General features: G+C 34.7%; 1 long non-coding RNA gene across 1 annotated transcript; it reads left to right on the forward strand.

Moving 5' to 3' along the window:
* Positions 1-36,038: 36,038 nt before the first annotated feature.
* On the forward strand, positions 36,039-39,459 carry LOC107874915. The gene is made up of 2 exons (XR_001675643.2): positions 36,039-36,325; positions 39,230-39,459. It is a non-coding gene; the product is annotated as an uncharacterized LOC107874915 (long non-coding RNA).
* The last annotated feature ends 32,630 nt before the right edge of the window (positions 39,460-72,089 follow it).

Here is a 72,089-nt window from a genome sequence, read left to right on the forward strand (position 1 = left end):
AGAAAAGAGAAACGGGTAACAATCAAACAAAAAATGAATAAAAATCCAGTGAATTTCTCATCGGAATTCGTTATTCCCATAGGATTCAGGCGTGGGTGACCCACATCTACCTCCTACCATTGAGAAATACAAAACCAGTGGCTAAATCACCCAAAATTGGCCTATTTTTAAGTTGATCTAGATGGAGCTTCGCCGAAAATCATGTACGGGTTCGGGTCGTGCGCCATCTATTTTGGGTTATCCATTTGGGTTCGCAAAATTCTGTTCGAATCAATAATCAAGGAGGTTTTGTGATTGAGTTGGTTAATAGTCAATTTTGTTCGTTTGTCGAAGTTCCATTCGAGACTTCGATTGCGGTTCTAGTCGGAAGAAGCAATTTCAATTGAAAAGAATTGAGGTCCATTTCTCATCTCATTATCTATTCTATTTTAGAATTTTGGTTGTTTTTTGAGGGTGTAAATAACTTGTTTAGCATATTTGAATCTTTGTTGTGTGCACATGGTTGATGTTGGATTTAATAGCTGAAGAATTAGTTAGTTAGTTTGACAATGGAATTAGGGAAGACGGGAATCGAAAGTTGATAAAAAATGACTATTGTTATATTTTTATGCATGATTGATGTTGAACGTGCTATATCGTTGAGCGGGTAGGTAAACAGTAGGCGGGTAGGCAAATTTAGAATTGTTGGATTGTTGGAATGTTTGGAATATTTGTTGAATGTTTTGTTTATCGTATTTGAAAAGTGTATTCATTTAGCCGGGGAATGCCCTGATGTTTTATGTGTTTATTCACTGGAGAATACCCAAACGTATCATGTATGCAAAGGAGGTTCTTTATGAAGGCCCGGGTCATCGGGTAAAGCATTGGAGTATAGTTTTGGATTAGTCTAAATAGGATTTCTATTTTTGTATTGTTCTATTTTTTGACTGTAGAATTCGGACTGGACATTACTTTGGTTTTTAAATTTTGTTTGATTTGTTTATTTGTTTGTCTTGTGTGTTTATGTGGTTTATACATTTTATAATGTCAAATTAGCCGATATGCTCCACCAAGCGACCGTGATCGAACCACGGGATCGAGGGGTGCCTATCATCTTCTCCTCGGTCAACAGAATTCCTTAGCCAAAATCTTTATTCGCAAACCAGTTTTAAAGAGTCCAATTATTTTGAAAAGGATTGTCCAAAGGTGACTTGGCACACCGGATTATGCCAAGTGGCGACTCTGAGTTTTGAATGTAAATGTAATCCTTTTTCAAAACAAATCTTCATTTTATCATTTTAATAATAAAAGCCCTTTCGAAACTTAAAATTAATCTTTTGTGGAGTTAAAAAAAGGGGTGTGGCAGCTCTAGCAACTCTGCTGGGGATCTTTTTCAGAATTTGAGCTAATTTTTTGGAGTTGCATCGGCTTAGTTTGACATTATGGGTGTATAAATATTTGGTTTGTGTTATTGTTATCATCGTTGAGTGTTTACTTGCTACATGTTTATAGTTTTTCCTCCTATGTGTTACCTCTTTATATCTTGCATCATTTGCATAACCCGAGTCAATTCTTTCTGCAACAAGTCCCGGAGTGCGCGTTATGCGCAAGAACTTTAGTTGAGTCACCCTTATTTTAGGAGGGAGAGCCGTTGGATGTATGGAGTAGGTGCAAAGCAAAGCAGCCACTATTGATCATATGCTCCCTTGAATGGCCTTGTTAGTAAACCCTAACGTTGGTCAACCTTTAGGTCATATTTATGTGCATCATATTGAGACCTAGCAAGGCCCACTTGGTCCTTTGTAGGAAACTCTCCTCTAAAGCATCCCTATGTGCTAATTGTTGCATTTTTTAGGGTAACAGAGTCATTTGACGGACTGATTTGGGGAAAGAATGTGCTAGAATTAAAGAAAGGTGTGTAGGCATGAAAAAAAAAGGGAAAAAAAGAAAAGTTGAATCAAAAAAGAGTTTCGTAGTTTTGTAGGTTCTTTATGGCTTTTGTTATCCACGATTCAAAAAGTCAAAGAAAAAGATTTTTTTTACTTTTTGCACCCATTTTTCAAAAAAAAAAAAAAACAAAAAGATTTTCCTTTTGTTTCATTTAGCAAGCATTCACAATTCGAAAATTCCAAAAAGATTTTTTTAGGAGCTTTTTATAAAAAAAGAATTCAAAAAAAGGGTGGTAGAAGTTTTGTACATTTCATATAATGAAAATACCAAAAAGATTTTCTTTCATAGTTGTTGGTGTCATTTTTTATGTGAAGTGTCTTTGGTCGTATCTCAAGTCAGGATGTAATCTGTTATTTAATCATTAATTGTTCAATCTGGACGAACTACGCCCCCCTGATTCTCCTTTCTCGAAAGTGAGATACGCAGGCAGCCTATTGTGGGTTCGGTGATCTTATTTAAATAAATCCAAAAAGATTTTCTTCACTCTTCATTTAGAGTAGGTGTCATATGCATCTCTAAAAGAAAACGACAAAAATATTTTCCTTTAATAGTTTCAAGTTTTATTTTCGTATGAAATTCAAAATTGAAAATCCAAAAAAAAATAAAATTCTTTGGTAATCATAGATTTCATTTTATATAGGAAACAAAAAAAAATTCTAAAAAGATTTTCTTTACTCTTTATTAGAGTAGGTGTTTCATAGACATCTTCAAAAGAAAATTACAAAAAAAAAAATCTTTAATAGGTTCAAGTTTCATTTTTGGTATGAAATTGAAAATCAAAAATTCAAAAAAAATTTCTTCAGTAATCATAGGTTCATATTGTATAGGGATGTTAAAGCTGAAAAATTCAAAAAACATTTTCATCAATTCTTTTAAAAAATTGTTATTTTCTTTTCTTCTAAAAGTTTCGAGAAAAAAAAAAGAAAATAAAGAGTTCAATTGTCCATTTTGGCAAGACTTCAGGAACTACGCACACCTGTTTCTCCTCTCTCGGGAGTGAGATATGTAGGCGCTCTTTTTGGGTTCGGTAATCTTTTCAAAAATAAAAAGAAGGAAAAAGAGGTTTTGAAAAAGTGTTGAACTCTAACATATTTGTTGTTGTTTTTTTGTTGAGTTAGTTTAAGGTGGTTGGTTTGTGGCATTCTGGCTGGTCCTTCACATCACACCAAATCCAAAGGGTTAGTTGTGTCCAACAAAGATATAGAGAGTGACATCATGGATCAAACAAAGAATCAGGAAAATGAGAGTTTAAAGCTAGAGATTAGGAGGATAAGACAACAAATGACAGAAATGCATCGAGCTTGGGCCAGTGGGTTGCCTCCTCTTCTATTTTTCTTTATTAATCCTACAAATACCTCAATTTTTTAACCAAAATCTCAAAGCCAGTTTTCTAATGTTGTTGATGCACCGCAACATAACTCAAAATTCATTCCAAGCCAAAAGCATCTCAATACTTTCACCACTTTTTCTCTATCTCCTCAGCATAAGCCTGCTACATTCACAACATCACATGTCGTCTGTGATCTTGTTGCTTAATCCTCTACTGGGATATCCACACCGGCTCGCCCAACGATTGTGCATCCCCATGCTGCTAGTAAACCTATATTCAATACTCTTGGTGATCATTGTTATACTCCTGAGCCTGCTTTTAAGTTAACTAAACCACCAAAATTTATTAACAAGAAGTCCAGTGTGCTAGAAGAGTCGGAGAAAATGATTTGAAAAATGAAGAGTGCAGAAAATGCTATGAAAAATTCTCTAGGACCTGCGGGTAAAGAAGATGTTTCATACAAAGACTGGGCATGACTTCAAGCGCTAACCTTTCTCCAATCTTTGAGATGTCAAAATTTGAGGAGCAAGATGGGCATGAGGAATTTGTGAAACATTTGGGACAATATTGCAATCAATTAAGAGAACCTGGAGGGAAGAAGAATGAGAAAGATGACACTGCTATTGTAGTTAGAGAAAGGGCACATCCAAGAAGACGACGTTGTAGTTGCCATCAGTCTCAAGCCCAAGTTCATACCCAAGCTCTCCATAATCACTCCCAAAATCTATTATACTCTATTTTACAACCTCCATATCTATTATATTGCGCACAACCATATGTTCAACTCCCCTTTTACCCACAATAATGCACACAAACTCCTCAAAGTCATCCTCCAATTCCACAAACATACCAAAGACCTTTTAGGATCGATATTCGATCTTAGTTAAACAATGAAATAAGGCAGAAATTGAGGGATAGTTTCACACTAATTGGAGAGTCGTATGCCAGTTTATTTTAGAGATTGGCACAGCGAGGCATGATCACTCCTCTCCTTAGGTATACTCCTGACTCGCATTCAAGAAGTTTTGATCCTAGTGTACGATGTGCATATCATTTTGATATTCAGGGTCACAGTATTGAAGATTGTCGTGCTTTGAAAAAAGATATTGAAAAGATGATTCAAGACAAATTGATTATGGTGCAGAACACTGATAGTGAGGACAACTCTAGTCATGTTGATATGCAAACTAGTGGCTAAGATGTCAGGATGAGCAATTGAGAAGTCACCCCTCTCCCTACTAGGAAGAGGTCTGGTAGTTTGTTTTGTTTTATTTTCTATTATCCGAATTATTTTAGGGTTGTAGTTCGGGATTTATCTTGTTTTGTCCATTTGTCGTTATGTTCAAACCCTTCTATCTTTTATTTTAATTAAATGAAGTGTCCCTTTTACCTTTATGTTTTAAATATGTGTTGTTTGTTTGTTTTCTTTACACAGTACATTTTAGATTAATTCTAGTAATATGACATGCTAGCGAAATTTTCAGCCAGATTTTAAAATTCAATTTAAGCATGAACATTGAATCAAAGGGTTAAAGTTAGAAAAAAAAGAGCATCTGAGAAAATAGGTAGAGTGTTGAGACATTTGGTGACAAGTTCAAGCCTTCTTTGGAAATTAAAGCAATTATTTTGAGAATCATAAGAATAACATGGTCATCAATTGAAAAAAATTGCTCAATTAGGTCAAGTAAAGGATGTGTTATCTCAAGGGACAGAAAAATCAAATCCACGAAAGCATGAGTCATTTTGATGTGAGGAATGTACAACAAAATGGAGTGGTATGTTTAACAACGTGCAAGAGTAGTGACACACAGACTCAGTTAAAGTTATTGCTTAAAAAATATCACAAATGATCTTCATCTCTCACTTTCATATTGCATGATATGTATTTGCATTTTCAAGGATTGATATGACGAAGGTATTTTATTCTGTTATCTAAACATCGTGCTATCCTTTGTTTACCCCATTTGACCTTTAGTCCTATTTTCTTTCATAACCCTCTTTTGGAATCAAGATAGACTCAGGAAAGCTCAAAAGAAAAGTGTCAAGAAAAATAGAGTCAGAAAAATCCAAAGAGAAAAGAGTGTCAATAAAAGAAAAAGAATCAAAAGTTTAAATCATGCAAAATAAGCTGCCGGAACTACGTGCGACCTGATTCTCCTCTCTCAGGGATGAGATACGTAGGCTGACCTACCCGGGGCTCGATCCAACCAAATAAACAATTTAGAGCAACCAGTCAAAAGAAACTGGGGCATGAGTTAATCCTTGTTATTTGAGTCAATTCCAAAAGTTATAAGTCCTACCCCACTTCAAGTGTCGTTTGGACCCCATGCCATCCTTTCTTTCTAACCCTATCCAAAAGCCAAGTTATAACCAAGGAAAGACCTTTAAATCAATCTTTGAGGATATTAAGGATAAGTATGCAAGGGATATGATGATGCATTTAGGAACTACTTGTCTTTCTCAGCATAAAAAATCAGGAGAGAAATAAAAATGAGTCTTATCAGTGAAAACTCTCACGGTCACTGTTAGACGACTGTGAGTTAAGTGAAACGAAGATAATAGAGTCTTATTAGTGGAAAACCCTTACAGACACCATAAGACAATGGTGAGCTGAGGAAAAGAAATTGAGAGAAGCTTGTTGGCGAAAATCCTTTAAGGCGCCACTAGCCGAATGGGGTCTTAAATGCAATTTACCTAAGAAAGCAACTCAGTTTCAAGGACATTAACTCAACAACAATGGGTAGAAAGTTTGGATGAAAAGATCAAGCTGTTTAATCCAAAATGTATGGCATAATCATTAGTGTTGACTATGATTTTTAGATGAATTTTTCATTTTTTTATTTTAAAAGGGGACATTCATTGTCTTTTCTTTCTTCTCTTTATTTTTATTTTATCTTTCTTGAGTCAGTTATCTAAACAAAAATTTTCATTATTTTTTCATTTCTTGTCTTTAAGTCAAGTCCGTGTCAAAACAAGTGAGAAAAGATTTCAAAACTGGCTACCAGTTTCTTTAATTGCACAAAGCAAGACAAAAGCTACACATGAAAGAGACATGATTGTGAGTCAAAAAAAGGGAATGCAGAAAGTTTTGTCAACAGAGAAGTCAGAAAACTCATGGAAATACCAAGGTTCAAAGGGTCTATTTGAGAAGCATGGCAAAGTAGAGATACTATGTTTGTTTTAGTCACTCTTAATAATCTGAGTTCGAGTCAATGATTCAGAAAGTCAATGATATATGCTAATGGTTGTAATCAAGGTTAAATGTGACGAGGGCAAGAGCGATTGCCGCGAAAGCTAAAGTCACAGACCAGCTACAATGTTTTAAACTCACAAGTTTTCTTTGATGAAACAGAAAACATATTACCTTCAAAGCAAGGACTTCAGAGCATAAATATCAAGGGATGTAATACCTTACTTCTACAAATACAGGAGGCAAAGTTACTGCACAGGTTTGACAATCAAATCATGGTAAAAAATTCATCATCCTATATCCCTCGGAGATACACTTGTCCAGGGATTTTAGTTTTCATTTACCAGGTGATACACTTCTTAAATTAAACCTTCACTACTTGGAGACATACCTTCTAGTTGAGTCATTCCCCTTGACTCTTGGAAGACGTACCTTCTAGTCGAGTCATCTCCCTTGATTCCTATATGACGTACCTTTTAGTCGAGTCGTCTCCCTTGATTCCTATAAGATGTACCTTTTAGTCAATTTATCTCCATTGATTCCTATAAGACGTACCTTTTAGTCGAGTCATTCCTCTTGATTCCTATAAGACATACATTTTAGTTGAGTTATTCTCTTTGATTCCTATAAGACATACCTTTTAGTTGAGTCATCCCCTTTGATTCCTATAAGACGTACCTTTTAGTCGAGTCATTCCTTAACCCCAATAAGATGTAATTTTTAGTCGACTCACTCTCTTTGATTTCTATAAGACGTACCTTTTAGTTGATTCATCTCCCTTGATTCCTATAAGACATACCTTTTAGTCGAGTCATCCCCTTTGATTCCTATAAGACGTACCTTTTAGTCAAGTCATTCCTTGACCCCTAGAATATGTACCTTTTAGTGGACTTATTTCCCTTGATTCCTATAAGATGTCCCTTTTAGTTGAGTCATCTCCCTTGATTCCTATAAGACGTACCTTTTAGTCGAGTCATTCCTTTTGATTCTTATAAGACGTACCTTTTAGTCGAGTCATTCCCCTTGACCCCTAGAAGACGTACCTTTTAGTCAAGTTATTCCCTTTGATTCCTATAATACGTATCTTTTAGTCGAGTCATTCCCTTTAATTCCTATAAGACGTACCTTTTAGACGAGTTATTCCCTTTGATTCCTATAGTGATGTGACTTTCACAAAAGTCCTTAGATGATAAACTGGGTCAAAATTTAATTCTTGTGTTTGGAACTTCACTTTTCTGGCATATGAAATCTCTTTTATAAAATCTTTGTTTGGGATAATTCTTTTTTCAGTTTTGATGTGATTTCAGGAGCTCGCCTGAAGAACAGGGTAAATAAATAAAAAGTCAAGCAACATGGTGAAGAAGTTGAAGGTCAAACAACAAGATGAAGAAACTGAAAATCAATAGATGGAAAGAATAGCAAGTCAGGAGCCTGCCTGGAGAATAGGGTGATGAAGTTGAAAATCAAGCAGCAAGTTAAAGAAATTGCAAGTCAGGAGCCCGCTTAAAGAATAGGGTGATGAAACTCAAGTCAAAAAATAAGTTGCATAGATAGGATTTTGTAATTTCATTTATGTTTTAACTTGTAATGTTCATTTCTGATGTAATAACAGAGCCACGGATTGGAACCTCGATGGGACATCACTCGACTCTCCAACTCGGTATAGTCCATCCCCTTCCAATCCTTTGAGATACCTGTCACTTGATTCCCTCATAACTTGGGTAGTTAGGATGCCCTAAGTCAAGGTTTGGTTGTCCTCCCTCCTTCAATTTCTTCCTTCGAATAATCGGGACAAAATTCTGTCTCGTTGTCTACTTCTTTGTATGAAAACACTCTATGTTTACCTTCAAAGGGGGCATGATGTAGACATGTAATTTTGTCCCTTCACAACTTAGTTTTATCGTTTACCACGTCTTACCACGTATCCTACCCGTATGGTAATTTTCCCCCAAGGAAAACAAAATAAATAACAACCTCATCATTTTATTTATTTATTCATTTTTATCTTTATCCCAAATAACAAAAACTAACAACTTTTATCTTGTTTTAAAACATCCCAATAACCTCTCCAATTAAAAGCGGACACTTTACCACCCCACACCCCTATATCCACGTAGCCCTCTTTCCCTTCACATTTTAATTGCCCTCTAACAGAATAAAGTGGAGAATTCTTTAATTTTCCATTCCATAGATATATGCACGCACACACAGTAACCAATACAGATATCACCCCTCACAGAAATTCCATCACAACAACACATACCACAAAACCCATCATCTCTATATACCTAAAGTTTCCATTGAATACACACTTCATAGAACATAGACCTACACACTCAAAAAGATAGTGAACGAATAGAAGGTAGGGAGAGGCACGCATAATTTCCATTCCAGCAAGAAAAACACTCAGCTCACAGGCACTCATGCACCCACCAGTAGAGTTAATAGAGATGAAGAATGGGTAGAGGAAAGAAGAGAGAATCGGGAGTTTGAGAGCTGAAAATAGAGAATAATCGAAGATAAACATAGGAGAGAAAAGAGAAACGAGTAAAAATCAAACAAAAAATGAACAAAAATTCGACAAATTTCTCCCCAAAATCCGTTATACCGATTGGATTCAGGCACGGGCGACTAACATCTACCTCCTACCATCGAGAAATGCAAAAACAGCGACTAAATTACCCAAAATTGGCCTATTTTTGAGTTGATCCCGGTGGAGCTTCGTCGAAAATCATGTACGGGTTCAGGTCGTGCGCCTTCTGTGTTGGGTTATCTATTTGGGTTCGCAGAATTCTGTTCGAATCAATATTCAAGGAGGTTTTGCAATTGAGTTGGTTAAAATTGGTTTTGTTCGTTTGTTGAGGTTCCGTTCGAGACTTCGATTGCAGTTCTAGTTGGAAGAAGCAATTTTAATTGAAAAGCATTGAGGTCCATTTCTCATCTCATTATCTATTCTATTTTGGAATTTTGGTTGTTTGTTGTGGGTGTGAATAACTTGTTTAGCATAGTTGAATCTTTGTTTTGTGCACGTGGTTGATGTTGGATTTAATAGACAAGGAATTGGTTAGTTAGTTTGACAATGGAATTGGGGAAGACAGGAATTGAAAGTTGATAAAAAAATGAATATTGTTATATTTTTATTCATGATTGATGTTAAACGTGATATGTCGTCAAGCGGGTAGGCAAACAGTAGGTGGGTAGGCAACTTTACAATTATTGGATTGTTGGAATGGTTTGGAATATTTGTTGAATGTTTTGTTTATCGTATTTGAAAAGTGTATTCATTTATCTTGGGAATGCCTCGATGTTTTATGTGTTTATTCACCGGAAAATGCCCCGACGTATCATGTACGCAAATGAGGTTCGTGATTAAGTCCTGAGGCATCGGGTAAAGCATTGGAGTATAATTTAGGATTAGTCTAAATAGGATTTCTATTTTTGTATTGTTCTATTTTTGGACTGTATAATTCGGACTGGACATTACTTTGGTTTTTGAATTTTGTTTGATTTGTTTGATTTGTTTGTTGGTTTGTCTTGTGTGTTTATGTGGTTTATACATTTTATAATGTCAAATTAGCCGATATGCTCCACCAAGCGACCGTGGTCAAACCATGGGATCGAGGGGTGCCTAACACCTTCCCCTCGATCAACAGTATTCCTTAGCCGGAATCTCTGTTCACAAACCAGTTTTAAATAGTCAAATTGTTTTGAAAACGTTGTCAAAAAGTGACTTGGCACACCAGATTATGCCAAGTGGCGACTCTGAGTTTTGAAAGTAAACGTAATCCTTTTTCAGATCAAATCTTCATTTTATCACTATAATAATAAAAACCCTTTTGAAACTTAAAATTAATCTTTTTTGGAGTTAAAAAAAGGGGTGTGACAATGTCTCCATCGTATGTTACGAGATTTACCATTGTACATCATGCTCCCTGTCCTACCTTTTGTCGCTTGGCTATCATAGTGTATACATACTGGTGCCACTGGTTTCGGCCAGTAAGGAATATCTTCCAAAAAATTTCAGAGCCATTCTGCTTCTTCACCGGCTTTATCCAATGCGATAAATTCAGATTTCATTGTAGAGCGAGCAATACAAGTCTGTTTGGATGATTTCCAAGAGACTGATCCTCCACAGATAGTAAATACATATCCACTTGTGGATTTTACTTTGCTCTATCCGGTGATCCAATTTGCATCACTATATCCTTCAATTATCGCAGGATATTTATTATAATGAACGGCATAGTCTTGAGTGTATTTAAGATACCCCAAAGCTCTTTTCATTGCCATCCAATGAGTTTTGTTTGGATTATTCGTGTACCGACTCAATTTACTAATAACGTATGCTATGTCTAGTTGTGCACAATTCATTATATACATTAAACATCTCAATACTTTTGCGTACTCCAATTGTGAGTCATTTTCACCTTCATTCTTTCGAAGTACAAAGCTCACATCCAAAGGAGTCTTGGCAATACTGAATTCCATATACTTGAATTTGTCAAGTACCTTTTCGATATAGTGAGACTGTGACAATGCCAACCCTTGTGGAGTTCTATGGATTCTTATACCTACGATCACATCTGCAACTCCAAGATCTTTCATATCAAACTTGCTCTCGAGCATTCTCTTCATTGCATTTGTGTCAGAAATGTCTCCACTGATGATCAACATATCATCCACATATAATCAAATAATGACTTGGTGATTTGGAGTGTCTTTAATATAAACACATTTATCACATTTATTTATCTTGAACCCGTTTGACAACATGGTTTGGTCAAACTTCGCATGCCATTGTTTAGGTGATTGCTTTAGTCCATACAATGACTTAATAAGTTTACACACCTTATTCTCCTTTCCTAGAACCACAAAACCTTCAGTCTATTCCATGTAAATTTCTTCCTCCAATTCTCCATTTAGGAATGCGGTTTTCACATCCATTTGATGGATTTCAAGATCATATACCGCCGCCAAGGCAATTAACATTCGAATCGATGTTATCCTTGTTAATGGCGAGTATGTATCAAAGTAATCAAGACCTTCTTTTTATTTGAAGCCTTTTACTACAAGTCTTGCCTTGTATTTGTCAATAGTACCATTCGATTTCATTTTTTTTTAAAGATCCATTTAGAAACTAAAGGTTTATTTTCTGGAGGAAGATCAACCAATTCTCATGTATGGTTTCTTAAGATTGAATCAATCTCACTATGGACTGCCTTTTTCTAAAAGGATGAGTCCGAAGACGACATCGCTTCTTTAATGTTTAAGGCTCATTTTCTAAGAGAAATATTACAAAATCAGATCCAAACATAGTAGAAGTTCTTTGACGTGTACTACGTCTTGGATTCTCTTCATTATGTACATTCTCACTTGGTTCATCTCAAGGTCGTTTAGACCCTCTATTAGACTATTCATGTCTAGTTTTTACGGGTAAATGTTTTCAAAAAATTCAGCATTATCTAATTCAATTACCGTATTTTCATTTATATCCGGATGTTCGAATTTATGAACCAAAAAACGACATGCTTTACTGCTTTTAGCATATCCTATGAACACGCAGTCCACAGTCTTAGATCCTATCTTAACCCTTTTAGACATAGGAATTTAGACCTTTGCTAGACAACCCCACACTTTGAAATATTTCAAGTTGGGTTTCCTTCTTTTCCATTTTTCATAAGAAATTGATTGTGTCTTGCTATGGAGAACTCTATTGAGTATACGGTTGGCTGTAAGGATAGCCTCCCCCCACAAGTTTTGCGGTAAACCGGAACTTAGAAGTAAGACATTCATTATTTCCTTCAACGTTCAGTTTTTCATTTCCGCAATTCCATTAGATTGAGATGAATACGGGGCCGTAGTTTAATGGACGATTCCATTCTCTACACATATTTCAGCGAAGGGAGATTCATATTCTCTGCCCCTATCACTTCTTATCATTTTTATCTTTTTCTCTAACTGATTTTGTACTTCAGTTTTGTATTGCCTAAATGCATCTATTGCTTCATCCTTACTATTTAGCAAGTAGACATAACAATATCTAGTGCAATCGTCAATAAAAGTTATGAAATACTTTTTCCCACCACGTGATGGTGTTGACTTCATATCACAAATGCCAGTGTGTACTAAGTCTAAAGGATTGGAATTCCTTTCAACGGACTTATAAGGATGCTTTGCATACTTTGATTCCACACACGTTTGACACTTTGATTTTTGCACTCAAAGTTTGGCAAAAACTTCTAAGTTAATCAATTTTCGTAACGTTTTGTAATTAACATAGCCTAAACGTTCATGCCATAAATTATAAGACTCAAGCAAGTTAGAAGAATTTGAACTTTTATTTATTTCAACATTTATTACATTCATATAATAAAGGCCCTCGGTGAGATAGCCTATTCCTACATACACTTCTTCTTTGCTAATTACAATTTTTTCGGAAACAGTTACACATTTGAATCCGTTTTTGTCTAGAAGTGAAACAGAAAACAAGTTCCTACGTAATTCTGGAACGTACAAGACATTGTTAAGTGTCAAGACCTTTCCTGAAGTCATTTTCAAGCCCACTTTTCCTTCTCCTTCTACCTTAGCCGTAGCATAGTTATCCATGTAGATCATTTCTTCCACTTGAGCTGGAGCGAATGACGAAAACAACTCTTTGTTGGCACAAACATGACGAGTGGCACCAAAATCCTTTTTCTTGCCTTTCTTAGGGGCACGACAATCCGTGGACTTGTGGCCAATCTTGCCACAGTTGAAGCACTTTTCCTTTGGTATTTTCGAAAATTTCTGTCAAATAAACTTTGTCCAAAAAGATAGATCTCATTGATCCAAATCCAAAGCCGAGCCGAGCGAGCGACAACAACGGCGCAAGACATCTCTTATTTCTTGCCTCACTTATCATGTGGAGTAAGTGTTCCTTATTTTAAACACTCACAAGTTCTTTTCTTCCACCAATGTGGAAGAAAGAGTGAACTTTCCAATTTAAGAGTACACTTTCTAAATTGGTGTCTCCCTTCTCCACCATTTTTCCTCCATTTTTCATTCACACTTTTTCATATACTTTGAACCCAACATCCATATCTGAACAAGACATTCTTTGGGTAGTAAACTTTGTGGGGGATTACACAGTTCGAATAGGATTCGACGCAGGCGTCCCTGTAATTCGATTGTTGCTGGGTCCTCATTTCCTGCATGTTTTCACAAACATGATTAATTAGGCTGTGGGACAAAGTTTAGAAAAATATTTGTACTATTCCATTAATTAATTCATTCATTAGACGTGATTTTCCAAAGAGACAATTATAAGGTTCTTCACACAATATTTAGATCTTGCTATGAAGATTAATGACCAAAGAGGCTAATTCCGTTTCAGAACTAATGTCCTCTTTTATCATGAATTACCTTTTTGCACATAATTCTAATAGGATAAGCAACCTCATTTTACATGTTTCTTTGGAGGCTAAGGTTTATGCCCTCCTCCGTGTATAATTTTAGATAAATATTTATTGGTAGGGGTCTCGTCAAATCCACCATCATCACAAGGTATGCTTAGCCTTGATGATGTTGGATTCTAATAATTCCATTTGAAACTGCAAAAAGCTATAGCTCAAACCCAAAAGAATACGCATGAAATGTAGGAAATATGTAGATAATCTTGCTGCATCAATAAATTTATAGCAACTCAGCCTATGGGTGTTCTCATAAGAAAAAGTAAAGAAGAACCTTTTACTTAATTAGTTCTTGGAAGAGATGAGTATATAAAATATAGTAGCTAGTACTATATATAGTAATCTCTAAATCTGAAACTATACATTTGCACTGAATGGTTGTCGCTAATATGATTAAGAACCAACACAATATGACAATCACAAACTTAGGAATATCATCACTAGCATCCTTCAAAGCACGAAGGACACGACATGCATCCAGGTCCAACAAAGCTACGGAGAGGCAAATCAGGTGGCAGATTTTTTCCGCAAGACTTGTTGCATCTAGTGGAAATGGTGCGTTCTGTTACTCCTTTCAACAACTTCCTAAAGAGGTGAAGGGACATTTCCAACTAGCTAGACAAAAGCCAACTACCTAGTATTAGAATATTATATATGATAAGACCAATTTCTGTGTAAGCTAACTTCTTTTATTTATATTAGAAAGAGAACATGTCTAGGCTCAGCTCTTTCTGTTTAAGGTTGTGCAAACAATCTTTTTGATTAATAACTCACCATCCACCACTTATTCCAAGATCACCCAATCCATCTCTTGAATTTTCTACACTACTTCTCTTCAACTTCACCGTTTGATTAATAACTCACCAACCACTACTTCTTCCAGCCGTTGGATGATCAACTAGCTTCACGATTCTACCCACAAACCCTAATAGCCTCATCAAGGCACTACTGGAAAACTAACAACAAACCATTGATCAATTCCTATGCAACCCTAGGTAAAGTCTGCCGAAGCAAATTAAAGAGGACTAAAAAATACTCAATATTTACAATGTTTCATGTGAATTTGAGGAAGAGGTTACAAAAACATGGAAACTAGGTTTGCTCATGTTCTTTTTTCTTAAAATTAATTATCTTAGCTAGTTAGAACCAAAGTAATGGTTTATAATTTCTTCTTTACTCTTCTCATGTAATGCAAAGAAAAAGAACAAAACCATCCAACAAATTAAACTACTTATGGAGAAGTTGTTGGTATTCTCACTAACAACAATGGTGTCAAGAACATACAAGTTACTTTTAACCCCGCACCCACCCACCTACCCACCCGCACCCCACCACCACCACAGAAAAAAAAAAGAAGAAGTGATGGGTCTAAAAGTGAACAAAGCCATATCATCAATACAACAGAGAAATAGCTATATCAAAGTTGAAGGAAGAAGAATATTAGTAATTAGATAGATTTGGCAAAGTGACTAACCTGAAGGGTAGGAAATCTTCAAATCTACTTTAACATTGTTGGTGAAGTGTGACATTGTGTGAACTGATTTTAGCAAACAGTTTATATGCTACTAAGATTGAGAATAAGAAAGTTTCTCTCTTCCTCTTGAACTGAGCCTTTATAAATATATAGGTAATAGTGTTCCAAGGTTAAATTGAATTAAACCTATAGTTAAACTGCATTTTATCTTTTTATTTTTTTATTATGCTAGTTTAACTATTAACACATGGACACCATTGTAGGTTCTGACAAAGAAAGATTGCATGTTTGTACTTTATAGTAGAAAAAATGGGAGGGGGGGGGGGGGGGGGGGGGGGAGGAAGATGATAAAGCCACTTCCTACAAAGTAGTACGTACACAGTCAAATAATTTAGTGATGTGGCTTTCTTGGAGAAACTCTTTTCTTATTTCATGTTAGAAGAAATTATAGTATTTATAATCAAGTTTACAATATTTAACTAAAAATGACGATATTCAAACTTATAATCTTCGACTCAAGATTATAATATTCATCTTTAAAATATTGTATTCAATTCAAAACTAATTCCGCTAAAAATAAGTATTTAAACCACAACTAGAATATTCAAATAAAAACTATAAATAACATTTAAATAAAAACTTCAATATTAAAATAAAAAATAATAGTACTAAAACAAACTACAATATTCTAATCAATATTTCAAATCAAAATCGAAGTAATTAATTTTCTAACTTTTGAACAAATGACATTATCAATAATCACACTTAGAATACTGAATTACAATTTACAAACTACAGTATTCAATATTCTATTATTCTGTCTGAGAACTTTGGAAAAATATAGAGGAATTGGTTAAAGGTTTTTATCCATCTTGTTTGGAAACTATAGTTTTTAAAGATATTACGTGGAGTATAATTAAGATAGAATTTCTTAAAAAGTGAGAGTTAGTGTCCTTTTTAAAGATAGTACACAATATACTTAGAAAACTTAATACCATTAGCAAATGAAATTTAAATACAACGTTGATAAATTTTGTCTGAGTGATTTTCTAGTATGATATAGTGGGTAAATTTTTCTAAACAAAGAAAGGTCACTTTCTATTTGAAAAAGAATAGTGTAACTCAAAATTGCATAAGAATATCTAATTAACATGAGAGATGAATCCTCTTTCATTCAAATAAATATTTTTTTTATTTTGTGAAATATCATTTATTTTGAAATAAAATGATAGACTATTATTTATTTTGAAGCAAATGGAGTAGGCTGTATAAGGAGTTTGGTGTTTTCCTTTTTTCTACAATAGCTGGCAATTGGGAATATTTGTTCTATATATTCTAGTGACACTTTTTCTTTATGTAATATTTTTCTCAGCTTCCTTTGAATCATGGCTCTAATCCCAATAGGACATGATCTGTGATAGAATAATGTATATACTACTATTGAGTTTTGCTTTAATAAATATTTACCCCTTCTGTATAACCAAAATAAAGCGTTGGCCATGGTTTAAATCAATTGACATTATATTAGACAATAAGTATGAATAACCATATCATTAAGGAGGGAAAATGAAGCTTTAATGAAAAAAATGACGGAAGAGGCGATGTATATTCAGAATTAAAACAAAGAATGATAAATTTTTATTTGAAAATGAAGTGCAACTCAAAATTATATAAGAATATTAAATTCTTAGAACAAGATGTAACATCTGAGAGGAATCCTCTTTCATACAAATTTCAGCAGATTTATCAGAATTTGTACAAGAATCACTTCACTCATTCTTCTTATCATATTGGAGATTAAGGTTTTTATCCTCCCCAGACCCCACTAGGTGGGAATACACTGGGTTTGTTGTTGTTGTTGTCGAAATTTTATTTCCAAGGTAAAAATGTACAAACAAAACTGAACCTTTACATTGCATCCTACGCCACCCCAATTCTCAGTAACACTTCCAGGACCTCAATTCCACCAATTATATGTCACGATCCGAGCCGGAGCCCTGGCCGCGACGAGCATCCTGAACCATGAAGGCCCAGACGCCCATCTCTATCTGGCAATCATACACAATGTTCATACAATATAAGAAATGTGAAAAATTATCATACGGAAACATGGTCAATCTCATAAGTAAACTGAACAATTCGAAAGGAAGGTCTTAGCATTCAAAACACATGAGACCAGTCTGCGAAATCTCTAACAATACAAGAGTCAATATACGTCTAAAAACTGGGACAAAGCCCCCAGTCGGACCATGAAACAAAACAAAATAGTAATGTCCAACAACCAAAACCTTCCGGAATAAGGGAGGCTCACTGATACAAGAATAATGGCCGCCTTAGCTTTTGACGACATCATTCAAAGTCACTATGTGAAGAATCAAGCTTTGGTCGCATGGAGGGCATGGGATCATACTTGGAGGGGACGTTTTTAGCCTACCATTGATCAAACCCAAGTGTGGAAGATTGTTTGGAGCCTTGAAGACTTAAGGACTCTCGGGTTTGGACCCCCGTTGTTGGTTCACGGTTTTGGTTCCCTTTACTAGGGGCATTTTGGTCACTTAGCTTTAAGGGCATTTTGGAAAATTCATATTGTCTTCCAACACACCAAGGCCACCCTTGGTCATTAAGGGTAATGTGGTCTTTTTGTCTACTTTTGTAATATACTATAAGTAGTGCATTTTACGTCTTTTCTCTTTAGTTTATGAAAGATGAAATATTGAAACACTTAAAATCCTCTCTTGAGAGTAGACCAACTTAGTGTAGTTCTAGTATAGGGCTTGGAAAATCTAACATTGTCCTTTGCTTGAAAATGGTAGATCTTGAGGTGAGTTGATTCCCTTGACGGTCACCGTAAGAGTGTGATTTTGATTATTACATTCATTAGGGGTTTTTGATTTTAATACACTCTTTAGTTCTTAATCTTGTAATAATCTTGGTCTCACTATCTATCCTTTACTTTTGTTGTTGTTATCTTGTGTAGTGGACTGTTTTGGGTCATTTATTGAATCCGAAACTTGTGTTATTGTTGTTGATATTATTCATCATGTTTTATAGCTGTTTTGGTGTTGAAATACACCCTTGTATTTGTAGCGAATCCGAGTGCGGTCTCCATCTTGGTTCTCGAATCCTTAAGATTAGTGGACTGATTTGGAGTGTAATTTTGTGTTTCCATTGTCATTTCCGTATCATTTGGTATCAAAGTATGGCTTGATCTTGTTACCACAAGATCAATCTTGGGCTTGTTAGTTGAAAAATTAAAAAAAAAAAATTGTTAAAAAAAATTTGAAATCTGAAAATTCCAAAAAAATAGCAATCTGTCCATTTTGTGTTCTTGGCCAAAAATTGTGTTCTTGTTGTGTATTGGACAATGTTTTTACTTATTTTTGTTGCCTCTAAGTGTTAGTTTTGTTCCTCACTAACACGTTGAGTCTATATCTTAGATTTGAGCTTGATATGTTGATGTTTTTAATGTAAACAAAGTGTGGCCGATTGTTGTTGCGGGCTCGAGACTTGAACGTGTGATGTGTTGTTGGTTCAAGTTTTGAACGTGTATTGTGGAGATTGTGATATGGAATTTAAGCTTGGGAAGTTGTTATTGTTGTTTGGGAGGTCCAACTTGAACTTTAGAACTTCAAGACTCAAAGTTTGTGTTCTTGGTGTTGTTCACCATCTCCATATATTGTTGAAAAAAAGTGGTTATTGATCTTAGAAGTTGAAGAAAAAGAGTGTGTATTATGTTAGTCTTGCAAGACATAGATCCAAGTTTCAAGGTGTAGTACTTGTGGCTCAAAGACTTTTCCTATACACTAAAGACTTTACATCACTTCTCAACCACTTTCCCATGAAACAAGGGTCCATGTTTTAAAGAAAAGTACTACAAAAGTCAAGTCTTGAAATTTGAAACTTGAAAAAAAGGCTTCAAGACTTATTTTCCCTCCTAAAACAAATTCCACCAATCTAAATTAATTTTTGACCAAGACTTGAACCTTTGAGAATAACCACTTGATAAAACTGAACCAATACGTGGCTGCCACGTCATCACTGCTACTGTTCACGCAATATTTTCGAGCTCAAATTTTAGATTCTTAGTTTCACTTATTGTTTCATTAGTTTCCTGTCTTGATTCTAGAATTAATTAACAACTAGTAATCACCTACTTAGTTGTAGATTAATTATTGAATCCGTTTCTTCGTGTCTTCGTTATTTGTGTGCTTTTCTCATTTTTAACTTTTAGTAACTTCTTTGTTTCAAGTTCGTAAGTAAATTTTGTTTTGTTTCTTGAGTCGATCAAGCAAGAATCCATTCCGGCCGCCAAGTAGAATTGACATCTTATTGACTACTAGAGTATAAGCAACTTTCAATATTTGCCGCTCCAATTGTGAGGATCACAAAAGTGAGTGAATACGAGTGTTGGTGAGGAGCTTTTACTACTAATCTTGTTTGTTCATTTTGTAGGTTCAAAAGGTGATATAAGGGGAATATGTCTTCGATAGCCGGAGATTATTGTGACTACAACATGGGAGACTATGGTTGTAGTGAGGGGTTTTATGGCTACGAAGTTGAGGGAGATTGCGGAGGCTATGAAAATAGCCATGATCGAAACTTGGGCAGATTTAAAAGTTACTGTTTTGAGGGAGAAAATGAGGTGAATGAAGTGCCTAGTGCTTATGGTGACTTTGAAGATGATATAGGACCTCGTGATGGATCTTATGATGACGTTGGGGCATGTGAGGAATCCTACACTTCTCACTCCAAACCTAGATTTGGTGTTAGGTATAACCCTTTCGTTCGCCAAGCTTATGAGAGCTATGATGAGAGTACACGTAAGGAGTGTGAAGATTCATATTCTTTACCTTGTAGTACTTTTTATCAAGATCGATATAGTATGAATGGTTATACTAGCTCTAGTGGAGGTTGTTCAACGAGAAGAAGAGGGTATGCATCTCCAAAACCAAGGGGTATTATGTCCTTTATAATATTGATCCAAGAAGGAGTGTACGCTCCGAAAAGGTGACCATTTATGGGATACCAGGCTGCCTCGTTGTTTTAAATGATAGGTACTATAGAAACTACATCGTTCCATCCATGGTTGACTACTTGGGGTTGTTTTACGAGCCTTTACTCGTTCCATACTTCTTGGACGGGTTTAAGGTTACCGAGAGGGTCAAAGTTGTCTTCTCCCAATTTGAGTACCATGAAGAGGTGTGGTGTGATATTCTTCCATTGACATATGGTCATGTATGCTTAGGTGTCAATTGGTTTGCACAATATAGAGTTCCAAATGTGTAAAATTGGCCTAATGTTGTAAGAGACCGGTGGGGAAATCACCTCATGACATACATGCTGCCCGAGCTGCAAAGACAAGTAAATACTTATGAGAGAAAAAAGATTGAGAGGAGTAAGGGTATGAAAAGTGGTAATTTGAAAGTGGAAAAAGGAGAGATTATGTAGAGCGAAGCGAGGGGATCGCCACCAAACTGAGCTAACATTATTTGTCCTCCTATTTCTAAAGACATTTGTATAGGTACTGACATGGTAAGTAATGGAGATCAATGCCAAAGTGAAGTTTCTGCCCAAGCTTATAGAGGACCTTCACAACACGGCAAAGGAGAGTCGACTCAAAAACTTCAAGGTAAAATAGCTAACTCTTACACTTTTGTGCATGTGAATGATAATTGTGTGACAAGTAGCCCATTGAGTGTTAGTAGTAGATTACTTACTTGTGAGTCTAGTGATTCTTTGCCTTTTGTTAATGATGTACATGTTGTGAGTGTGGATACACTAGTTGATCCTATTGATGACCAAATTGACTCTTCTCGTAAGATCGATTTATGTCCACCTAGTGTTGAAGCCTATATGTTGAACGAAAGTACATTGTCTTGTGTAATTGGTGTTGATCAACCTATTTGTGAAAATTTTCCACCACTTGAGTATGTGTGTGATTTGATTAAGCGAAATCAAGTAAGTGAAGTATTTGAAAAAGTTGGTCAACAAAATGGGAGTGAACCCGAGAGCTATTCTTGGGATAATTTTGTACTTGAAATCTCTTTAAAATGTGATATTAAACTTTTAGAGAGTGCTGAATGTGTTTGTTCCGAATTTGCCTGTGAAATAGATCATGCTCTCTTTAGGTATAATGTCTTATTTGAAGATAATATAAACACTCTTAATGAGCCTAGTAGAGAAAATGAAGGTATAGCTTGCCTTGGAAGCTATAACCGATATGCTAACCTACTATGGTGTGACAACATTCCTCCTAAAGATGGAAATCTCTTTTTGAAAGGCGAGAGTACTCTTATGGATAAGGAATGTGTAGTCCTTCTTGAAAACCCGAGGACAAATGTGTCATTAAATCCTTGGGGTAATGTTTCTAAATGTACATCCTTGTTTGACACACTTGTGCCTAAATTGCATGAATTCCAACTTATAGATGCCAAGTTGTCTAGTTGTTTGAAGGAAAGAATGTGTATGTGTTTAAATACTTATTCTTCACCCATGAATTTCTTTGCATGTGATTCTTTTCTATACTACCTCTTTGCCTATGATGATGTCCATGCTAGTTTTAGATTTCTTTTATGTCGAGGTAGGAAGTTTATTGGTCTCTCCATATGTGTGTGTTATAATGTTATATGGATTTTATGGACTTTAGAACCAATCGAAACACCCTACTTGGTGTGGTCTTTTGACGAGATAAAGAGGCAATGGTGTGTTATGGCTCATAAGATGAAGGAAGTTCTACCTTGTGGATTATTTGATGCCATTAGGACCTATGTAGTTTCTTTATCTCTTGGTGATTCTCGTAACCAAATCCTTTCTGCACCTTTCATTGAGATTTTTATATTTAATTCAAAGGATCCTTGGTTATATTGCAAATATGTGCAACCTTGATATGTTGAGATGACTTATTGTACTAACCCTAACCCTCATGCCATGAGGAGTTTGTATTTGTTTGCCCTTTCTTCAGTTTTGCAAGGTTTGGATTCGAGGTCGAATCCTTTTCAAGAAGAAGAGGATGATACAAGAATAATAGCCGCCTTAGATTTTGATGACATCATTCAAAGTCACTATGTGAAGAATCAAGCTTTGGTCGCATGGAGGGCATGGGATCATACTTGGAGGGGACGTTTTTAGACTACCATTGATCAAACCCAAGTGTGGAAGATTGCTTGGAGCCTTGAAGACTTAAGGACTCTCGGGTTTGGACCACCTTTGTTGGTTCACAGTTTTGGTTCCCTTTACTAAGGGCATTTTGGTCACTTAGCTTTAAGGGCATTTTGGATAATTCATATTGTCTCCCAACACACCAAGGCCACCCTTGGTCATTAAGGGTAATGTGGTCTTTTTGTCTACTTTTGTAATATACTATAAGTAGTGCATTTTAGGTCTTTTCTCTTTAGTTTATGAAAGATGAAATATTCAAACACTTAAAATCCTCTATCTTGAGACTAGACCAACTTAGTGTAGTTCTAGTATAGGGCTTGGAAAAGCTATTGTTCTTTGCTTGGAAACGGTGGATCTTGAGCTGAGTTGATTCCCTTGGCGGTAACTGTAAGAGTGTGGTTTTGATTATTACATTCATTAGGGGTTTTTAAGTTTAATACACTCTTTAGTTCTTAATCTTGTAATAATCTTGGTCTCACTATCTATCCTTTACTTTTGTTGTTTTTATCTTGTGTAGTGGACTGTTTTGGGTCATTTATTGAATCCGAAACTTGTGTTATTGTTGTTGATATTATTCATCACGTTTTATAGCTGTTTTGGTGTTGAAATACACCCTTTTATCTTGTATTCTTGTTGTTGGTAGCGAATCCGAGTGTAGTATCCATCTTGGTCCTCGAATCCTTAAGATTAGTGGACTGATTTGGAGTGTGATTTCGTGTTTCTGTTGTCATTCCCGTATCACTCACCAACTGCATACTTTGGATAAACAATCTACAGCTTGGCGGGACCCCGAGACTGTGCCTCGAATCCTGAAATATAGGGGGTCAATACAGATGTACTGGTACACAGATCAATCCAAAATAACATCTTTTTATATAACTTAAGTGAGAGCAATTTATGAAACATTTTACATATAATATGTGAAAACACATGGGCAAACTTAAAAGACTTTGAGACAGCTCATTGAAATCGAGACTCGCTCTTTTCTTTACTTCTGAGTTAGGTGGTACACCCTATAACTCTACAATCCCAAGGAATATATGGAATCCACCCTTGACTCGTTGGCCAAGCCCTCAACCTAAGTTTGCCGCAATGGTTGGAGTATCTGTTTATCTACTATGCCACAAGGCCGTCACCAGCGTACAATTTCCCATTCGTGTAACATAATAACCCATATCGGCAAAACACGATTTTAGGAAATGAGTTTTCTGGGCTCATGCCTTCTTTGGGTAACCACCTAACTCTCTTTAAGCTCATTTTTAACTCTTTCTAAACATGCACCATCCAAATTTCAAAAACTTAAAATCTGAAGTAAAATCTGCATTCTGTTCTGTTCTGCATTATCATGGCATTATCTCTTTTGGTACCGTCATACCAAAACTTGCAAGTCATATCTCTAAGCCATAAAATATCATCTTACAATCTCTTCATTCAAAACATAATGTTTGGACCACCAAATCACTCAAATGGTATAAGAGAATTTGTATATCAAAATCCATGAAAACTTATGCAAAGATTCTCTCTTTCAATTCTTAAACATGTGGTGGTCAATTACTTTGTAGCAAACCATGCAACTCTTTAAAAGATTTCTTTTCATTTATATGAACAAGAAACACCCTCCCTTCGGTTCATAACAAAAATCAAGTCTTAAACAATAATAAAGACATTTGTATCATGCTCCTCAATATGCAATTGAATAATTTATAACATATGAAATCAAGATGCTTCATAACAAGACACTACTAAAAAAATCGGTAAAACAGACCACAAAAAACTGACCACAAAATGTGGTCGGAAAAAATCGACCATTGGTGGTCAGTTTATAATTTTTTTTTTTAATTTTTTATCTTGTAGTCGCTTTTATATTTTAAAAAATCAAAATAATTATTACAATAATTTTAATAATAATAATTATTTATTTAACAAATAAATTTTTTTTAAAAAAAAACGACCACTAGTGGTCGGTTTTTATAAAAAAAAATACTTATAAAAACCGACCACAAGTGGTCAGTTTTTTAATTAAATAAAAAAATAATTTCAAGTGGTCGGTTTTTGAAGTAAAAAAATTAAAAATTAAATAATTTTTAGTAACAACTAATTATATATATAATCAAAACCTAATATATTAAGCTAATCAAATATAATTAATCAATCACTAATCTAAGTATGTATAAGAAACACATCGCATTATATTATTGGATAATATATTTGTATACGTATATGATGTATATAATATTTATTTTGATCTTGATATAGTCGATAGTATGTATATGTGTGTGTATGTATATGTATATATATAATATATACTTATTATATAGCGACGATATATTGATGACATAAGATAAATCAACCGATAATTTATTTATATGTGAAATACAATGGGGTAGAAAAATTGGGTATGTGATGTATATAGTGCATATATGAAATACGTCGCATTATATTATTGGATAAGATACTCGTGTACGTATGTGATGTATATAGTACGTATTGATATAAACGATAATGTGTATATATATGTGTGTGTAAGTATAGGTATATATATACATATAGTATATATATATATATATATATATATATATATATATTATAGTGAAGGTATATTAATGACATAAGATAAACCAATCGATAATTCATCTGAGTTTCTGTGAAATATGTCCTATATTATTATGGGTAGTAAAATCGGGTATGTGATGTATATAGTATGTTTTTGAATGTTGATAGCCAATTGAATATATTTATATATACGTATATCTCGTGTAGTGATGAAATAGATATACTATTTTGTGTCAATATAATGTAGACACACGTAAATTAACGTAACAGAAATAATCGATAATTCATTTGCTTAACACGTTATTTTATGAGCGAGGTATATATATATCAATGAATTTTATAAATTTCGATAAATTTTTGGTTAATTAGCTTTTAATTACGATATTTCAGATATATATATATATATATATAATATCGTAATTTGCAAAATTTATTGATATTATTATATTACTAAGGAAATATACTACTCCTGTTAATGTGTTGATAAAATAACCAACTATCTAATTTGTACATATACACATTGCGTTAATATGATGATAACATAACTAATTATATGATTTAATGTTTTTATTAAAATTGAGCACATGTGATTGTTTTTCGATAATAACTATTATAAAAAACTAAATCGAACACTTATATTTTACTTTGTGATTATTTTTATAAAATTTTAATTAACTTAATTAATTAATTAATTGATTAATATTTTTTAAAAACTAATTTATAAAAAAAAGTTATATTTTAACTAACTAGAATATTTATTTTTAATAATTTAAGAAAACCGACCACTTGTGGTCGGTTTTTCGAAGAAAAATTCCAAAACCGACCACGTGTGGTCGTTTTTTTGGAAATTTTTGGAAAACCAACCACAAGTGGTCGATTTTCATAAAATATTAAAAAAAATATATTTTGAATAGTTTAAAGCCCAATCCAACCCACACTTTAATTTATTAAATCCCCAAATCAGACCCCCCCCCCCCCCACTTCGAAAACACGACACACACAAAAAAATCTCCAAATCAAAGCCACACTTCAAGTCTACCGCCATGTGCCACCGTTTCCCGCCGCCCTAGCTCCGGTAAGTTTCAAAAACTTCAACTCTATATTTTTATTATTAGATACTAGCTAAAGGTTCAAGAATATAATGCTTTGGTACTAATTTTAGTTAGCTCAAAGTAAAAAAGTTATTTGTTCTAGTTATTATGCTTCATTAAATAAATTTAGTTAGTTCAAAGTAAAAAAAGTAATGAAAATTTCCATTTAGTTAGTTCAAGATTCAATTTTAGTTAGTTCAAAGTAAAGATTCAATTTTAGTTAGTTCAATTTTAGAAAATTTTCATTTAGTTAGTTTAAGATTCCATTTAGTTACATAATTTTAGTTTGTTCTATGTGTGTATTTTGTCAAATGAAGCTTATCAAGATCCCCTCTTTGTATGTTTTACGAAGTAAATTAGGGTTTACTTTCATTGCTACTCCATTGTAGTTTTAGTATGTTGGTGGTTTGTTTATGGTGATTTTAATCTAAAAATACGAGAGAATAAGGATGACAAGATATTTGTTATTTTGCGTAATGATCAGGATTTTTTAATTCTACTTGCCTAATGGGTTGCTTGGAATTTGATGTTACCGTTTGATAGAATCCAAATTCAGGAAAAGGATTGCTTTGCTATTTTTTCGGTGACCGCTTCTCTTTGACTTTAATTTAGGCCAAGCAAAGGTAAGTTGACTTGTCTCTAATTTGTTATAATGAAGTCATGTTATTTTTCATATTGAAGTCTAGTGAAGCCGTGTGTGACCTTGTTCAATTCACTAGCATTGTTGTTATCTTCTCATTATTGTTTATATTGAAGTCTAGTGAAGCTGTGTGTGGCCTTGTACGATTCATTAGCATTGTTGTTGACATCTTGTAGGCCTTGTTGTTGTTTGTTTCTTGAATGTGATTTTTTTTGTTTTGAATGTGGTTTGGTAAGTGACTTAGTTGGTTGAAAATGGTTAAGTTTAGGGACTTTAAAGGCGATTTTGTATTTTGAATGTGGTTTTGTTTTGACACTTAGTTGGTTGTAAATGGTTAAGTGTAGGGACTTTAAAGGGGATTTTTTGTTTTGAAAGTGGTTTGGTAAGTAACTTAGTTGGTTAAAGATGATTAAGTGTAGGGACTTTAAAGGGGATTTTGTGCTTTGAAAGTGGTTTTGTTTTGATATGTAGTTGGTTGAAAATGATTAAGTGTAAGGACTTTAAAGGGAATTTTTTTTGTTTTGAATGTGGTTTGGTAAGTGGCTTGGTTGAAAATGGTTAAGTTTAGGGACTTTAAAGGGGATTTTGTGTTTTGAATATGGTTTTGTTTTGATACTTAGTTGGTTGAAAATGGTTAAGTGTAGGGACTTTAAAGGGGATTTTGTATTTTGAATTTGGTATTGTTTTGATACTTAGTTGGTTGAAAATGATTAAGTGTAGGGACTTTAAAGGGGTTTTTTTTTGTTTTGAATGTGGTTTAGTAAGTGACTTAGTTGGTTGAAAATGGTTAAGTGTAGGGACTTTAAAGGGAATTTTGTGTTTTGAATGTGGTTTTGTTTTGATACTTATGGTTGAAAATGGTTAAGTGTAAGGACTTTAAAAGAGATTTTTTTGTTTTGAATGTGGTTTGGTAAGTGACTTAGTTGGTTGAGAATGGTTAAGTGTAGGGACTTTAAAGGGGATTTTGTGTTTTGAATGTGGTTTTGCTTTGATACTTAGTTGGTTGAAAATGGTTAAGTGTAGGGACTTCAAATGGGATTTTTTTTATTTTGAATGTGGTTTGGTAAATGACTTAGTTTCTTGAAAATGGTTAAGTATAGGGACTTTAAACGGGATTTTTTTATTTTGAATATGGTTTGTTAGGTGACTTAGTTGCTTGAAAATGGTTAAATTTTTGCGAATTGATGTAATTAGTTGAATCTGATTGATTGCATAGATAGAACCTGATATATAGACGGAACAATGAAAATAGAATGGGTATTAGGGAGGAATTTGTTGAAGATGTCAAAAGATTTGTTGGACATGCTAAGACACTTGATATATGGACACATTATTAGGTTATTTGTTATCCTTGTGTTAGATTTGATGGTATAAATCTTGTAAGTGAAGAAGATGTAAAGGAACATCTTTATAGAAAGGGGTTTCACAAAGACTTTTAAGATTGCGTGGTATTCATGGGGATGTTACGCAAAATAACTTTGTTGTTTGAGAAAGTAGTAGGTTTGAAGGGCATAATGAATATCAAGATACTAGGATGACAGAAATGGTGCACGACACTTTTAGGATGCAACACGGGGTTGACTTTAGGGAAAATGTTGAAGATGTTCCTAATAGCAAAACGAGTAATTTCTACTAAGAATTACATGTTGCTAGTCATCCTTTGTTTGATGGGTGTTTGCACTCTCGTTTGTCTATTGCTGTTAGATTATTAAGTATTAAATCTGACTTGAATATTGTTGAAGGAGGAATGGACTCAATGATAGACCTTATTAAAGAGTTAGTTGACCCCGGCTTAGAAGTTCCTGATTCTTTCTATAAGGCAAAAAGATTGGTGTCAAAGTTAGGTCTCTCCTCGGTTAGAATTCATTGTTGTGAAAATAGTTGCAAGTTATACTTTAAGGAAGATGCTAACCTAGAGTTCTGTAAGTTTTATCAGTACTCTCGATATAAGCATAGTTCTACTGGAAATAAAATTGTTATTAAACCGATGCATTATTTACCTCTTATACCAAGGTTGAAGAGGTTGTATGCTTCAAACAACTTAGCTCCGCATATGAGATGGGAAATGAAAATAGAAGGCCCACTGGTATTATGTGTCATCTATCTGGTGAAGAAGCTTGGAAAAATTTTGATGCAAGTTATCCAGATTTTGCAGCTGAGCCATGAAACATTTGATTGAGATTATGTGTGGATGAGTTCTCTCCTTTTTCAGTTAGTGGTGCGCCATATTCATATTGTCCTGTATTTATCACTCCTTATAATCTTCCTCCTGAACTGTTGATGACTAGTCCCTATATATTTTTGAATTGTATTATTCCTGGCCCACATAATCCAAAAAGTGGAATAGATGTCTACTTGTAATCTTTGATTAATGAACTTCAAATTTTATGGAATGAGGGGACTGAAACTTGGAACATCTATCTTAAATAGAATTTCAATCTGTGTGCATATCTAATGTGGACTGTTAATGATTTTCCTGCTTATGGAATATTTTTTGGGTGGATAACAGCTGGAAAGCTGACTTGTCCATACTGCATGAAAAAAACAAAATCTTTCAGATTGAGACATGGCAGGAAAAATTCATGGTTTGATTGTCATCGTTGTTTCTTGACACTTGATCATGAATTTAGGAGACTCAAGAATGCATTCATAAGAAATAGAAGGGAACATGATGGTCCACCTCCAAGGCTGTCTGATCATGACGTCTGGGAAATAGTTTAGGATTTGCCTAAAGCCAGTGAGGAACGATTGTACAAGCTTGATGGATATGGCTTTGCGCATAACTGGACTAAGCAAAGTATATTTTGAGAGTTAGAATATTGGCCAGATAATTTACTGCCAAATAATGTTGATGTCATGCATACTGAGAAGAACTATTTTGACAACTTGTTCAGCACAGTTATGGATGTCATAGGCAAAACAAAGGATAATCCTAGGGCCAGACTTGACTTGCCAGAATATTGCAACCGTAAAGAATTACACTTACAGTAGGGGCCCAACGGTAATGTTCTTAAGCCCAAGGTTAGTTTTACATTCAAGTTGGACCAAAAGCGTAAAATATGTGAGTGGGTTAAAAGTTTGAAGATGCCCGATGGACATGCCTCAAATTTGAAAAAGAGGGTTGATATGACATAAGGAATCTTGCATGGAATAAAAAGCCATGATTGCCATATTTTCATGGAACAAGTACTTCCAATTGCTTTTATTGGTTTACCTGAAAATATATGTAAACCAATAGCAAAGATCAGTTTGTTCTTCAAGGACTTATGTGCCACCAAATTAAAAGAAGAAAATCTGGCGGGAATGGAAAGTAATATTGTTGTTATCACCAACAAGCTGGAGAAGATTTTTCCTCCAGCGTCCTTTGATGTGATGGAATATATTCCCATTCACTTTATGCATGAAGCTAGGCTAGGCATTCCAGTTCAAACTAGCTGGATATATCCATTTGAACGGTAAGCATTTGCAATATATTTAAATTCATACATATCTTTTTAAAAAATAGTAAACATCTAACCTTAAGATTGTATAGGGCAATTGAAAAATTGAAAAGGGGTCCCAAAAATAAACATAGGGTTGAAGGCTCTATAGTTGAGACATATCTTGTGAGAGAAACTTCTCATTTTTGTTCATACTACTTTCGTGATGAAGTTGCTTGTTCAATAAACTAATCGAATCATTATTAGGACGATGTGAATGAGCCTCATTTGCAACTGATATCAATTTTCAATCAATATGGTTATAAGGCTAAAAAGATCATATCTCGTCGGCTCACTCCCACGAAGTGCAAATCAGCAACTTTGTATATCATGCTGAATTGCCCGAAAATTGAGCCCCTTCTGAAGTAAGGAGATTAAAATTTTAACATATCTTATTTGTTTACTCATTCACTTAAAGAAAGAAATTGTGTTTCCCATGTTGGATGTTTAGTTCATTTAAAACTCAATTTCATGAAAATCAAGTGTATGTATCCTTTGCAATATGGTTTAAAAATGAGTTTTGTAAGTGTATTAATATTTCTACAAAGTTTAAACATTTACACATTTCTCAATTGAAATATATATATGTATAATATATTTAGGTACACCATTCACCAAATACAACTGCATACAATCAGCTCTTGAGAGATATTTCTTTGGGTCTGTTTGAAGCTAATTTAATGTCCCAATACAAAGTAAATGGATTTAAATTTTCCATCGAACAACACTCCAAAACAAGGAAAACAAACAGTAGTTGTGTTTGGGTTAAGGGTGATGATGATGTTGATTACTTTAGCATCATACACGAGATCTTAGAACTGGAGTATGCTGGTTTTCCAATAAAAAAATTATTCTATTTTGATGTAAGTGATTTGATCCAAGCACAAGAGGCACAAGAGTACATAGGGAGCATAACATCATTGAAGTGAAGCACAATAGCTCGTATCCTATTTACGATTCATTTGTTCTAGAACAAAATGTTAAACAAGTGTATTATGCTCCTTATCCGTTGCGCAATGACAAGTTTGATTGGTGGGCTGAAATCAAAACAAAGTATATAGGCCGGGTGGAAGTTGAGAATGTGCTGGAGACTACGTATCAAAATGAAATACAGATTGATCACCAGCTAGTGGACGTTGAATTAGTGGACGGTTTGAATTACCCAGAAAATATATTTAAAGAAGTTAATATTACGGAAGAAGAGGCTGAGTGGGTAGGATATGAGGAAACCTCCGAAGAGGGTGAATATTTTAGTAAAGAGTCTTCAGAAGAGGAGGATTAGTTGTGTAGGTTGTATTTATTATGTATTGATGTCTTTATGCTTTGTACTATATATTTATCTCTATGTTTCTTGTTTAAGATTGATATGTAATATACTGTTTAAGTTTGTTGTTTCCACTTTTTCATGATTTATATAGTAATAAAAATTTTTTTGTCTATATCTCGTGTTGTTGGAGCGATTTGAAATATGAATTAGTAACTTGAAATTATGTACTTGGAATATTTTCTTATACATTCATTTTGTAGGAACTAATACTTGTTAACTTAACATAATTTAGATGTCAGACAGAGGTGACAAGGGTAAGGGAAAAGTTGATACTATGAAACCAAAAAAGAATAGACATCCTCTGCCTTATAGAAGACCGACAGGTATTCATATATCTGAGGGTTGGTTTGCTACGCGACAGCACGACCCTCATATTCTAGGTCGTCCTAGGATTTGATACCTACTCCTACGCATGTGAGGCCACTACATGGGTCTACACTGACATATTCTACTCCTATGACCGTTCCACCACCGGCACAGTACTATCGGACGGCTGCTGAACCCTCCAGACATCTACATCATCGATACCCTCCTACAGCAGTCACGCAGCTTCGCACAGTGATTCTGCTGGATCTATTGGGTTGTCGGATCTTCAGCTTGGAGGCACTCTTTCTGGTGCTTCAGATCCGCCCACGCTAGTGCATTCACCATTACTTACTAGGTAGCTAGGAGACGGAGATAATTTTGGGAAGATTTATCTTGTTCCAGTTGCAAAAGGGTAAGATTTCTAAATATAATAACGTTACTCATTTTTTCATTACAATATTATTATGCTCTATGAAATTACTATTTGATCTTGTGTTGTAGGTTTAGGCCGGATGCTAGAGTTGGACAAAAGGTGCGAATATGCATTACTCAGCACTTCAACGACTACTGGACTAGCTGGCAAAAGGTTCCAGAACTTGACAGGGATAGAATATTTGAAGAATTTAAGGTAAGGATTTAACTTATCGACTACTTATTAACACTTTGTTAGAACAAACGATTGAATGTTATATTTTTGTTGTAGAAATTTTACTGGTGGGATGATGCAAATGCATTTCTTATAAAGAGGAACTTTTTCATAAGATGTAGAATCAGATTTAACGATCTCTTGGATTATGCCCAAAAGAAATTGGTAAAACCTAAGTGGATTCTTGAACCCGCATGGAAACTGTACCTTCGCCATTGGAGTAGCGCAGAATACCAATTGTTGAGGGAAAAAGGAAAGAAAGCCCAGGCATCATCCAAGGGTGGCTCCCTACATACTGCGGGTGCCAGAAGTTCTCTTGTTGTTTTAGAAAAAATGATATGTAACTTTTACAATTTTAATTGTTTGTTTCTATTTAAATTTTTTATTATTTGAACATTGACAATTTTTTCATATACAGGAAAAAGAAAAGGGTAGGAAAATACCAACTAATGAGCTATTCGAGGAGACTCATCTAAAAAAGAAAAAGAACCCGATTGATGAAGATGTTTGGGTTGAAGCTCGTGCAAAAGCTGTCCACATAAGAAACAAATTTTGAATTTATGACTCTTTTTCTCAAAGTTGATATTATTCAATTATAACTACTTTAATATTTTTTGACTTTTAGAATTAACTTTACTTTGAATATAGGACGAATATTTGTGTCTTGTTGGTGAGTATTGTAGTAGTCAGCCTCCTGAAAGTTAGGATGACCCAATACCACAGCATGTACAGGAGGAGTTATGGACAAAAGCTGCGGGTCCTGCAAATAGAGGCCATTTCTACGGATAACACACAATTTTTTAGTGATAATATTAGGTGTTCGTCCGGCGCTGCATACTCTAGCTCTTCATTTGATAGAGAAACTATTGAAAGATTACAAAATACGGTTTCTCAACTCATTGAAGAACTTACTAAATAGAGAGAGAGGTTTGCTGAACAGAGAGAGAGGCAAAAACAGACGGAGAAGGCAACAACATGACAAATCAAGATGCTGCAGCAGTAGTTCAGCTCTTTCATTCGGACTACGGGGGTTATTCCTCCTTGTCCTGGTGATGCAGTTCGGGATGCAAAAGATCTAGGCCCTCTGGATGATATCAGCACGGATGATGATATGGAAGACGAGGACGAATTCGATGATGGTGACTTTTAGTTTTCTTATTCTTGTATGTGTTCTACTTTGAATTTATACATTTTGTTGTTTGAAACTATTGTTGTAGTTTTTTCATACTAATTTTTGTTGGATATTTTGTACGTGTTGTACACTTTCGAATGTATTTAAATGTGGTTTTTTGTTGTTGTTGCTGCTATATTTGATTTGGTTACTGTTGTATTAGATTGTTGTTGTTGCATGCTATATTTGTGTTTTGATTTTTATTTTTTGTTAAATTTTCCAGAAAACCGACCACTTGTGGTCGGTTTTGAAATTTTTTTTTCCAGAAAACCGACCGCTGTGGTCAGTTTTATATTAAATTTAATTAATTAATTTAATAAAAACTGACTACTTGTGGTCGATTTATTAATAAATAAATTAATTAATTTAATAGAAAATCAACCACAAATGGTCAGTTTTCTAATAAATTAATTGTGGTCGGTTTTCTATTAAATTAATTAATTAATTTATTAAAAAACCAACTACTTGTGGTCGGTTTTCTATTAAATTAATTAATTAATTTATTAAAAAATCGACCACCAGTGGTCGATTTAATATTAAAATTAATTAATTAATTTAATAAAAAATCGACCACTTGTGGTTGGTTTTTTTTTCTAATTTTACTAAAATAATAATGAATTTTAAAAATATATATACATATTTAAAAAAACGTCCACTTGTGGTTGATTTTTAAAAAGCTACCACTACTTCACCAACCACACATTTTGGTCGATTTTATGGTCAAAAATTGAGGAAAATTGACCATATGTGGTCGGTTTTTGTGGTCGGTTTTCCCCTTTTTTTAGTAGTGAGAGAGGGAGTATAAATCTTCATGCTCTCAATTCAAATTTCAAAACATCAAATACATACATATATATTCGAGTAACAATCAATTTCAAGAGGAAGGCCTCAAGATCAAAACTTTATCATCACACTACAAGAAATACAGCGTTTTGTGATGACTTTCAATAGCGACACAAACAGTTGTCACAAAAGTTAGGATTTCTCTGGTGACATATAAGGTTGCCACAAAAGATAAAAGATTTAGGGGCGACCGTTAAAGTCGCCACTAATAGTGACATATTTAGTGGTGACTACGAGTAGGTCACCACAAATATGCAGTAATTTTTTCAACAAAATTTGGGTTAGTGGCGACGTACGAATTGTCGCTACCAAAAGTCTTTTTTGGCGATTTAATTATTGCTAAAGGCAGATCTGTTGTGGCCACCTTTTTTTTCGCCACTAATCCTTCTATTTTGTTATTCGTTCCACTTATATAGGTAAATTGAAATTTTTTTTGTGGTTATAATGAGGTGACATTATAGAGGGATCTGACTGGATATGTAGTTCCACAAATGACGTTTGGCAGTGTAAGATGTACGTAGATATTACTTTTATCTTTGTAGGGTAAAAAAGATATTTTTGAAAAGACTCTCAGCTCGAGATATTTTACTACATTAGTTACAAAAGAAATTTATTTATGATAATAATAAAAATAGAGAATAATTAATGATTTAAATTAAAAGCCCAAAAAGTTTAAAAGTAAACCAAATTAAAAGTTCAAATTTTCGTTTTGCGTTGTTTTTTCCTTCAAAAAATAAATTAAGTTATTTGAAAATATATTTTGGATATGTATTTTATATATAGACAATCCAAAACCCCATTAAGCCTACGGTTTCAAATTAAGAGCTCTGATTGAGACTCCAAAAATATCGAGAGACAGTTTTGTGCTGGTGCCTTTGCCTACTGGAGTTGCGTTGGTTGCTGTTGCTCGACTGTTTTTCTTATTTTCAAGTAAAGTCCATTATTGTGCCTTTATTTCTTTTTCAAATAGATGAAGAAAAAAATTAAATGTTTTAAAAAAAATTGTGAAAGAATCTCAACTATGCACATCATAAATGAACCAAGATTAATTCAACTAATACATTATCTAGTTTTCATTTATTATTATTATTATTATTATTAGTAGTAGTAGTGGTGGTGGTGGTGGTGGTGGTGGTAATTTGCAACTAATTCATTATTGACGAAAATTTTCTAAAATATTTTTTCTTTTTACGTAATCTTAATTTTACCTGCGTTGCCTATTTTAATAGCGACACCTTATTATATTATTATATTTAAATAGCAGCCTAATTTAAACTAATTTTCCTAGTTTATTTAATTTCTAGCCAATTTGTGTTTAATTAATATCAATTTTAGTCAATTTGATATTATTCTATCTTTAACTCCTTTTTAAGATTACTTTAATCTCAGCCGTTGATCAAAATCGATCCAATGGCTGAGATCCCATCACCATTTTATTATCTTTTATCCCAATTAACCTAAACTCTAATTTATTTTTTTCCTCACCAACCGACCCCTCTCTCTCTCTAGACTCTCTCTACACTTTTTCTTCATCTCTCTTACTCTCTCCATCATGGCTGCCGTCGGCCGGCGACTACACGACCCCTTTCCCTTCCTCCTCTCTACCACCAAAAAAAACCCAACCCTAGTCATCGTCATTGCTTCAGATTCGAGCCACCACTGCCAAACCAATCAGAGAAATGCATCACCAACACCGATGCCGCTCCCTCGTCTCTTTCTAATGTGATCGTCACCCTACATGTAATCATTTTGATGAACGTTTTATGTGTTGGCTATTGTTGCTATCATTTTTCTTTTTAAGTGTAAACTGTTTGTAGTAACTCTATTAGCTATTCTAAGCTAGCTGAAAAAAGAAAATATGAAAATAGCTGGATTTTAAAATTTTGGGTTGTTAATACACTAATTTGATTTATATTTAAATTATCTGATGGTAATGGAAGAAAATACTGAAGTAATAGTCATAAAAATTATCAAGAGAAACCATTAGATCAATTTGGAAATCAAATAAGTTAATGAATATGAGCTCTTGAATCTTGTGAAAGTTGAATAGAATTGGAATGTACCTGATCTGTGTAAATGGAGAAACTCATAATTCGCATACTAGAAAAATTACTGATTTCGTGGCATCTAACCTGCTAGATTTGAGGTGACCAACATGTTGTACAATTCTATGCAAGTCCATATCAATTCTACAAAAAAATGACCATATCTTTACTGTGTAAAGAGTACTATGTTTGGTCCTCTAACAAAGATGATAACTCTGCTTGGATTAAAGTTTTGATTAGTTGGTGGCTCTTGTGGCTAGTGGTGTTAGTTTATTTTGCATATCGTACTAGTTTATATGCACTTATCGGTCCTAAGTCAGAGGTCCTAAGACCTGTAATTTTGGAAATCTAGACCTGCTGTGGAGTTTGATTCATTATGTGTATTTAGGCTGAGCAGGACAAGCTATTGGATCAGACCAGTGTTTCCCATTTGTTCCCTATTACCAAGTATCTCGGACTATTGGCTACCGGCATGACAGGCTTGCAATTTTTATGGGGTTCAAGTAGACATGTAAAATAATGTTTTTAATCTTTTCTTGACAAACTACCAGTTAATAAAGATTCATCTTATATCTATCTACCTTTTCCTCTAGAAGCAAGGGAACATATCGATATATCGTCCTTTTTGTGATAGCGTATAATTGTTTAAAGAAATGTGAAAACTTTCACCCTTAACTTTCATGTATGGATGCCTATTAATCTCATTTAGCATCGTTGCTTAGCCCCAAAAGAGAATGCTTTGCTACTGAGGCTATAGTTTAAGGTTAATGAACTAATTAGGTACAATTTGAGTTTAAGAAATTATCCATTTATTTATTTTTAGGTTTATTTAGCTATGGGTCATATTACTGTCAATATGTGAATATGAACGCATAGCTCCTTCCAGAGCTTATGATTCTACAATTTGTTTCAACATGTTTTCAATTTTAGCTGATGCAAGAACCTTGGTTCAACAAGCTTGAAATGAAGCTGCTGAGTTTCGTTTTAAATATGGATATGAAATGCCAGTAGATGTACTATCCAAATGGTATTCCTTTTGTTTCATTGTATTATTTTCTTTGTCCCTTCCCAATTTATAATTTAGAGTGCCATCCTCAATGCTCTTTTTCTAGGAAAATAGCAAATTATTGGTATAGAAGGAGCATCTTATGACATGTTGCTTATACGTTTTCCTCCATTAACTTTTAGTTTTCGAAGCTATCAATCATTTATTTGATTCATTAGAGGAGTTAAAATGTTTTAGAATTTTATAAATGTTCTTTAGTTGACATTCTGTAAATGCATCAGCTTGAATGTATAACAAATAAAACTACATACACGAGAAGAATGACCAGCTTTAATTTCCCATTAATAATTCTTGTTTACCCTAATTCATCTAGGGAATGTTCATCCTCTTTATTCGTTTCAAGGTAGAATAATATTTGCAATTTTCCTTGTCAGTATTGAGATGGGGTTGCTATACTTTTAAGGTTGAAGTTCTACATAAATGGGCATGTAGTTGGTTTGATTTTTGGTTACTTGTGAAGAGATTTTTTGTGCTACTGGTTTGGATAATTTCTTTGTGTAACAACTGATGCTAACACTCGTAGCATGTCCTTTGGTTATTGTCTAAAAATATATGAAAGATTCTCTTGATAAGTTACTCAAAATGATTTTTCGATGAGTCCTTCACGTTCCTTTTTGAATTTTGTTCAGTTATTTGTTGTCGTAGTACATACTACGAGCCAGGGATACTTCAGAAGCATCCTCTCTACCTCCTAAGGTAGTGGAAAGCTAAGTTGCTCAGACTCTTCAAAAATGTTACCGCACCCATGTCGGATCCTTTAAAAATATATAATTTTTGAAGGATCTGACTCAACACTTTTCAACATTTTTAAAGAGTTCGAGCAACATAGGTGGCAAGTTAAAAGTTGAAAAATAAGTTGAAATGGAGAGAGTATATTTTTGTAGTGCTCATTAGAACGAATCAGATGTGTGTCTTTTGCATCTTTTGCTGTTTTTATTGTTTCATATTAGGAGTATTACTGAAGATTATTTTTGATATACTTTAATTCCTATAAAGCTTCAGTGTATGATTCTGATTTGCCTAGGTGAAATGAGTTTGCGTTGGACATTTTGGAAGTGATTTTCAGTAGAAGTGAATAAGATTATGATTTGCAAGTTTAAATTTTTATGGCAATTTTTCTTTGAGCAGTATTGTGACGATCAATTAGCAGTATTAGAAAATGTACCTTTCGATATTGATTTATTCTTTGTAGCTTCCCTTAGTTGGATTGTACAAGAATATCTAGCTTACAGTGCACTCTAGACATTTTTTTGAATGTTTAACTTATAGTGACTCAAGAAAAAGAAGAAAAGAAAATTTAGTTATTTATGTGAATATTTGATAAGAAACTGCTTTGTTGTTTACCTTTTGTTTGAGGAATTATTGCAACATTGGGTGTATCTATCCATGTGTACTGTGTAGTTGTGAGTAAGAAACTTGTAATACATTTCTGTTAACATGCTAGTTAGCATGAATTTCTTCTATTGTTGTGATCAAATCTTTTCTAACTCAATTTCAAGCTATCGAAATGACTCTTTACTTTGTTCTTTACAGGGAAAGGTCCTTTAAATGATGAAGAATTATTGACTAGGAATCTGAAGACATTAAATTTTGTATTAAGAAATAATTGTACAACAAATTTATATTAATTTTTTTAAAAAAATATTAATATTAGTGGTTACTATAAGTTGCCGCTAAAGGTGTAATTCCTCTATATTGAAATTGCCTATTGTAGCAAGGTGAAGTCGCCTCTAGTCATTTTCTGTGACGACTTTGGGTCGCTACTAAATTCTTTCATTCAGTGGGGACCCTCTTGGTGGACACTTTGCCTAGTATTTTTTGTGGCGATGTAGAAAATCTTTTGTGGCAAGGAAAATCATCACAAAAAGCCTCTTTTGGTGGCGACTTTTTTATGTCGCCACAAGTAACATTTAGTTACAGTTATAACACCAACGACCCCCAGTCACCACTAAATGTCTTTTGCTGTGACGTTTGGAGATTTAGTGGCGACTTTTGTTGCCACTAAAGGCGTTATTTCTTGTAGTGCGATCAATAGGGTTCACAATGCATAACTGTCTATGTAAATTCAAAACCCTTCGTAAATATATGATTCCATGACTTTCAACCTTTTTCAAAACGTTTTCAATAAGCCCATGTAGTTTAGAAAAACCCCACGTACCTTAGATTATTTGGTTTGAAGGATAGAACCAAAATCTTCATCCATCTCATAGAAATCTTGACCTAAGAGCTTGATTCTTGATCTTTGGGGCTTAGGGTTTTCTTGAAGAGAAAAAGATAATAATGATGTAACAAATGCTCTTTGGGGGCTTAAATCTTGTGTTTTGGACGGTCTTAGTTAAAGGGAAAGGACTGAAATGCCCCTAAAAAAACGTGACTGAAAGTTGGAAACTTCTGGTGTGAAATGGAGCGTGCATCGCATGATAATCGCGCACAGCTACTGCCTCTCACACAAAAATGGCTATAACTTTTCGCTCAAGTATCGAATTAAGGCGAAATTGGTATCTTTGGAAAGCTGACTCAATTATCTACAATTTGGTGGGTCTTGAGATGCAAAATTCTATTTGTATCAAAAGTTATATATATTCAAAGTAGATCCTTGGAAAATCAAATACAAAGATTTAGCTGAATCAAAGGTTCTTAGGTCAACTTCTCTCTAAGTGATTTCTATGAAGATCTTTCACCTTAAAAGCACTTCAAACACGAGGATAACGATCATGACACTTATTCTCATTTGGAAATAATTTCTATTAGAGAGCACACACCTAGGAACAACAGTTCGATTTCTAGTTCAAATGTGCGGGGTGTTATATTATCTCTCCCTTGGGATCATTCGTCCCCAAATGATGAGTAGGGACTTTTGCAGCTCTAAAAGTGTAGAATAAAGAACATAATTTTTCATTGAATATTTTTCCACAACGAAATATGCAAAGGTATCAAATGAGCTTCATGATAACCCCTAGTGAACATGTAAGCACGAAGCGCGAGGTAACAAGACTTTACATAGAGATGATCTTGCACATGAGTTCTATGAATCATTATCATCACAACATAAGGCATGAGTTAATTTGGTGATAACAGGTCTGATTTACATCGATATTAATCATGAAATAAAGTTTTCACGGGACATAGGATTAGAAGCATTCTCTGCCTTATAAGGTACAATGAATAGACTTAAACTTCGAGACACTACTCAGCTATGCCCCAACATTAAATAGCATATCTCACCCTTTCCATCTTATAATTTTTTTTCATAACAGACCTAACCACAAGAATGTGACTCTTACTGCCTAGTACTTTTATGTTGAAGTCTAACATTGGAGAAAAGAAATGCTAGCTTAAGCTATGTGACTTCATACTCTACATCCCTTTAAGAGTATTTTTTCACCTTATCACTACTATCAAACACACTCAAGTTTCAAATCAAGGAGTACTAACCATACAACGTATTGGTTTGTGTTTTCATTAATCACAACTTTCAAGCCTATCATTACTACCCCCACTTCAAGGATCTCCCACTAAGACCAACAATTTCAAACACTCACAGAAAGATTTTCGCCATATATTTCCTTCCTAACCATTCCACATAACAAAAGTTCATCTGCTTCTCCCCCTTCTCCTACAACCTTAACTCAAGAAATCACTTAAAACTTTTCACCTTTAAGAACATATAACCCTACCTAAAATATCGTCACATTTTCATAACCACTATCATACTAACATACGGCAGGTTATTGAGGGACTCGAGCATAAGCATCATGAATAAGAGAAACACTACTCAACTATAACTCATATTTATTGATCTACTCAAGGAGGGACACAAGGTGAAAATAAGATAGAATAGACACAGAGTGCTTCAGATATCAAGTGTCTGGATCATAAGTAATGAGTCATTTGGCATTAACATGACACAACGTGATTTCTTAGGACAGACTACAGTGAGAAACACGGGTGCACATATCTCATGATCTGTATAACATAAGGTTGGAATTCATAAGTTCAGTGATTGAGACAAGGATTTCTACTTAAGGCTATTGCTCCTTATTTTATTTGCATAAACCTTATCACTTTGGCTAATCCCGTCATAAAAATGAATCAGTAAAATATGAAAACATAGTTCCTTCGAACCAAGCATTACGTGAGACATGGATTTTTATGGATTATAAGCAACATAACATAGAGCTTGGATACTGGGAATATTGGATCACTGGGACATCATTGATTTTAGTTTGGAGGTTGGAACATTACACGAGTTACATAGAGAACTCAGACCTTAGACATAAGGCAGCACTTGAATACACAAGACATTGGTACAATGGCCTCTTTAATTGAAGTAGGAAGAATATGCTTGAATAGGAATAGGTTTATCATGACTCCTACCCGCAACTTGCCAAACTGAGAAAATTTTTGGGAACTAACTTAATTTATAATATCCCATTAGATCAAAGTCACAATCCTAGACTTGAAAGCATATCTTCTCATCAAATCTATAGCCACAACCCTCAACACAAAAGGGATATCACCATATACATAAACTCTAAACTCTCTTGATAAACTATACTCTGAAGGCCTTGCTTTCCAAAAATGCTACTCTTAACTTTCGCTAGCCTTTACAGCCATCACCCTACAACTCCCACTCTCATGAGCATACATATCCTCACCCTATGACACTTAACAATTTATTCTCCATCACATAACATACTCGCATTAAACCTCTAATCACATAGCTTACAACTTAACAAAATTTGGAAAACAATACCAAAGGCCCATATTGCCTACTTGTATTTTGTTAATTCAGCTCTAAGGAACATCACACAACAACTCCTTAGTCTTTCCTATACTACAAAATCCCAGAACATGAACTAGGTACACGCAACACTTATACCGTAAAATCTTGCCTAACACCATACTACCAGGGAGGTGCAACTTATTATTATATACTTACGCCCTTATTTACTTAATGACTCAACCACAATTCATCATTTTAACACTAGTTCTCATGTACCCATACACCTCACAATTACTACTTAAACTTTTTATAAATTATCAACTTAGGCTCTTTCACAAATCACATCAAGCCCTACTAATTCTTTCCCACAAAACATACATCTTTAATCTTAAGCTACTATTCTCACCACCACAATCCACATCTAAAATTCAAGTCTATTGTGTAAGACCAATCATATAACACCGATGAAACATGCCACATATTATACAAGTCCATCAAATAGAAATATCAACTTAAGTCTCTTACTTCACTTAACTATGACCCATAAGTTCATCCTATCCACGACGTTACTACAATACCTCTAAATCTACTACATACCTTCTCACATATCGTACTAGTTTACCACGACTAGAGAAAAGACAATCAAGGGGGCAAAGTCACATAATAGGGATAGTCGATCTTAATTTTATATTATAACCCATTATGATCTTATCAACATATCCCACTCCCTCACATTATATTTACTTACCCATGCATACATCACCACTACCATCAAAATTTCATATACAACACTGAGTATCTACCCATAGCTTATTGACTAATTTACTCCTTTCCATTCATAGCATATACGTGATTTCTACTACCACCATAACTATCTATTCTGAGATTCTTACCTATTTTGAATAAATAATAATCTTAGCCAGCCACTTCATTTACAGACTACCATATAGTCTACAGATGTTGCTACCACATTAGTCTATCACTATAAAATGCCAACCCACTATTCAATCCACGATTATTCAAGTAAAAATATTTATTTACACAAAAGTCACCCTTACTCTGACTTCTAACCTTGTGACTTTACATTACTAACTTCTTGGCCATCTCACTACCAATAGGTCATGACACTTTAACCTATGCTACTACTTGGGTGAAAAAATAGTTCCAACATTCTGCTACACATCATTACCCTTATGCATGACATTCGCAATAAGAATTTTGAAAGGGGACTGAATACACTTCGTACCTCAGGATGAAAAGAAATATTATATCAGGATAATGGTATACACTCTAATCAATACATCTTGAAGCACTTATGGACTCCTCTCAAGTCCTTATGCTATCTCATAACTTTATGGATAACTCAATCAGAGAGAACCACATCGCTGGGGAAGATAGACTCTTAGACTTGTATTGCCTCGACAATGAGACATGGCCCATGAATTTAGAACAAGGAAGGATATTCAGATAACGTTCTTATGGACTACACTATAGCACAAACTAGAGTATGTAAAAATAAGAAATGACTCCTAAATGTCTGGTAGCCTCCTGATTATAAGTATAAGTATGGTGCACAACACACCCATAAGCAAGACTCTACTAGACATGATTTCGTAGATACCCTGGGACCATGAACCGTGCTCTAATACCAAGTTTGTCATGATTCGAGCCGGAGACCTGGCCGCGACGAGCATCCCAAAGCATGAAGGCTTGGATACTCATCTCTATCTGGCAATCATACATAATGTTCATATAATATAAAGAAATGCAAGAAATTATCATATGAAAACATGGTCAATCTCATATGTAAACCGAACAATTCGAAAGGAAGTTCTTAGCATTCAAAACACATGACACCAGTCTGTGAAATCTCTAACAACACAAGAGTCAATATACGTCTAAAAATGGGGACAAAGCCCCAGTCGGACCATGAAACAAAATAAAATAGTAATTTTTAACAACCAAGACCTTCCAGAATATGGGAGGCTCACCAACTGCAAACTTCGGACAAACCATCTACAGCTTAGCTGAACCTGAGACTGTGCCTCAAATCTTAAAATATAGGGGGTCAATACAGATGTACTGGTATGTAGATCAATCCAAAATAACATATTTTTATATAAAATAAGTGAGAGAAATTTATGAAACATTTTACATATAATATATGAAAACATATGGGCAAACTTAAAAGACTTTGAGACAGTTTTTTGAAATCGAGACTCGCTCTTTGCTTTACTTCTGAGCTTGGTGGTACACCCTATAACTCTACAATCCCACGGACTATATGGAATCCGCCCTTGAGTTGGCAGCCAAGCCCCTAACCTAAGTTTGTCACAAGGGTTGGAGTATCTTCTTATCTACTACGCCACAAGGCCATCGCCAACGTATAATTTCCTATTTGTGTAACATAATAACTCGTATCAGCAAAACACGATTTTGGATAATGATTTTTCTGGGCTCATTCCTTCTTTGGGTAACCACTCTCTTTAAGACCATTTTTAACTCTTTCTAAACATGCACCATCTAAATTTAAAAATCTAAAAATCTGAAGTAAAATCTGCATTATCATGGCATTATCTCTTTTGGTATCGTCCTACCAAAACTTGCAGGTCATATCTCTAAGCCATAAAATATCATCTTACAATCACTTCATTCAAAACATAATGTTTGGGCCACCAAATCATTCAAACGGTATAAGCGAGTTTGTATATCGAAATCCATAAAAACTTATGCAAAGATTCTCTCTTTCAATTCTTAAACATGTGGTGGTCAATTACTTTGTAGCAAGTCATGCAACTCTTTAAATCATCTCTTTTCATTTATATTAACAAGAAACACCCTCTCTTCGATTCATAACAAAAATAAAAGTCTTAAACAATAATAAAGACATTTGTATCATGTTCCTCAATATGCAATTGAATAATTCATAACATATGAAATCAAGATGCTTCATAACAAGAGAGGGAGTATAAATCTTCATGCTCTCAATTCAAATTTCAAAAAATCAAATACATACATATATATTCGAGTAACAATCAATTTCAAGGGAAAGGCCTCAAGACCAAAACTTTATCATCAATAGGGTTCACAATGCATAACTCTCTATGTAAATATAAAACCCTTCATAAATATATGATTCCATGACTTTAAAACTTACTCAAAATATTTTTGATAAGCCCATGTAGTTTAGAAAAACCCCACGTACCTTAGATTACTTAGTTTGAAGGATGGAACTCAAATCTTCATTTGTATCTTGGAAATCTTGACCTAAGAGTGTGATTCTTGATCTTTGGGGGCTTAGGGTTTTCTTGAAGAGATAGAGAGAATAATAATGTAACAAAAGATCTTTGGGGGCTTAAATCTTGTGTTTTGGAAGATTTTAGGTAATGTAAAAAGACTGAAATGCCCCTAGAAAAATATGACTGAAAGCTGGAAACCTCAGGGGTGAAATAGAGCATGCGTCGCATGCTCTGGAGCGCCGAAATGGAGCGTGTGTCGCATGATAATCTCATGCAGCTACTGCCTCTCTCACTAAAATGGCTATAACCTTTCGCTCGGGTATCGGATTAAGGTGAAATTGGAATTATTGGAAAGCTGACTCAATCATCTACAAATTGGTGGGTCTTGAACTACAAAATTCTAATTGTATCAAAATTTATACATGCTCAAAGTAGAACCTTGTAAATCGAATACAAAGATTTAGCCGAATCAAAGGTTCTTAGCTCAACTTTGCTCTAAGTGATTCCTATAAAGATCTTTCACCTCGAAAGTACTTCAAACACGAAGATAACGATCATGACACTTATTCTCACTTGGAAATAATTTTAATTAGATCTTACACACATAAGAACAACAGTTTGATTTCTAGTTAGAATGTGTGGGGTGTTACATTATATGTCATATAGTACTACAATTCCTAAGAGTAGTAGTTAAGTCTATCTAAATCACACACAAGTTTCTTGATGTTGCTTCCCCGGTAATGAACCCCTTGTACGACCAGTCAAATAATTTTTTCTACATTCCATTTTTGCCCTAGGAAATCTGTTGATTTCACTCTTAGTATATAAAATATATATCCCCTACTAAATATATTTTGTACAATTGATCCATTGTTAAATTCCCTGAATATTGCTAGCACACCAAGCAAGCTCATCCCTCCCGTTCATAGGTTGTCTACTAATTCGTGCCCAATTCGATAATCTACTCCCATAGATGTTGTGATATTGCACTCAAAAATAGGTGATCGATTGACTTATTCATCGTCTCACACAAGGGGCAATCGGTAGAATTATCAATATCCCACTGTGCTAGTCTATCCCTTGTATTTACCCTTCTATTAGCAACAGGTGTCAAAATGAATATCCATTTTAGGTAGCCACCATTATTACACACGAGCTTCCTCTAAGGTAACTTTTGGTATACATCCTTAAATTGGTGATAAACCTTGTTAATCGAGAATGACTTCAGGCTTACCACCTTTTCCATTGACTTGATTGTTGCCTTAAGAGTACGTTTAGCTTTAAATATCTTTCTAACGAGCCAACTAGCCTACTTTGGGTATACATCCCACACATGGTCCCCTTTTATATCATAATTATGTATCAATAATATTCACATTCTTTTCTTTTTTGGCAAAGATTCCAGAGATGTTTGCCAATCACAGCTTTATTTCAAGTCATTGTATCAATAACATGTTATTTAGTATGTATTCGGGTACAAAAATATGTATATAAGAAATACGAACTTCAACACTAGTTCAAGTCTAAGACAAGAACACTTATGAAGTTCCTTAAAACCTTCAACACTAGATTATGAATAATCTATCTAAGAAGTGTGTTAAAGTTCAGAAAAGAGATGAAATAAAATTTTAAGGCCAAGTCCCCCGACTTCATGGAGTGTCCTTAAGGAATAATTCCCCTCCCTGTACCAGAGGTTATAGAATTTTTCTCTCAGGATAAAATGGTCTTCAATCCAAATAATAGCAGGACCTCAAATTATAGGATTCAACAAACTCAGTCAATGATTTGATTGATCAAACAGAATGATTTTGAAGACAAGAAGAGAGTTTTTTATTTCAGAAAATTTGTATCTAAACCTGTAGAAGAAAGCAGGTTATATAGCTTATCAGATGCCTCTTGGAAAAGGTGGCAATGGTTTATTTAAAAGGTGTGACCTTTCTGAAAAATCATGTTTGTTCATACAAAGAGTGTGCCTTTTCCAAACAGGCATACCATTTCATGAAATAGTGTGTCATTTCGTTGAAGGGTTGTATCCCTTCCGAAGCATCATTTCATTTCTGCATAACATTTCGAAACAGTGTCAGCCACTGCATGTATGCTTATAAATGGAGGATAAAAAACACAGAAAAGTTGTGTTTTTACTTTGGTATTTTTAGATTAAATTTTGGTCAAATAAACTTTGTCCAAAAAGATAGATCTCATCGATCGATCATTTGACAAATCCAAATCCAAATCTGAAGCGAAAGCTGAAGCTAAAGTAGAGCTGAGCGAGCGACGACGATGACGGCGCGAGGCATCTCTTATTTCTTGCCTCACTTACCAAGTGGAATAAATGTACTTAATATAAACACTTGAAAGTCACATTCTCCCACCAATGTGGGAGAATTAGTAGACTTTCTATTTTAGAGCACACATTTTTTTTAGTGTTTGCTTCTCTATTTTTCCTTCCACTTGGTTCCCTCCATTTTTCATTCACACTTTTCATATACTTTGAACCCAAGAATCCCCTACATGAATGGGGAATAACTATTTTTCATAAAAAATTTATGGACAAGTATGTGATTATCAAGAAAAGACTGATTGCATCTAGATAAGAGGGTTTTCCTTTGAACTTTCCGTAGTGAACATGCATCGAATGCACTTGATCAATTGGTAGATTTGATATCTTTGAACCATTGAGCTTTAATGTACACCTAGACAACACATGTCACACAACCAGTCTTTTACCATTTATGGTTCTCACGATTTTGTTCTTTTCAGACATGAGCACGTCCTGATTTCATGAGAGCTTAGAGAATAGGCCTTTACTAACATTCTCCTTAAAGCGGCTTCCACTTTTCCCTCACATAGGTGATTTATAAATGTTCAATCCTATAGATTAAACTATTTGGTTAAATCTGCCAAATTTAGATAATCATTAAAAGACTCTTCACCTTAAGTCTTATCCTTATTTACTAAACATTGTCTACATCATGAGAATGGGTTGGGGTATATTGATAATATTGAACCTGTTAGACATAACTTTGTTTGATCTCCTTGAACCCAACTCTTGAGATCTCCGATCTGTTAGGTAGAGTTACCACCATGCCGACTTGTCCTAGGCCTTAAACCCATTTTCTTGGATGTCCTTTCCACTTCTTCTCTAGATAGGGTTTTTGTAAGTGGATCTGACACATTATCCTTTGACTTTACATAGTCAACAGTGATAATTCCACTAGAGAGAAGTTTCCTGACGGTATTATGTCTCCATCGTATGTGACGAGATTTACCATTGTACATTATGCTCCCTGCTCTACCTATGTCACTTGGGTATCACAGTGTATAAATACCGGTGCCACTAGTTTGGGCCAATAAGAAATATCTTTCAAGAAATTTTGGAGCCATTCTGCTTCTACATCGGCTTTATCCAATGCGATAAATTCAGATTCCATGGTAGAGCGAGCAATACAAGTCTATTTGGATGATTTCAAAGAGACTGCTCCTCCACCAATAGTAAATACATATCCACTTGTAGATTTTACGTCATTCGATCTGGTGATCCAACTTGCATCACTATATCCTTCGAGTACCGTGGAATATTTATTATAATGCAAGGCATAGTCTTGAGTGTATTGAAGATACCCCAAAACTCTTTTCATTGCCATCCAATGAGTTTTATTGGGATTACTTGTGTACCGACTAAATTTACTAATTGCACATGCTATGTCTGGTCGTGTACAGTTCATTATATACATTAAACATCCTAATACTCTTGTGTACTCCAATTGTAAGTCACTTTCACCTTCATTCTTTCAAAGTGCAAAGCTCACATCCAATAGAGTCTTGGAAATACTGAATTCCATATACTTAAATTTGTCAAGTATATTTTTGATACAATGAGACTGTGACAATGCCAACCCTTGTGGAGTTCTATGGATTCTTATTCCTAAGATCATATCTGCAACTCCAAGGTCTTTCATGTCGATTTTGCTCTCGAGCATTCATTTTGTTGCATTTATGTCTGAAATGTCTCTACCGATGATCAATATATCATCCACATATAAACACACAATGACTTGGTGATTTGGAGTGTCTTTAATATAAACACATTTATCACATTCATTTATCTTGAATCCGTTTGCCAACATGGTTTGGTCAAACTTTGCATGCCATTGCTTAGGTACTTGTTTTAGTTCATAAAGTGACTTAACAAGTTTACACACCTTATTTTCTTTTCCTGGAACCACAAAACCCTCAGGTTGTTCTATGTAAATTTCTTTCTCTAATTCTCCATTTAGGAATGCAGTTTTCACATCCATTTGATGGATTTCAAGACCATATACCACCGCCAAGGCAATTAACATTCGAATCGATGTTATCCTTGTTACCGACGAGTATGTATCAAAGTAATCAAGGCCTTATTTTTGTTTGAAGCCTTTTACTACAAGTTTTACCTTGTATTTGTTACCATCCGCTTTCATTTTCCATTTGAAGATCCATTTAGAACCTAAAGGTTTAGTTCCTGGAGGAAGATCAACCAATTCCAATGTATGGTTGCTTAAGATTAAATCAATTTCACTATTGACTGCCTCTTTCCAAAAGGATGAGTCTAATGATGACATTGCTTCTTTGTTTGAGACTCTTTTTCTAAGAGAAATGTTACAAAATCCGAACCAAATGAAGTTGACATTCTTTGACGTGTACTACATGTTGGATTTTTTTCATTATGTACATTCTCACTTGGTTCATCTCGAGGTCGTTTAGACGCCCCACTAGACTGTTCATGTCTAGTTTTATATGAATAAATATTTTCAAAGAATTCAGCATTATCTGATTCAATTACCGTATTTTCATAAATATCCAAATGTTTGGATTTATGAACCAAAAATTGACATGCTTTACTACTTTTAGCATATCCTATGAACACACAATCCATCGTCTTAGGTCCTATCTTAACCCTTTTAGGCATAGGAACTTGGACCTTTGCTAGACACCCCCACACTTTGAAATATTTCAAGTTGGGTTTCCTTCCTTTCCATTTTCATAAGGAATTGATTGTGTCTTACTATAGGGAACTCTATTGAGTATACGATTGGCTGTAAGGAAGCCTCCTCCTATAAGTTTTGCGATAAACTTGAACTTATAAGTAAGACATTCATCATTTCCTTCAAAGTTCGGTTTTTCCTTTCCGCAATTCCATTAGATTGAGGTGAATACGGGGCCGTAGTGTGATGAACAATTTCATTCTCTACACATATTTTGGCGAAGGGAGATTCATATTCTCCGCCTCTATCACTTCTTATCATTTTTATCTTTTTCTTTAACTAATTTTCAACTTCAGTTTTGTATTGCCTAAACGCATCTATTGCTTTATCCTTACTATTTAGCAAGTAGACATAACAATATCTAGTGCAATCATCAATAAAAGTTATGAAATACTTTTTCCCACCACATGATGGTGTTGACTTCATATCACAAATGTCAGTGTATATTAAGTCTAAGGGATTGGAATTCCTTTCAACAGACAGATAAGGATGCTTTGCATACTTTGATTCCACACACATTTGACACTTTGATTTATTGCACTCAAAGTTTGGCAAAACTTCTAAGTTAATCAGTTTTGTAATGTTTTATAATTAACATGGGCTAAACGTTCATGCCACAAATCATAAGACTCAAGCAAGTAAAAAGAAATTAAACTTTTATTGATTTCAACATTCATTACATTCATTTTGAATAGGCCCTCAGTGAGGTAGCCTTTTCCTACATACATTTCTTTTTTACTAAGTACAATTTTTTCGAAAATAAAAACACATCCGTTCTTGTCTAAAAGTGAAACAGAAATAGTTCTTCCTTAACTCCGGAATATACAAGACATTTTTAAGTGTCAACACTTTGCCTGAAGTCATCTTCAAGCACACTTTTCCAGTTCCTTCTACTTTTGCAGTAGCGGAGTTAGCCATGTAGATTGTTTCTTCTACTTGAGCCAGAGCAAACATCAAAAACAACTCTTTGTTGGCACAAACATGGCAGGTGGCACTAGAATCCATCCATCATTCACGAGGATTCCCCACCAAGTTGCATTCTGAAAGCATAGCACACATATCATCATATTCTTTGTTGAACTTAATCATATTTGATTGGTCTTTTTTCTTGCTTTTCTTAGGGGCACGATAATCCGTGGACTTGTATCCAATCTTGCCACAGTTGAAGCACTTTTCCTTGAATTTCTTCTTGGGTTGATTGCTTCTATGTTCAACTTTCTTCCTTTTCTTAGAATTGTTTTGATCATCTTCTACCATATGTGCTTCATTAATTATAGAATTCCTTTTTGACCTTCTCTCGGCAACCTTATTATCCTCTTCAATACATAGTCGGACAATTAGATCATCGACAGTCATCTCCTTGCGTTTATGCTTCAAGTAGTTTTTGAAGTCTTTCCACATAGGTGGTAGCTTCTAAATTATCGCTGCTACTTGAAATACATTATTCACAATCAAACCTTCCGCTAGGAGATCATGGATGATTACTTGTAATTCCTGAACTTGAGAGACAACTGACTTGCTATCTATCATTTTGAAGTACAAGAACCTTGCAACGAAGAATTTCTTAGTTCCTGCATCCTCTGTCTTGTATTTTTGTTCTAGTGCCCCCCACAATTCCTTTGATGTCTTAGTTCCACTATAAATATTTTAGAGATCGTCTTGGAGACCACTCAAGATATAATTCCTGCAAAGGAATTCTGAGTGTTTCCAAGCCTCTACTATTATGAAATTTGTCCAAGGTTCCCTCGGGCACCTTAGGAGCATCCTCACTAGTGAACCTTTGAAGACATAGAGTGGTGAGGTAAAAGAATATCTTTTGCTTTCATCTCTTGAAGTCAATGCCCGCAAACTTTTCGGGCTTCTCCGCAGGTGCCATAGGTTGCAAAGCATTTGCTTGACTTGTCGTGTCAATGGTAGTTGCCTCCATAGTCATAGCATCATGCATTTGACTATCATTCGTCATTCTTCCTGTCACCACAAGACAATAAATTTTTCAGAATACTACTAATAAAGTTAAATAACCTTAAACTCTTCTTCTTGTTTCTAGTTTAATGATGAAGTTTTTATGACTTTCAATCATCAACCAAATGATCTTTAACATGTGATAAAGATTTTATTTCTTCAAATCACTAGTTAAGTTCAAATGGAGTAGAAAGCTAAAAGCTTTAATCTCCAGAAACAAGCAATACAGATTCTTAAACAGTAAGATTTTATTCCTTAAGATTGGTATTTAGTATGTATTCTGGTACAAGAATCTGTATATAAGCAATACGAACTTCAGCACTAGTTCAAGTCCAAGACAAGAACACTTATGAAGTTTCTTAACACCTTCAATACTAGATTATGAATAATCTATCTAAGAAGTGTATTAATGTTCAGAAAAGAGATGAAATAGAATTTTAAGGCGAAGTCCCCCGACTTCACGGAGTGTCCTTAAGAAATAATTCCCCTCCCTGTACCTGAGGTTATGAAATCTTTCTCCAAGGATAAAATTATAGTCGAAGGGTTGCATCCCTTCTAAAGCATCACTTTGTTATTGCATTTGCCAAATCCAAATCCAAAGCCGAGCGACGACAACGGCGCGAGACATCTCTTATTTCTTGCCTCACTTACCAAGCTGAATAAGTGTTACTTAATATAAACACTTGAAAGTCACATTCTCCCACCAATGTGGGAGGATTAGTAGACTTTCCATTTTAGAGTTAACTTTCCTTCTTAATGTTTTCTTCTCCATTTTTCCTTCCAGTTGGTTCCCTCCATTTTTCATTCACACTTTTCATATACTTTGAGCCCAACATAACATTGATTCTACCTGTGGATCTTGAAGCACACACTTTAATTGGCCTTGGTGTGTAACATCTACAGTGCCAAACCATAGAAACCTCTGGCAAACTGATTCAACCATTTTCACCATTTTCTTTGGGAGTATAAAGATTTATGACCAAAAATTCTACATTGCAATCAAGATACTCTTGATTAATTGCAACTGTCTAGCATAAGATAAAAATTTTGATGTCCAAGAGGAAGCTCTACTTGTAATTTTGTCTACCAGTGGTTGGCATTGGCCTCTACTTAGTTTCTTGGTACATAGAGGAACCTCCAAAATATCATACTGGTAAAACACCCTATGAATACTCAACTTTGTTCAATATGCTTTCCTTTATCTCATATGTTACCCCCTCAAAGAAGACTGCACTGTTGAATTTATTAACAGTTAGCTCTGAATTCTTAAATAATTATTCAAAGCATTCATGTAGCAACTGAATAGATCCAGGATCACCTCTACAAAATAATGGCAAATCATCCGCAAATCCCCTTTGAATAATCTGCATTTTCTTACACCTCGGGTGATAGTTGAAGTCTTTATTTTGCTGGAGAGTCTTCAAACATCTTTTTAGGTAATCCACATCTAGTACAAACAAATAGGGGGACAAGGGGTCTCCTTGGCATAATCCTTTTTTTGCCTCAATTGGTCTACAAGGACTTTCATTCAGCAGGAGGGAATAAGAAAGTCTTAATACATTCTATTATCCATTGAATATACCTCTTGAAAAATTCTAGAGCTTATAATACTTACCCCAGAAAGTACCAATCTAGGGAGTCATACGCTTTCAGCACATCTGACTTTATCATATATCACAGTGATCCATACCCCTTAAATGAGTTCTTGACTTATTATGATATTGTCGATTAGTGTTCTTCCCGACACAAATGTTGATTAGCAATTATCAACGATGACATCCATCACATCTTGTAATCTCCTTGTACGTACCTTCGAGATGATCTTGTAAAGCATGGTGTAACACAAAAATAGGGCTATACTCTTTAATGGTAACATGGTGCTTTATTTTAGGAATCAACGTTATTGAAGTAATAGTAATAGGTTTGAACATTTTGCATTCTCAAAAAATTGCAAAACTGCTTCAGTCACCTCATTACCTATAATAATCCAAGCCTTCTTAAAACACACATTTAATCCATCACACCCTAGTGCCTTGTCGTCATCAATTCTGCACAATACTTGTAGTACTTCCTCCTTAGTAACTGGCTGAATTATTTTCTTTTGTTGACCACCATTGAGTATGTTGCCCATTTTGACTATAATAGGATTTATTACAAATAGATTTTCAGTAGCTTTGTCTAGAAATTCTTTGTAATATCCTGTGATCTCCTATTCTATCTCGATTGGATCATACAATGTTGCACCTTGTAAGCTAGTCAGAAAACATATATGATTCTGAGGGTCTATTTTTCATGCTTTCAAGGAAATAAGCAAAGTTTGTGTTCCCTTCCTTCAATCATCTCACCCTTGCCTTTTTTATAGATGCTTTCCTCAATCATTCCCCACTTCTCCAGTTGATATTTTAATGTCTTTTCTTGCTCTATCAACTGTGGGCAGTGTAGTTGTTGTCCCATTTTTTCTTGTACAAGTTTCAATTGGTCTCTATTCACCCTAAGCTTCTTTGCTACCCTTTAGAAATGTGTCGAACTGAGAGACTTCAACCCTTTATTAACCTATTTAAGTTTCTCCCAACTCGCTTCACGCCATCCAATCTATTATTACAGTTCCAAGCTTTTGAAATTAGAGGAATAAATTGTTCATGGATAGATAAATAGTTAAAAGAACCTAAAAGGTCTATTTGATCCCCTATCATATCTAAACAACTCCAATTTTAAAAAGGGGTAATTTGAGAACCTGGGTTCCAAAATTGAAATATGTTTGTCTGGCATCACCAACATCCATTCAGTATTTACCCCAACCTTATCAATTCTACTTGAGGTGTGGTTGTGGGTCCAGTAGTAATTTCAATCATCTTTATATCATTCAAGAATTCTCTGAAGTCTTTAGTTTTTGTATCTTGTACTATCGAGCCTATCGTCCTATCATCATCGTTCAAAACGGCATTAAAAACACCATATCTATCCATTAGCCTTGTACTGATGCATTTATTTGTCTTTAGTTTCTCCCGAAGACCCCTCATGGCTTGAATGGTATGTAATCCATAAATTTTAGTAAAATTGATGCTCAAGTTTCTTGTGTGGTTTTGTATTATTCCGTGCACAGCCTGTTCATCCATAGTCACAAATTTAAACTTCGACACCATAAGGTCTGAGGCCACCCATATCCTTCTCTTATTAGAAGGATTAACACTTGATACCATTCACAACTAATTCTGTTTTCAGAGAATGCCTTTGTTCTATGTTCAAATATTTGCTACTATATCTACCTTGAACTCATTTATTGCCACTCTTAGCTCATTTTGTCTATGAGCTTTATTTGCTTCACTAACATTCCATGCAAGTACACTCTTAGAATAGGTTAGGAGGTTTTGGGGTTTCCCTAGCTCCGTCCAGACTCCAGACTATATTGATCATACTCCACCACCTTGGGAGGTTCTTCCTCAGCTTGGGTCTGCTCCTTCAAATCCATAAAGTCATTAGTGGTATGCACCATAGTCTCTTTTAGAGTTCCTGCTTTAGTTTTCCTTATAGCAGATTTGCCTTGTACATCTTGCCAGTCCTCTTTCAACATGGATTGTGCAAGCGTTCGATCTAAGTTCGTGGCCACCATAGTTTATACCTCGCCAGTTTGATTTTTTTCTTGTTTGTATATTTGTATTTACCCGAATCAGTTTGTATTTTGCTCTGATCTTATGTTATTGTGGTTGTGCCACTTTGGGTTTTTGTTTCTGCTTCTCTTTTGTGCGATTATGACGAACTATGAGACAAGTGTTACAATACTCAAACTCTCATTCGTATCACGTCCTGATTTGGTACTTTCCCATTTGGTTCTTGTATGCTTCAACATTCAGGTAGCATCTTAGTTATATCCATTTCAATGGGCAATCTAGCATAGGAAATCCTTTCTTCTTGGTGGTGCAGTCATCCGCACAAACTGAATCACCCAGTGCTCCTAATTCTACTTAATGATTTCCTACTCCAGGAACTCAAAAGGTAAATTCGGAAATTTCACCCATAGAAGAATAATACTCAGTAATTCATCATACAAGTTGAAATTAGGGCTCCAGCCCTTCACTATTACTGATCAATTGTTGATCATATGACGCCTTGAGAACAAACTTCTGGTGCTCTTCCAAGCTTTCAGATTTTATCACAAAATAATCTTCCTTATGATAGAAGACTTGGGGTTTCACTTGAAAATTCCAATTTGATGCTAAGAATCTAGTTACTTCTCCAATTGAGGGTGAATCACCAGTTACATAGAGGATTATAGAAATCCTCTATTTGTCACTTTCATATTCAATTTCAACATCCTCTAATTGAACAAATTTCACCCCCTCATGAATAATGAGGGCGATAAATTTCAGATTCTCACTGCCATTGCTCCTCTTCTATTTACAACACTAGCCCAAGTAGTAAGAACACCCACTCATTTCATAACTTGCTTGTCCGTCATGTTGCTTCCCATGTGTGGTTTATTCATCAAAATCTGCAGCTTACTCACCGGCACATCCTCCTAAGCTAGTTGCTTCAGTGGTTGTGACTATCTTGCGTTACTGATATGTTTTAGTCCACTGTCTCGCACATATATCGCCATAGGTGTGGCGTACCTTATTGCACCCTGATTGGCACTTGATATCCCCTTTAAGCCTGTTGAGATCAGGATCTTATTCAAACTCCCTTCTTGAATAATCCCCTCTTTTGAATAAACCAACCAAAAGCTTTAATGTAAATTGATATATCCGCATGCAAGTTGACTGGGGTTTGGACCACATATGACAAAAGAGTTTTAAAATAAGTTGTATGTTACATAAGTTTTAATTATTAGTTGGAGGTGACAATTACTTTATTATGGATTAAGAAAGTTGGGAAAGTTTGAAAATAACTCACAAATTTTTAAATTTATATTTTGATCCTAATGTTTACCTAAAATAATGAAAAACGGAGGAAAAAAAAACGTCTTTCTCTTTCTTCTCATCCATTGTTGTTTTCTCTCTCTTAGCGATTTTTGTTGTTCATTGTTTCTGCTACTTTATTTATCATCTTCTGCTTCATTATCATCATCTTCTACTTCATTATCATCTTCATCTTCTTCTTGTCGACCATTTATTGTTGTTGTTATTGTTGGTACAACGCTACTGCTGCGATCTGACCAATTTCTTAGGTCAAATTTTGTTTACTACATCACTTTCCACTTTGGCATTACTTCATAGGTGACTTTGGTAAGTGAAATTATGATTTTTATTTGTATTTGTCATCTGGGTACACTTCTGTTTTTCCAACAATGGATAGAACCCCTATCATGAATCCAGCATAAGTGCTCACAATTTAAACAGATCAATCATCTGATGCATCAAATGAGTAATCTGTTGCATTAGAAGATTTATCTGTTGCATTAGAATATTTATCTGTTGCATCAGACGTATTATTTGTTGCGTAAGACATATTATCTGTTGTATCAGGATGTTTATCTATTGCATCAGACTAACTATCTGTTGCAACGAATAATTAATCTGTTTGAAATAACACAAATCAACCCCTGCCACAAACCCAACAGATAACCAATATGTTTCAACTTTTGCTATTTCTACTGGATTCTAAATTATTTCTTACATCCAATTACCCGTCCCAAATTTCCTAATTCGATTTCTCATTTTACATGTCTTTTTCATTAATCAAGAAAAGATTAAAAAGATCCATGTTTTACCCTTCACATTAATCACTTTTTCTTCAAATTAAAATGGAAACATCATTTAATAGGGGAACTATGCGTCGACCGACGTTAAAAGTTTTCTTCTCTTATGAAATTTTGATTGAATAGCAAACAATGGTTATTTCAAACACGTCTACTGTCCCACCAACTGATCATAGGGTTATGGTAAACTAGACATGTTATTAATTATTTTTCTTAATCAATGTGGCATCTCAATTTGGGACGGGTAATTTGAGACGGGGGAGTACGAATTAAAACGTCAGAGCCAAGCAACAAACTAGTCATTTGTTGAAACAAACTATTTATCTGTTGCATCAAACTTCTTATCTGTTGCAACATGAGTAATCTGTTTTGAACAACACATCAACCCCTGCCACAAACCCAACAGGTAAATCTTGCTATTGCTACTGCATTCTAAATTATTCCTTTTTACGTCGAATCGTCGACATGTTTGTTGAGAAGATAATAGACAGAATGAAAATTAAATATGGATTAAAACGTCAAATATTAAACATAATTTTTTTATTAAACAAAAACAAATGAAAATACATATAATAGACTAAAAGAAAAATAATAATCTAATTATTATTATTATTATCATCATCATCATTGCCAGCCGACCAATCTTCAACCGAAAGTAGCAAGACCCTCCCTAGCCTGCATATCTCGCGAAACATTCTTACTCTAACTCCTCCCAATTCCCAATGCAGGTCATGAACTTGATTCCGAAGTTCATTCACTGCATCTTGCAGAAAAGCAACTTCTCACACTGGGTCAGCCATAATCTTCTAGAGTGTAATATGAAAGACGAGATGCAATAAATAAATAGAGTGTAACTGAATGAACGATTGAGTAAGGAGGGACCTATTTATAGAGGATTAAATTTGAATAAGAGACAAAAAGGCGCGACTATTCACCTCCATTCATTAATTACATTTTGATAAAATTAAGAAAATAAATATTGTGATATAAGTCATGACTTTTCAGATTATTATTATTAATTAATTCTTTCAAAGGTCCGTTTTTATTGAGTTGTGGCAACAGATTCTATATCTGTTGCATCAGATAACACAGCTATGGCAACAAATATATTATCTGTTGTAAAAAATATAAAATATATTGCATCAGATAACCTATCTGTTGCAACATATAATCTAACTGTTCAACTTTATTTATTAATTACATTTTTTATTAATGTGAAAAGTAATGAATTAATTAAATTAAAAAATATTGTGATAAGTCATGAATTTTCAGATTATTATTATTATTAATTAGTTCTTTCCAAAAACCATTTTTATTAAGTTGTGATGATAGATTCGATATCGGTTGCAACAGATAAATTATCTATGACAATAGATATATCATCTGTTGCAACAATAGTGAACCCGTTGCATCAGATAATATATTTGTTGCAACATATAATCTAATTTTTTAAAAAAACTATCATCATATCATTATCCAAATTTGCTTACCTTTTTATTTTATAAATAAAAAAATACCTTTTCAAATTTCTTAATAAAATACTAACCATTTTATTATATAATACATAATTTTAAAAAATAAATTTAAAAACAAAAATGGTGAAAAGTCACGATCAGTTATTAAAATTAAATAACCGTTCTTTTACGGTTATAAATTGTGTTTATAATTTTTTTTAATTATTTATTTATGAAATATTTTTTATTTTGAATAATCGAAAAGTCATGTCTTTTCACCCTCTCAATAACAACAATAACTCTTTTTTATTAATAACCGCCAGGTGCAACATATGATCGATCTGTCGTAGCAGATTAACCTCTGTTGACACAAATTGCTCAATCCCTACCACCAACCGTCGACATGTTAAGAACAAGGAATAAACAGAATGATTATTAAATACTTAATAAGAATTAAAAATTCAAAGTCGACAACAAAATGAAATGAATAGTTCATAGATTTTTGAATCCCTTGGATAGATTCGATATACAAAAGGAGGAAAATATATGTGGTAAAATAAAAAATATTACCTAATTATTATTACTACTATTATTATTATTGTCAATCGGACATTTTTCATCCGGTAGCCTTGCTCCGAAGTTAGCAAAATCTCTCCGGAGTTCATCAAACTGCCATTGAAGTTTACGCAAGGACTCGATATGAATATTCTTGTACAAATCTGGATCATCCATAGTTGTAAGGAGAGACCTATTTATAAATTATTGTATCTCGAAAAGTAAAGAAGATTGCTTTAAAATAAATCTAACAGATGGGTAATCTGTTGCAAAATATATTCTTTATGTTAGATAACTTACAACATACTGGCAATCTTTTGCAACAGATGAATATATCTATTTGATTTCTGCAACAGGTTGATCAACTGTCGTAGCAGATGTCTCCAATTGTTTGACAATATAAATAGATGTGTCATCTGTTGTAACTAGCTAGTCATCTGTTTATTCAATTTACGCCATAGATGGGCTAGGAAGAATAAGGTGCGTGCAGATGGATCCACTATCATATGTGTGGGAGTTAAGTATGTATTACTGATAAGGTCACCGGGACAACACACACAAAGTACAATATTTTTGTGAATGCAGTTTTTAATCGATTAGGAATATATCATTTAAACAAGATCCTGCATTGTACCATTAAGCTTGATGGGTTCAAAATTGATAAGTCTGAGGGCCTCATGAAGATGGTATAGATACCATGTTACGAATTACTGACAGTTGTTGCTCGTGTTTATGCATGTCAAGTTTTGAGAATGGATCAATATTTTTTGTCACTGTAGAGAACCAATAGCAATTGGACTTAACTTTTAGTGTGTATTAGACCCTTAGAGGGCCCTCGAAGCCTCGCACTGCATCAAACAAGAATGGAAAACCAATAGAAATTCCCCTGGCAAATTTATATGGTTGGGTTGCTCGCTTGAGGTGATGATTATATACCAGAAGGTGCGGTAAGAGAATGCCTTTGAGAGAAAATGGGTGGTTGATGGAAGATTATATCATCTGAGAGATAATTGAAGAAGAGACATAGGGTAGAAAGTAACTTCTAATGAATCTGGCCGATGGAATTATCTTAAGAGATATGAAATTTGAATCAAGTGCAAATATGAAAGTGTATTCGGTAATATAACTTCGTCTGTTGTCTCTTTGAAAGAAAAATAATGCAGATGGACACTTTTCTAGGGAGCTACGTGGTCAGGATTATCACCTAGGTAGAAATTAGGAGAAGACTAACAAAGCAGCCTCACGGGCATCGAGGGTTGAAATGATGTTCAGCAAGTCTAGGAAACTTACGCCAACAACAACTACAATTAAAATAAGGAAACTAAGCGAAGGCAGAAATTTCTGAATTTTAAATTTCATCCCATGCCTTCTTGTTTGTGTTTTCGACCGGGTCCACTGTCGTTGACCTGATCGGAACCAAAAATGAGATCGAAAGGCAAATAGAGTATCATTACTTCCTTAGAAATATGGATTAATTGATTGTGTTTTCTTGCCTTAGCATACTTTCAACATTCCTTGAAGAAGATCAGATGCTTGCTGTAGTTTGTGAATCCCAATAATTTTTAAGCTTGCCTTCAGCTTGCTAATTCTGTATTTAAGCTAGTCTTTTCCATCTTTAAAGTTGGTAAGGAGTTTCTTATTTCTTATGAGCTCGATCAGGAATACTACCTTCAAAGTTGTGGCATTCTAGAAGCCCTTCAGAACACTTTCTTTAGAAGCCTTAAAGGATACATGGGGGGTCGTTGTGTTTGTTTTAGGTGAAAATATGTTGATGCACATTGAAGATGTGGTCCCAACAGTTGAACAACACACTTTTATCTAGCGATATCTTGTCTGGGACCACATCCGATAAAAGTGTGTTGTTCAACTGTTGAGACCACATCTTCAACGTGCATCAACACATTTTTACCTAAAACAAACACAACGACCCTCATGTATCCTTTAAGGCCTCTAAAGAAAGTGTTCTGAAGGGCTTCTAGAATGCCACAACTTTGAAGGTAGTGTTCCTGATCGAGCTCACAAGAGATGAGTAACTCCTTACCAACTTTGAAGCCAGTAATGACCAGCTTGAATACAGAATCAGCAAGCTGGAGGTAAGCTTGAAAATTATCGAGATTCGCATACTACAAAAAACATCTGATCTTCTCCAAGGAATGTTGAAAGAATGCTAAGGAAAGAAAACACAATCAATTATAACCATATTTCTAAGGAAGCAATGATACTCAATTTGCCTTTCAATCTCGTTTGTGGCTTCGATTAGGTCAATGACAGTGGACCTGGTCGAAAACACAAACAAGAAGGCATGGGATGAAATCTAAAATTCAGAAATTGCCGCCTTCGCTTAGATTCCTTATTTTAACTGCAGTTGTTGTTGGCGTAAGTTTTCTAGACTTGTTGTACATTATTTCAATCCTTGATGCCTATGAGGCTGCTTTGTTGGTCTTTTTTCATTTTCTATCTAGATGATAATCCCGACCACGTAGCTCCCTAGCAAAGTGTCCATCTACATTATTTTTCTTTCAGATAGACAACAGACGAAATTACATTACCGGATACACTTTTAGATTTGCACTTGATTCAGATTTCGCATTTGTTAAGATAATTCCATCGTCCAGATTCCCTAAAAGTTACTTTCTACCCTATGTATCTTCTTTAATTAGCTCTCAGATGATATAGTCTTGCATCAACCACCCATTTTCCTCGAAGGCATTCTCTTACCGCACCTTCTGGAGTATAATCATCACCCCAAGTGAGCAATCCAACCATATAAATTTAGGCTAAGGCAATAACTATATGGGTTTTTCGTTCTTGTTAGATGCAGTACTAAGCTTCAAAGGCCCTCTAAGGGTCCAATGCACCCTAAAAGTTATTCTAATCGCTATTGAATCTCTTTACAATGACACCAAAACTAGATCCCTTCAGAATGCTTGACAAATAAACATGAGCAACAACCGACATTAAATCTTAACAGGGTATCAGAACCATATTCATGGTCCCGAAAGCCTTATCAGTTCAGACCTACCAAACTTAACTGTAAAATTGTAGACATCTTATTTGAATGATCTATGACTAATCAGTAAAAACAACATTCACAAAATCAGTGCACTTTAACATTATCAGTAATACATACCTTCTACATATGAAGTGGTTCCATCTGCAAGAAGCTTATTCCTCTGAACCCATTTTTACTGCAGTCTCTTATGATGGTCCGGAAAAAGTTGATCAACTGTCAGTTCCTTATATCTACAAAGAAGAGGGAAAAAATTGATGTCACAAAAAGAAAATTATCCATCTGTTGCATCAGATGTGGAGTCTGTTGCAACAGATGTGGAGTCTATTGTAATAGATTGGAGTCTGATGAAATACATCGAATCAGACTTTCTGGTGGTTTGATTTATTCCAACAGTTTCTCCATCTATTGCAACATCAACAACAACATAAACATCAACAACAAAGAAACAACAACATTTGTTCAATCAACATCATCAACAACAAAGAAGCAACATTCTTTGTTCCAGAACCATCAACAATACCACACCACAAGTTTCAACGACGCCAACCCCACCAACAGCATCAATAACTACATCAACAATAAAGAAACAAAAAAATGATACTGCCAACAAGGCTTTTAAACTTCTCCCAATAGATGACTTTTTTCGCATATTCTAATAAAAATTTTTGGTTTATTTATTCAATACTTAAAAGTTCCTTCAAATTTTTTAATAAATATGATATGGGTAAATTATAATTAAATAAAAAAATAGATATAAATAACTTGCAAAGAAGAAGACAACAATAAAAGAGCAATAATGAATCATACCTTAATATCAAAAAGGGGATCAAAACAACAATTTCAATCGAGGAAAGATATGGATCGGTTTAGATCCGAAAGGATCTTTATGAGAAGAGAAGAGAAAAGAGACAAAAAAGGATGTGACCCTAAAGAGGAGAGAAAGAAAAAGATGAGAGTTGAATAAAATAAACTACAACTGAAGGAAGAGATGAGATAATTTCTATAGATGTATTGTGTACGTGGACGTGGGGGTTTTCAATATTTATTAATTAATATTCATTAATTTTATTAATAATTTGAGGGTCACGAGGAAGACTAAGACTAGTGACATTGAAAAGACAAGACAAGACTGCTCAATGAACTCACTTTTGAGATATCCAAGAAATATTTTTTACTGTCTTTAGTAGTAAGTACTACTACTTGATATTATCTACTCGGACCAGAAGCTTGCTTTAAAACTAAAAGAGAAAAAATAATTTTCAAAAAGATATGTCATCTATTGCAACATATATAAATATCTGTTTAGAAATCCGAACAGCTTAGTCATCTGTTATAACAAATATCAATATCTATTTAAAAATCCCAAAAGCTCAATCATCTATGACAACAGATGAAAATGTCCATTTGATAATTAATTAAATCAGATATGTCCTCTGTTACAACAGATATAAATATCTGTTTGAAAATTTCTAACAGCTCAGTCATCTGTCATAACAGATGCAAATATCTATTTGGTAATTAAATTAGATATGTTATCTGTTGCAACAGATATGAATATCTATTTGAAAATTTTCAACAGCTTAGTCTTTTGTTGCAACAGATTTCATTGCAATTGATTTAGGCGGAACTAGGGATGAATGAATGAGCTCCCAAGGTCAACTACAAATCTAATCGAGTTTTTACAATTGCATGGCATTGGCATTGCGTTTATTCCGACCTGAGTCGTCGATCGATCACTCTGATTTGAAATAAGTTCTCATCAACTCAATGTTAGGATAGTGATAGTACCTAAGTTGATTTAGGTGGAACTACGGATGAATGAATGAGCTCACAGGGTCAACTACAAATCCAATCCAGTTTTTGCAATTGCATGACATTGGTATTACGTTCATCCCGACCCGAGTCGTCGATCGATCACTCTGAGTTAAAATGAGTTCTCATCAACTCAATGTCAGGATAGTGATATTACCTAATTTGATTTTGGTGGAACTAGGGATGAATGAATGAGCTCGCAGGGTCAACTATAAATCCAATCAAGTCTTTGTAATTGCATGACGTTGGTATTGCGTTCATCCCAACCCGAGTCATCGATCGATCACTCTGAGTTGAAATGTGTTCCTATCAACTCAATGTTAGGATAGTGATAGTACCTAAGTTGATTTAGGTGGAACTAGGGATGAATGAATAAGCTCGCAGGGTCAACTACAAATCCAATTGAGTCTTTGCAATTGCATGGTGCTGGTATTGCGTTCATCCTGACTTGAGTCATCGATCGATCACTCTGAGTTGAAATGAGTTCTCATTAACTCAATGTTAGGATAGTGATAGTACCTAAGTTGATTTAGGTGGAACTAGGGATGAATGAATGCTCGCAGGGTCAACTACAAATCCAATTGAGTCTTTGCAATTGCATGGCGTTGGTATTACGTTCATCCCGACCTGAGTCGTCGATCGATCACTCTGAGTTAAAATGAGTTCTCATCAACTTAATATTTTAAAAACTATATTTTTTAAAATTTTAAAAATTAATTAAGATCAATTTGGACCAAATTAGCAATTTCTTATCCAAAATTACAAATTAACCTATACAAATCATCCATTTGCACGAAAAACTTTTCATTTCAAATCTTAAGTTCTCACTCTTCTCTCTCTCTCTTTATTTTGGGGTCTCCTCTCTCTCTCAATAATAAAAACAACAACTCCTCAACATATTGCTCAACCTTTTAAAACAGGTCGATTTTTTTCCCATTTACGACTATATATAGTTGTTTTTTTCGACTTCATTCCCACTTGTATCTGTCATTTTCTCTGTCTTTATAGGTAATAGAGTTTGAGGAGAGTTCTACATTTGTTCTTTATTCTAAAAAATAGGGATTTTTAGTTAATGATGAAAAAGAAGACTTTTAGTTGTATTATCTTTGAGAATGGATTAATAATTTTGAGTTTTGATGCTAAAAAAGTAGGAAGCACCCGAGAGAACCCTAGTTTATCTCTCAGTGTTTTGTTGACTGTCGTGGTATTGTTGGAAAGTGTTTGTGGTGTTGTTGGTGGCTGTTGTTGGTGGTGTTGATATTTTTTTTTGGCGGTGGTGTCGGTGGTCTTAGTGCTGGTATTGGTGGCATTGGTGGTGTTCTTGGTGGCATTAGTTGTGTTGGTAGTGGTCTATCTATTGCAATGGGTGGAAAATCTATTAGAAGATATTAAATAGGTCTTCAAATAGATTCCCCATCTGTTTCAACTGATGGGTTATCCATTGGAGTATTTTCTTGTAATGTGGCGTAGAATAATTTATTGAAATTTGTTCATCTGTTACAATAGGTGGGATATCTGTTGGGAGATATTAAATTGGTCTACGAACAGCTTTGGGTTCCCCATCTGTTCCAACTGCTGGGTTGTCCGTTAGAGTATTTTTTTAGTTATGTAGCGTAGAATAATTTATTGAACTTTGTCTCACCTTTTTTAAAAAAATTATGCAGACATCAAATGCAATGTATTTTTTGTTTTTCTATTGTTTGTAGTTAAAAAATATCTCCCAAAAGAAAAAAAACTGAAAGTGGAGAAAGTGAATCAACTTCTGATCACCAAACAAAAAAGGCTAGAGTACAGATAGATTCAGAGCAATTTCAAGAACAATCCTAGTCAGGGCAAAATGAAGCCGAGGAAAGTGATAACTCCTCCTCACCAATGGGGCGTGAAATAATATCAAAATTCCAGTATAATTTTGTCAAAACCATTAGTATTGATAAGTTTCAAGTTGTGATGCTGATGAATAGCCCTAAAACATTATTTGGTGATCTTGTACTTAAATGTCAATTGGGGAAACCTTTTGACGAACTTAGGAGTATTATGAAGAAGGAAAACATAGATGGACTTTTCAAGAAGAGCTGTTTTGCATACTTTCTTGAGCTGTCTGGGGCTCGCCCTCTTTGTTTCTTAATATCATGGTATATGGCCTTCTCAAGCGCAGGATCAATTATGCGGGGGATGATGGAGGTCCAAAGGAGGGCAAAAAAAAGATGGATGAAGTTTGGATCAACTACTGTGGCATGCCGATTTCATTTGTACTGAAAGAGTTTTCCATAGTGACGGGCCTGAGTAAGATCATCCAGAAGAACCTCTCATCAAGAAAACACCCCACAAAGGGTCCAACAAACACAAGGTAAAAAAAAGTGGGTTGTTGGGCATTGTTGGACCTAGATACAGAGTAGAGGATTTGATAGCGGATCTAAGTATAAAGACATACCAAAGCACTACAGGGAGAAATTGCGCTTAGTTTGGTTTGTCCATTCCGTTTTATTGGCAAGAGACGTCAGGAAAGTCATAGAACATGATTTGTTAGCGCTTGCTGATGATTTTGGAAAATTCAACGATTATCCCTAGGGATACGACAACTACTACTTGACTGTCAAATATTTACTGAAAAAGCTAAAGGCCAAAGACGACCACATTATACGACTTTTCTTGGGCTTTCATGGTAAAATTAATCACTATTTTTACTCATTCATTAATTCATATTGAATATATTTATGACTTTTTTTGTTTGCTTCCTATTTACAATTTTTAGGCTTAGGCATGTGAAGCCATTTCTCCCCTTCGAAAGCATTTCAAGGATTACCCGGATAAGGTTTCTCATCCAAGGATCCTTAGGTGGTTGGCTGCAGCAGAGAGCAGCAAAAAAAATATTAACGAGGATGATCTCTTTAGCCCTTCAAATGATGTAGTACGTCTTCTTTCAACTAAAATAATTTATCTCAAAGAAAAATATTGAAACAGATGTTTCATCTATTGCAACAGATGGGTTGTTTGTTGCAACAGATTGCTCGTCAACTGCAACTGGTGCAATAGATGGGTAATCTATTGCAATAGACAATCCATATTTTGCAACAAATTAACCATATATTGCTCTGGTTCTCTGAACCCTACTCACCAGATTACCCATCTACTGTAATTATGCAACAGATGGGTAATCTGATGCAACATATTATTAATCTATTTCAACATACAGATCAGCTGTTGCAGTAGCTAGATCGTCTTTTGCATAAGTTAGTTGTGTTAACATCCATGTAACCCAGTCCCATGTAACCCAACTTATTGTAGATTATTATTATATGATTTAAATTCCTCCTATCTTTTTATAGGTTGTGCATCCTTGGATTATGCCTACCATTGATGAGCTGGGGATGACTTCTTTTCTTACTCTGGGTCTTGTTGATACAAAAAAAGACCCAACGGTGGAGTTAATAAAGAAGGAATTGGATGGAGCAATATCCATAAGAAGAGTAGTTAAGCAAGGTCAACCTAATGTTGAAGCTCTTCTGGGGGTGTTGTTGGCGGAGTTGTTTGTGATGGTGGCAGCCATCCTGCTTCTGCTTCTACTACCAGTCGTTATTATGAGCATGTTGGTTCTCAACAAAAAATAAATATGTTTGAAAATACCCCTTGCACAGGTCCTCCCTCTCACTCTTACACCGATCCCTCCCACTCTTATAGTGATCCATCTCACCCCTCCCTACCCTCATATTCTCTTTGCAAAAGCAAAGTGTACAAAGACAGAGAGGATAAACTCCTTGAAAAGATAGAGGCTATTACTAAAGCTATCGAGGATTTAAAATCCATGAGGGGTGTCATACCATCCAACGAGGTGAGGGAGCCATGCACTCCTACAGTGGAGGTTAGGAGTAAGAGAAGAAAAATTAGACAAATTCTCTTTGTTCTAAAATCAACAAAAATTGTAACTCCCCCCACTCCAATAGTTTTTGAAGTTCAAGGGCCGTCAAAGAAGGTGGACATATTCGCGGCGCTTGGCAAGGAGAAGAAGAAGGAAGTGGAAGAATTCATCAAGATGAAGGTTCAAAAAAAATACACCATGCATTCATTTGCTGCCAAAGACTTCTTGAATATGACAAATATGTGCGTGTGGTACGAGGATAAGGTAAGTTTACTTTTGCTAACCTAGCCTTCCAATCAACTCCATGAAGAAGAATCTACGTAATAGATGTGTAATCTGTTGTAAAAACTTGGTATTCTGTTGCAACATAATACACATCTATTGCATAAGTTGCGTTGGCTGGGTAATCTGTGAACTGATTCAGAGAACCCTCTGCATCAGATTCTTTCCACTGTATTTTTGTTCTTTACAATTACTAACCTATTTAAAAATTATCTTCTTATACCATAGTATGTTGATGAAATTCTTTGCGTCATGAGGGGCGGGCAATTAGCATACCCGGATGCTTATGATGTTGCCGATAGGATAATGGACCTCAACTTCTACAATAATTTCAAGGATAGGTACGCTAAACTCTATAAGATAGCTGATTTCGGTGGCTCGGGATTTGATCTATTAGTTTCTATATTCCAATGGGATGAAGAAGCGATTAAATATGTTAGAGGGAAGAGGCCATATCCACACGGCAAGAGCTAGACTAAGTCAAAGAGAATCCTTGAAGTCATGAACGTGGATGTCATATATTTTCTCATTGTTGAGATACTAATTTATGAGGGAAAGATTAAGGTTTAAGACTGCAACTTTCCTTTCTTCAGCGAGAAGACGTTTTTAACCCACATGCAGCCACTCTTGAAGTTGTTGCCCAAGTTGTTGATGCAGAGTAAGCTGATGGATCATTTTCTAGTTGAAGTCTTGGAAAAAGAATTATATGATTTTGAAGGTTGAAATAAGAACATCCAGTTCCTAAGAAATACAACCGGTACAGCGTGCGAGCCGTACTCGCTTGTATATATCAAGTGTTTGCTGACTGGCACACAAATGACTGGTGTATGCGACACATTATGGGAAAGATGCAATAGGTCTGGGCATATGGAGTACTGACTAAATGGTTGGAGCCCGTGTATAAAAAAGAACATGTACCAAAACAGAGATAAACACGATAACAAATTTTTATTTCAAGCCAATTCACTTTACATGTATTGGCGACAATTTTTATGTCTGGCCAAGTTAAATTTTTATAATACAACAGATTTTATATCTGTCGTAACAGATATAGTACCTGTTGTGATAGATTGATTATCTGTTGGAATAGGTTGATCATCTATTGCGTTATGCAGATATTCCCAGTCTGTCTGTCGCAATAGATATACGATCTGTTATAATATACAATCTATCAGTTACAATTGATCGGTAATCTATTGGAGCAAATCAAAATAGTAGGAAGACCTATTATATAATTTCCAGCAGATGACCTACGTGTTGCATCTCATGTTGCAACATATGTCTAAATCTATCTGATAAGATATGTCTTCTGTTGCAGCAGATGTATTATCTATTATGATATTTGAATCTAGTACTCCATTTTAATTAACATGTTCAAAACTAAGGATTAATTATATTCATAGACAGAATATAATAAATCGAAGCCTTCGGAAATTACAACAAATAACTCAACAAATAAATGAAATGTAAAAAAAATCATTATGGATACAAATGATCTACTCTACAAATAATCAACAAGTTAAACCAAGGAGGATAGACTATTACATAGATGGACTCAATCTATAAAGATCTAATCAATATGGACAAGTTGTTCTTCATCCGGTGCTACGGAATTCAACTTTGGTCATCGTGGATCTTTAATGTCGGTTGCGTACGGCTTCTGAACTTTCGTTTCTTCGTATTTCCATAAAAGAGCAGCATATCTTTTACAGAGTAATCCGGCATCAAGTCCATCATTTGGTACTTGTAATCCATCGCTCAAATACTTGGCATAGGCGGTAATAAAAGGACCGCAATTCCTGCATTATAAAAAAATAGATAATCCATATCTTGCAGTTCATGCAAACGTTGTGAAATTTGTGAAATAAAACTAAATCATGACACTTAAACTTACAAACTACGAATAGTTTATTGAGCAATTTTGTCAATATATTGTACATCAAAAGGATTAGCCATTTTATCCCGGTATACTTCAATCGTCGATCAATCAGGACAAATCTTTTGGTCCAAAAAGCCACTTATATCAAGGTAAGTAGGCAATATTTTAGCTAGGTTTTGTATCTCAGACGATGGCTCGAAGTATCTCCTTCGCGACATCGAGTCATAAACTCGGATGCGCCTCTCTTTTAGAACAACGACAACCCACACTCAATGGAATTCATCACGATAATTGATTGGAATGTACACTTTGTCGATCAAATACCAAGGTAAGCCAGCCAGAATGCTAAAACCTTTGATGATGTTGATTAACCATTTCTCATTTCGGGAAACTTTCTGCTGCTGTTGACAATACCTATCGTAGGAATTAATGATGTAAACTTTGTACAAATAATTGCCTGTTGTGTATCTGTATTGTTCTTGTGTTTTTAACTTGGCCTTCTTTCGGAGGTAGTAAAAAATGACATCGATGTGTTGCACATGTTATCAAACATTTCGGATTACGTGATGAAAAAATCAATACGCAGATGCAATTAAATAAAGTATTAATTAATAGTAATACGTATGGCATTTAAACCTCATCATTTCAGCAAGTTTGGGGCTGTGACATCAAATAGAACCAATTCTTTATTTTGGGATGTGCAACAACAAAGTCAAAAATATCAAAACCAAGACTCGATTCGTTCACTTTATAGCGCTCGTTATTTTATTTTCTACATGATGATTTATATGTGTTAATGTCAGGTTCTTACAACAAGAATTATATAAACCAATATGTATAAAATTGATTTATGTACCTTCCAACATGATGCTTTAACAACCCATCGGCAATCCATT

This window comes from Capsicum annuum, chromosome 6, assembly GCF_002878395.1.
Source record: "Capsicum annuum cultivar UCD-10X-F1 chromosome 6, UCD10Xv1.1, whole genome shotgun sequence".
Lineage (NCBI taxonomy): Eukaryota > Viridiplantae > Streptophyta > Magnoliopsida > Solanales > Solanaceae > Capsicum > Capsicum annuum.